The following is a 72,089-nucleotide window of genomic DNA, read 5'->3' as shown; positions in this document are numbered from 1 at the left end:
ATGAGTATCCGGTGATGTCTGATGCATGGTATATTGTGGGCTCCCTGGATGCACACCTGGGGAGCAAGCGGGAGTTTGGAAGTGTGGGTAACATCTCCAGGCAGTGCTTTCCTGCATCTTTTTTGGGACATGAATCTGGCCCCTGCCCAGCTCCCAGTCTAGTGTGTATGTGTGAGGGGATGGTGCTCACCCAATGTCCTGGGAAAGCTCAAACGCAGCAAAGAATCCATCCCCCTACACACTACAAAGGGGCTGGGAATAAAAATTCCCTGTGAACTTCACCCTGCTTTCATAGCCACACTGAAGTCATAAACCTCTTAATTCCCCAGTCTTCAAGAAAGTCTGCCAAGATAAAGAAGATACAGTTTCCTGATGTAAGAAACAAGCACATTGTGCTGTGTAGAGCAAAGTCATTCACACAGAGGTCACAAGCCCTTACTTACTCCACCTGGCTAGAAGTATATGTTTCCCTTGGAAAATCTTTCTTTGTTGTTGTTGGTTTTGTTGAATTATTCAGTTTTGCTTCATCTTCACTCAGAAGTATTTTATCTTTATTATCATTATTCATTTGTGTTATAACATTACCCTCTAGCCCAAAACCACAGTGAACAGTTTGGTGCTGGGTGCTGCAGAAATCTGAAAGGAATCGACAGTGGACTATGTCAGACAGATGAAATTGTCCTTCTTTGGCTGAATCTTAGCTCTTCCTATAAAAGCATGAACTATGCAGTACTCAAGGCCAATGTTTTTCCACCAATAATAGAATTAAACAATTACCCGAAACAAATAGTTGCATAAGGAGGAGGATAAAGGAGGGATAACCTGAGTGCGTGTTCACATAGATCAGCTGTGTACAGTTTAACTCACCACCTGCCTTCTCACTACCTGCACGGTCAAGATAGCACTGGGTTTCACAAAGGAGTGAGAATTTGCCTGATGCATTTTGCTGAAACGGCTGTTTCCTGGTCAATGGTTTGTTAATGGTCCTCCTTCCACCCCATCATGACAGCTGCATTTCAGCAACATTAAAAATACAGTATTGTAATATAAGTACACTCACACTGTGGTACTTTAAATATATAAGGTATATACTATGTAGAGAGACTAACATGTATATACCTACATGCATGTGCACACATGCTCAGAAATAAACACAAACAAACACATTTTTCTATATATGGGCATCCACACAGGGTTCTGTAGGATGAACAGTCTTTTAAAGGTATATTAAAAATGTATACCTGGACATTCATGAGAGAAAAACAGCAGTAGAAATCCAAATTTAGGTTTCAGCACATTATTTATTAATTAATGTAATAAACATCTTGCCTGTAGGGAAAATTCCCTTTTTGTAGAATTAATGGAAAATTAACAAGTCTTGATATATTTCATGCACGAGTTGCTTATTCAGCTTTGTATCAGAAGGAAACAAACATATTGACTAACCACTCTTAAAATTACATTTGCAAGTAACTGCTTAAAATAAACCAGTGGCTAAAAATGTAACAGATTATGGCATTTTCACTCTTACGGCTACGGCTCCTGTTTGTAACCTTCAGACCTGGACTCAAAGAGCTCTCCCTAGAAGATCTGAACCATGGCTCCTCCTTCCAGAGGCAAGGGCCTTTACTACCCTGAAATTCCAGCTCACCCTCTCCCACCCACACTTCTCAATCACCCCCACCGAGCTTTTATAAAAACTATTGTCTTCCAAGCAGAGATAAGTATCCTCTAAGCTCCAAAATATGAATGAGCAGGAAGGGTCATAGGCATAGTAGGGTCTCCCAGGCCTGCAAATACCGAATTTGGTAGCCCAGGTTTGCTTCCAATTGCATGGACTGATCAGCAATGAAAGCGAATTGACTTCAAGAGCGCATGATACCCCAGCTCTCCATTCACACCCTCGTAGCTGTAGGGTTTTTGTAAGCAAACGTGATCCTTTGCTATGAGTTTTGAAAGCAAATCATAGAGTTGAATAATTCAGACCCCATATGTTTATTATTACACTTCAGAAATGGACGCATCTATATTTTTGACTGCTAATTTACACTCCACAGAACCCTTTTGGCTTCACAAGGGCCCTTCAAAACATAAGGCCACAAACATATTCCTTCCAGTTTTTCTCAGCTATAACCAGTCAAGGAGGTACTGCCCTTGACACTATTCTTTCCCCCATACCCTCCGTGCCCCAAACAATCTCCTTTAAAAGCCAGGGTGGGAAAAAATACCAAGATCCGAAAGACTACAGGGGATACCATACCTGCACAGGCCTGTGAGGATTTTGTGTGAGCATTGGCATCTGGTCCTCTTGCTCATCACTTAACAACAGGAGAGGAGCAGAGTCCATCGCTTGCGTATAAATACATACGTGAGCTCTGTGACAGTGTGGGGACACCCTCCTCCATCAGCCTCCTAGATGACCTCTGCCTGCAGAGAAGCCTCAGGTGTGGGTTTTGTAAATGTCACCTTCCCCATCTCTGTTGCTTTCTTCCATCTTGCCGTGTTTGATTTTTACTTTGTTCAATCCATCTTTCATATTCTCTCAATGCCACTTATCTCTCTTCCCCCTCTTCTCTTTCCTAACGAGACACTTCCAAGATGCATTTTTTTAACAGCCTTAGATACTGTCTACGCTGTCATTTTCAACCACTATTACTTTGCATGCTTACTATAGAAAGAATTTGAGCAGAAAAACATTTGTGACGAATCAGGGACTTTAAAAATTGATCAAACTTCTTCCAATTTTTTAATGATTATATTAATATTCCCACTTTGCTAAATGAGCTTTTTAACTTACTTTTTGCTCTCTGTGCTTTCTAATGACTTTCTAATTGCCAAAATTTGTAGAGGAAATTTTGTTTAATGAAGCTGATGTCTGCTTTCTCAACAGATGAGGATGTTTGCTAATAAGAGGACATTTCAATAATCAGTAACACAGCCCCCAGGAGAAATGCAAGAAAACAGAAAACTACAAGTCACACTGGATCTGTAATGAAATGATACCCTCCACCCTAGCGTGCCATGTGAGAGGAGCACCTGAGCTCTACAAAACCAACTAATGAGGACAATAGAGGCCCTACTTGCATGAAACAAAATCTACAGATGAATAGCATCTCAGGACAAGCTAGAAAAACAGTGATGAAATGGGAGCATCTTAAACCTGTCGCTGCAGCCTTTTCCCAGGTAAGGGCGTTCATACAGTGGGGTGTCAGAGAAGACACTGCCCAGGCAGCTCTCACACGCTGGCTGGATGCAATGACAAGAAGATGAGTCCTATTGCCTGCCCTGTCCTCTAAAGTTTTCTCATATACTCTACCCACCCCTCTCATTTCAAAAGCATTGTACTTAACTTTTGATGTTCTGGGCTCTTTTTCTATCAATGTATTTGGTGTTGTCTACCAGAATCTTTGGAGACTCTCAGATTTGTTCACTTTCCATTGTTGGGGAGTCTTTAAACTGAGGATGAAGTACTTTCCTAGAGTATCTCTCACAAAGACCCATTAAAAGATAGCAGCAGGATTTGAATCCCAGCATGCCTAAAGTTGCTTGATAACAACATTTTCTTATATTTCTATTTGTAATATTTTTTTTGGGACACTGCCACCTGGCTCAGAGCCCTTGGCCATTTGCCATCACCCTGAAAGAGGAACTGCCACAAAAGTCAGTGGGAGATCAGTGTAACACGCAGTTACAGATTTGGCATGTTGCATCCCTAACAGTGAATTTGCTTCAAGGGTCATAAGATTTAATCATTGTTCATATCACCCCCCTTCAGCCATGTAATAGTATATTCCATGACTGACACAGCATTAAAAACTTGAAATTCATTACCCACTGAACCACTCATAGGAATTTTGCTTTCACTCACCCTTATGCAAGTCACCTTTGATACCACAGATGTTAGAATCATAGAATCATTATGGCTGGAAAAGACCCTTAAGATCATCAAGTCCAACTGTTATCTAACTCTACCAGGCCCACTTCTAAACCATGTCCCTGAGCACGATATCTAGATGGCTTTTGAATACATCCAAGGACGTCAATTCAACCACTTCCCTGGGCAGCCTGTTCCAGTCTTTGATGACCCTTTCAGTGTAGAAGTTTTTCCTAATGTCTAACCTAAACCTCGTCTGGTGCAACTTGACACCATTTCCTCTTGTCTTATGGGTCGTAACTTGTGAGAAGAGACCAATGCCCACCTTGCTACATTTTCCTTTCATGTTGTTTCATGACAGCTCTGAAGTTATTTGTATTCATCATACCAAGTTGTTTCCAGCCTCTTGCCACTTCTGCGTACTTTAAGGTTCTATTTTCAGTACAATTTGTTAAAAACCTGCCTCTAAAACTGTATGTGAAGCATACAGGCATGTATTTTTGCGTGCAAATGGGTATTCATCCACACGAATTCATACATTCGTTGTTAGATACTTCCAAGTTGGCCTTTGCACACGTACACAAATGCTAATTCTCAAAGGAGAAATAAAGGAAAGTTCAGCATATGGACATGTGAATTCAAATATCAATCTGAATCTTACTGGCATTTTGACCTTTACCACTCACCAGCTCAAATTCAGAGGCAAAAATAAGCAGAGGGGAAGGCTCTGTTTTCATCCAAAATATAAGCAATAAGTGACACTACTGAAATTGGGCAATCATTTAAATATTGAGAGAGTTAAGCTATTTTAGATTTATGTTGGATGAAAGCTCAAAATGTTACTAATCCCAGCTGAAACAGAGCAGACACAATTACCATTCATTCGGAGAGATAAAATTGAAAATTTACGAACGTTTTTTTTATAAACTAAGGACAATTAATAATTCTACTCTAGACTTTTGCAACTGAGTCCAAATACTCACATCATAGTGTCTAACTTTTAATAAGCAGCAAATAACCTCTAGATCAAACATTAAATAAACTCTAATCTTGGCAAGTGAACATCCCCAATCAAAATTGGGGCCGCTAACCAGGACCTCCACCAGGGACTTTTCAGCTGCTGTCTGCGGGCTACTCCTGGGAAAGCCGAATAAGAAAAGCAAAGACATAACCACATGCCCGCCCACACATACACACGTGCGCACATGCACACACAGATGCACGTGACATTTCCCCAGGGAAATATCCCTCCAGCACAAAGCAGCAACAAATGAAAGCAGGTCTGGCTACGTAGAGAGTGGTCTGCAAATCAATTTCCAGCTCACTGCCTGTTATCCCACATCATTTCACCCTTACTTTGACAAAGGTCCTTGCTACACCTTCCCTTCTGATTTGCCTCGCTGTTCAAAGTAGCCATGGAAAAAAATGAGTGTGTGATGCCTTTCACTACCCCTGGAGTAGCAGCATGGAGATGAAGGATGTCCTTTCTAAACAAGAACCCTTGCTGCTGCAATTTCAAACCATCAGGGCAAACCAGAGACTGACAAGCTTGAAACTCTTTCCCATAGTTCCAGTTCTTCTTTCAGGTTTTTACCAGCTGAAATGCTGCTTTTCTAGCTTTGTTACTGGGCTCGCATCCAATGTTTACATTGCATTACCAATATCTGCGCTATATTGTTTCTGTCACAGTGTTTCAGATAGCATACATTTTCATTTTATAGCTCTCCTGCTTCCCTTTAACTTATGACCTTTATTGAAAATGAACGCATTTGTCTGCAGACTGTCAGGCGGAAGGGTTGAATCACAGGGGTTTGGCATCTGTGAAATGCTTTGCAATCCACTGCAGTTGTATCAGGAAAGCAGTGATGGAAAACCATAAACTGTCTGAGATTAGAAGTTTATTCTGGAGGACCCTAAATTTCCTTTGGAAGGCCAAGCACATTTCAAACACTCACCGAAATAAAAACAAAAGCCTGTTGGGAATGGACATCTCGATGTTTCCCTAACACTTTTCTTTGTTGATTTTTCAGTCTTTTAAAAGCCTGTCTGTCCTTTCCTCCATGTCTTTACTGCTCCTGTGAATCACAGTCCTCCTCAGTGGATCCTAGGTGCTTGCACAAAGCGTTTCAGAAGCTGAATGGGGACTGGGTCAGTTCCAGGACTCAGCAGTGTTTGGCAGCAAGGACCCGACCGCAGCGCTGGGACATCACATGTAACAAAACAGAGGCAAAAAGCCATTTTGCTTTTATTTCATCAGACCCCACCCACTCAGGTTCTTATATCTGCATTGCTTCCCAGCAGCCTAAAGGATGCTCTTGGTTTAAGAAATGCACACATCTTGAGTTCAGAGCAGAGCAGGGTGAGCTCTGCTCCAGTGCCCCTGACAAGGGGAAGGGTTTAGTACACTTACCAGGAGGAGGATGGGATGGGTATGAGACCGCTTGTGTAGGTATGTTATTGCCACAGATATTCCCCTAACAAAAGCCTCTTCACACACACACACACACGGAGCTAAGGAAATTCTAACTGAAAGTGCCATTCAGGAACAGTTTTCCAGGGCTTTAGGTGGAAGCTGACACTGGATTAAGTAATTTGCGGAGGACAACCACAGGTTAAGCCAACTTTCTGCTTGCTGCCTCCCACCCTACTAGTAATGCTCTGGAAGTGTGTGGTGGCAAGGCCATGTGCAGTTGCCCCCATCACAGAACACAGACGGATATCTTCGGTCTTCTGGGTGCAGCAGAACAGACACCTTGTGGCGGCTTCCCCTAAATGGGCACAACCTTCAGATTGGCAAAGGTCTGAAACACAAAAAATGAGCAATGAAGTCAGTGACACACACTTTCTCTTATTTACCTGGCTACTGAGCTGGTGCCTTAGGCTCTTCATCTAGCTATATGCCAAGTATTGACATATCATACAAGTTCTAATGACCTTGGCACTGGTCAGAACAACAACAGCATCTTTACTAAGCTTGAAGGTTTGGTGTTGGAGGGCTTTGAGGGCTGCTGCAAGAAAGAATGGGGGAACTCAGACTGAGCTCCCACGCAAACATGTGGCTGTGCAGGTTTCGGGCTGCAACGAATGCCTGAGCCTGGCACTGCTCTCACAGGGAGCCAGAGACACTGCCTGCGTACGGTGTGATCAAGTAAATGATCTGCTCAGGCAGGTGGTTGAACTGAAGGAAGAGGTAGAAAGGTTAAGAACTATCAGAGACTGTGAAAACGAAATAGATTGGTGGAGCCATACCCTGAGGCAAAGGCAGCAGGAAGAGGCTCCATCGGAAGTGGATGATCGCCTTCCCTCCTGTCACCAGGCAGAAGGAGAGAACTTAAGGGATAAGGGATAAGGGGGAGTGGAGTCAGATCCCTCCTCGGAGAGGCAAGCAAAACCCGTCACAGCCCCCCTCACGATCCCAATTGCCCTTGCAGAATAGGTACAGGGCTTTGGAAATCGAGGACCAGGCAACTGAGGATGGAAAGGATGATCCATCCAGTGAGGTGCCCAGTGCTGGGCACTCACCCCCACGCCTCAGGACTTCCTCAACCAAGAAAGGAAGGAAGGTAACTGTGGTAGGTGACTCCCTTCTGAGGAGAACAGAGGGCCCTATCTGTAGACCAGACCCATCCCACAGAGAAGTCAGCTGCCCCCCTGGGGCCAGAATTAAGGACATACGGAGAAAACTCCCTTCCCTGGTTAAGACACCAGATTACTACACACTACTGATATTTCAGGTAGGTGGTGACGAGGTAGGTACCAGAAGTCTAAGGGCAATAAAGAATGACTTTAGGGCCCTGGGATGGCTGGTTAAGGCATCGGGAACACAAACAGTGTTCTCCTCTATCCCACCATTTGCAGGGGTTGACGAGGGGATAAATAGGAGGAGCCAAGAAATTAACTCCTGGCTCCGAGACTGGTGCTTCCAGCAGGACTTTGGCTTTTTTGATCATGGGCTGATCTACAGGAAACCAGGCATGCTGGCAACAGGTGGGGGAAGCCTAACCCGAAGGGGAAGAAAGATCCTGGGACAAGAATTAGCAGGGCTCATTTATAGGGCTTTAAACTAGGTTTGAAGGGGGGTGGGGATGAAACCAGGATTACAAAAGTGGTGCCTGGGAGCAGCGTACCAGTGCTTCTGGGTAAAAGTGTTAGCAAGGTCTTGCGGCCTGTCCCAGTGATGGTGGGGGATGGTGAATTGTGTGGCAGCAAAGACATGAGGGGTAGTGATAATTTGGTAACTACAGTAGTGTCCGAGCATGATCAGGTGTGAATTAGGGCTTGTCCCCCCAAGAAAGTGGCAGGACAATTAGCCCAGCTGAAGTGCATCTATACTAATGCACGCAGCATGGGGAATAAACAGGAGGAGCTGGAGGCCATTGTACAGCAAGGAAACTATGATATAGTTGCCATCACAGAAACGTGGTGGGAGGACACACACAAGTGGAGTGCTGTAATCGATGGCTACCAACTTTTCAGAAGGGATAGGCAAGGAAGGAGAGGTGGTGGGGTGGCCCTCTATGTTAGGGGCAGTTTTGAATGTCTGGAACTTAACAGTGTGAATGACAGTGTTGAGTGTGTATGGATAAGAATTAAGGGGAAGGCCAATAAGGCAGACATCGTGTTGGGAGTTTGTTATAGACCCCCTAATCAGGATGTAGAAACCGATGAAGTATTCTATAAGCAGCTGGCAGAGGTCTCACGATCATCTGCCCTTGTTCTTGTGGGGGACTTCAACTTCCCAGACGTCTGATGGAAATACTACGCAGCAGAGAGGGAACAGTCCTGGAGGTTCCTGGAGTGTGTGGAAGACAACTTCCTAACACAGCTGGTGAAGGAACCAACTAGGGGAAGTGCCCTACTGGACCTACTGTTTGTTAACAAAGAAGGTCCTGTGGAGGATGTAAAGGTTGGAGGTTGCCTTGAGCAGAGTGATCATGAAATGATAGAATTTTCAATTCTTGATGAAGTAAGGCGGGGAGCCAGCAGAACTGCCATCTTGGATTTCCGAAGGGCAGACTTTAGCCTGTTTAGGAGCATGGTCGAGAGTGTCCCTTGGGAGGCAGTTTTGAAGAGCAAAGGTGCACAGGAAGGCTGGCATACTTGAAGCAGGTGCTCTTAGAAGCACAGGAGAAGACCATCCCCGTGTCTCGAAAAACAAGCAGACGGGGAAGAAGACCAGATTGGCTAAATAGAGAACTTTGGCTGGACCTCAGGAAAAAAAGGAAAGCTTACATTCTCTGGAAAAGGGGGTTGACAACTTATGAGGATGTCGTGGTTTAGGCCAAATCCACCACTGGGGACCCGAGGGACCCCAGACAGGACCGACAGATGCTCCTCTCTACCCCTCTACAAAGAGAGAGGCAGAGGAGGAAAAAGAGACTTATGAGTTTAGAAGGAACTAAACTACTTTAATGAAATATTAATAATAAAATAAAAAGAAATAATGAAAAATATATACAAAACTGTATCAAGCTCCCGAGATGACAATCATGTCACTGGCTGGCACTGGGGCAGTCCCAGGCTGGACTCAGTGACGGACGGGAACTGGATTCCGGATCTGTATTCAGGATCGGGACCACAGGCAGACAAACAGAGTCCTCCTCAGACGTCGGCCATTGAAGGAAGAGCCCGTGACCCTTTGATCCCTCAGCTTTTATACTGAGCATGAGGCAGATGGGATGGAATACCCTGTCGGTCAGTTTTGGGTCACCTGTCCTGTCCACTCCTCCCTGCAGGTGGGACCCCACTGTGCTTTTCCGCTTCCGACCCTCCAACGTGGCAAATAACAAAGTTGTTTGGCCTTGAGTGTTATAGCAATAAGTATAAGCAGGAACCTCTCTGCATACCATGCCTGGGCATCAGCTCTAAACAATTGGCCTTATCACTCTGAGAGAGTGAACACTGTCTGCACAATATGCAGTTAATTTCAGTTGTTAGAAGAGGCCCAGCTAAGAAGCGAAGTTACTGAACAAAATTGCTTCTGTTTTACCTCAAACCAGGACAGAGGACTATCAAGATATAACAAAGCTATGTAGGGGGAAAATGAGAAGGGCCAAAGCTCAATCAGAACTCAGCTTGGCCACTGCAGTTAAAGACAATAAGAAGAGACTCTTTCAGTATATCAGTAGAAAAAGGAAGACTAGGGAAAACGTAGGCCCACTGGTGAATGAGACAGGTGCCCTAGTGGTGCAAGACACAGAGAAGGCAGAGTTACCGAATGCCTTTTCTTCGGTCTTCACTGCTAAAGCTGTCCCTCACGAATCCCGTACCCTGGAGGCAAGGGGGAAGGTCGGGACTGAGGAAGATTTTCCCTCAGTTCAGGAGGACCGGGTCAGAGACCACTTGGCCAAGCTGGACATTCACAAGTCCATGGGCCCTGATGGCATGCACCCGTGATTACTGAGAGAGCTGGCAGATGTTATTGCTAGACCATTCTCCATCGTCTTTGAAATGTCATGGAGAACAGGAAAGGTGCCTGAGGACTGGAGGAAGGCTGACATCACTCCGATCTTCAAAAGAGGCAAGAAAGAGGACCCAGGGAACTACAGACCAGTTAGACTCACCTCTGTCCCTGGGAAGGTAATGGAGCAACTCATTCTGGATGTCATCTCCAAACACGTTGAGGAACAGGAAGTTATTGGAAGTGGTCAACATGCATTTACCAAGGGTAAATCATGCTTGACCAATCTGATAGCTTTCTATGATGTTATAACTGGTTGGCTGGATGAGGGGAGAGTCGTAGATGTCATCTACCTTGACTTTAGCAAGGCTTTTGACACTGTCTCCCATATCATCCTCATTAGGAAGCTGAGGAAGTATGGGCTAGATGAGGTGACAGCGAGGTGGATTGAGAGTTGGCTGCGGGACAGAACTGAGGGTTGTGATCAGCAGCACAGAGTCTAGTTTGAGGCCTGTAATCAGTGGTGTCCCCCAGGGGTCAATACTTGTTCCAATCTTGTTTAATATATTCATTAATGACCTGGATGAGGGGACAGAGTGTATCCTCAGCAAGTTTGCTGATGACACCAAACTGGGTGGGGTGGCTGACACCCCAGAGGGCTGTGCTGCCATCCAGCGTGACCTGGACAGGCTGGAGAGCTGGGCAGAGAAGAACCTAATGAGGTTCAACAAAAAGCAAGTGCAAGGTCCTGCGCCTGGGGAGAAAGAATGCAAAGCACCAGTATAGGTTAGGGGTGGACCTGCTGGGAAGTAGCTCTGAGGAGAAGGATCTGGGGGTCCTAGTAGACAGTAAATTATCCATGACACAGCAATGTGCTCTTGTTGCCAAAAAGGCCAATGGAATCATGGGCTGCACAGGGAAGAGTGTGTCGAGGGAGATCATTCTCCACCTCTACTCTGCACTGATGAGGCCACAACTGGAATACTGTGTACAGTTTTGGGCTCCCCAGTTCAAGAGGGACAGGGAACTGCTGGAGCGAGTCCAGCGAAGGACAACTAAGATGATTAAGGGATGGGAGCATCTCCCTTATGAGGAAAGGTTGAGAGAGCTGGGACTCTTTAGCCTGGAGAAGGCTGAGGGGAGACCTTATTAATGCTTGCAAGTATCTAAAGGGTGGGTTGAAGGAGGATGGAGCCAGGTTCTTTTCAACGGTTCCCAGTGACAGGACGAGGGGCAATGGGCACAAGTTAGAACATAGCAAGTTCCGTTCAAATACATGGAAAAACTTCTTTACAGTGAGGGTGACAGAGTGCTGGAACAGGCTGCCCAGGGAGGTTGTGGAGTCCCCTTCTCTGGAGACTTTCAAGACCCGCCTGGATGCAGTCCTGAGTAATGTGCTCTAGGCAATCCTGCTTTAGCAGGGGTGTTGGACTAGATGATCTCTAGAGGTCCCTTTCAACTCTGAAAACTCTGTGATTCTGTGATTCTGTGATAGGTATGTTTGGAACATGTTTCTGGGGTAAAAAAACCTGTAAATAGAGAACCATAGTGAAGAAGCTGACAGTGGCATTTATGTGTGGTCCATGCAACTGAGAGTTAAGTTTGCATCCTAGTAAAACATGGGATCCATGCTTACCAGGGTTTATTTGAGGCTAAGAGCAACATCAGTTCATCAAAGTTAAGCTGGGGTGAGGAGGTGGAGGATTAGGGAGTGGTTCTCACTTGATTCTACACCCTTGCTAAGAGATATTCAAAATTTGGATTCCCATCATTATAGCTACGAAAGGAAGAGGGGAAAAAAAGAGAAAATTAAGAGAGAACACCGCTCAACTATTTGTTGATCACACACCACTGTTCAGGCAACTCCATCTGGTATGAGATACCATGGAAGGTTACCATATGTAATCAGTGCATTTATTTTTGTGGATGTAATATGGCACCCTGTTGAAACAAAATAATTAAACCTAAAATGTATGGAGTGCTCAGGACTCTTCCAGCTGTTCATATGAGTTCTCATTTGCCTTGGCAGGCTATCTCAGGCAATGGTCTGATCTACCACCCCCGCTTCCCCAAAAAAAAAATCCAAAACCAAAACCAAAACACCCCAAAGTATAATAGACAATTATGATATAACTTGCATTAAAGGGACATATATTCTTACCTCTCAGATCCTGAGATGCAGCCTCAAGGATGAAGGCAAGTCTGGTAGAGGTGTAGACAAGTCATCTGGACTAGCCCATTGGCAAAGAAGGATTGGGATCTCAGCAGCAGAGAGGATTTCTGAAATGTGTAAACTGCATGTTTATATGAAAAATTCATCCTCACGACTCGGATGTGCTATTAGGGCCAATGCTTGTCTTCTCTTAGAAAACTGCGCAGGTTGTTTCTGGCACTGCACGAAAGAGTTGAGGTGCCTTTTTTTTTTGTTTGTTTTAAGGGTGTTACTGCAATGCTGTCCCTGCTCAAAATATTTGTTTGCAGTTAAAAAATCTTACTTGTAGGCTGCGGCATATTTTGTGTTCTCTTCTTGGAGTCTCAAACAGCTGGATCACCTTGTAGCAAAATCAGGCTTCATCTCCAAAGCATATTTATTGTTCCTTGTTCTGCAGCTGAAATACCTAACCTTGTCTTCTCTCCCTTTTTTGGTCACTGCATAAAAGATGTGCTTCTGAGTAGGCTTGTATTGATCCAAAAAGCCGTCATAAATTTTCCAGATTCGGATTCAAGTTGCATTAACTGGAAAAGGCAGATCACTGTAAAGGCAATATTCTCAAGAATCAATAAATCTTGCTATCAGAATGGAAGAGGGTTTTCACCACCTCCCCCCCACTTCCCACCCCCCTCTTTGGAGGGAAGCGGGACATCTTGCCATGCAGGAGGAATGGTCGCAAACCGATTCCCCAACAACACCCGCCAGTGTTGCTTCTTACCATGGCAGGAGCATCCACGCACTGGCTACTGGACTCGGCACAGCTGCAAGAGCAAGAGAAGAGTTGGGAAGTTAATTGAAGTAGCATTGACAGAGCATTTCAGGCTTACCAGTCATCTCACTGCCTTAATAGAATTGAAGTGTGCCAGGCCTGCATCTATCACTTACCCAATTTCCTTTAGCGTTCCCCTTTTTATTAGGGTTGAGTGTTAAAATTTAATGATGCATGTCAGTGTTTTCTAATTTAATTCCCACAAACGATTTTTTTTCTTGCAAACATCCATCAGACATCAAGAACAACAGAGTGTTATTTTGATTTTTGTCCTCTTTCTGCATATTTTTCATTATATTTCACAACAAATTCTCATTGCAAGACACACTGCATTAGACTTGTTGCTGGCTGTTTTGCCATGAACAGCTGGTAACAGAAATTTCATCCCGTACATTATATATTCCAGGGCATGGATCTATTCCTAACAAGTGGAGACGAATTTCCACTACGGTTACTACGACCACTACAGATCTGCAGCTTTTCACTGTGCAGAGGATTCATGCAAAGACATTTCCCACGTGGCCACCCAACAGAGGTATCCTGGATAACTGAGAAATGATAAAAGCACTGGTGGCCTTACAGAGAGATTGGTCAGGGTGAAATCACCAATTCAAGTGTCTGAACCCTGCTTTTTTGCTTCAGGGTAGGATTTTAATCAAGACTGTCAAAGCCACTTGTCTTTTATTCTTAGCACAAGGAAAATGACAGATTTCACATTCTACCGGTGCCATTGGCAAGAAGAGTGACATATTTAACTCCTGTTCCTTTGGTTCCAGTGACTTCAGAAGTTGCTCCATGAGCATTTGCCTCTCTAACGATCTGGATAATTGCTTAGAAATCTTACTCCATTTATTCCTTTGCAAGTCCTATAATCAGCACCTACCCATGAAGAATGGTACATTTCTTTCAACAACAGAGAACACTGAGTTAAAAGCAATGTGTGATTTTACTCTTGGTTGCCTTTATCTCCTGGGCTAAGGTCTGGCATAGTACAGTCCCAACAAGTGCTAATTGAACATCAGCAGCAGAGCAGCAGCACAATTAACTCATGCTAACTGATGGCCCAGCGGGACCCACTCTCCCTTCCCCCAATCATCCTGCCAATGCCTTTACTGGAGGAAGGACCCCTGCACCCAACAGCAGCTTTGCCACTTCAAGGACCAATAGGTCAACCTGCCCTGGACCTGCAGCCATGACCTGCCATCAGGGTTTTGCCCCATACTTGGAAGCAGCCAGTCTGACAAGCCGATGAAAGAGAACGAACCAGACAGCTGAGTCAGTACCTCACAGCTCAGGATGGAGCCAAACAAAGCAGATGGCTTGCAGCACCCCACTGGGGCTCAGTGGGAAGCCCTCTGTCTACATTGAAATGTTACCTTTTTTAAAAAAAAACAACTCATCTTTACCAACCTGGGCCCATCCTGGCTGCCTCAGTTTCCCTTGACTTACTGTCAGAATATTCTGATGGGTTTTTCAAGGAATGAATTATCTCATTTCAGGTCTTTTTGCTTTAACCTACTGTTTTCAGCCTTGGTTTTCTTTCTAGTCTTTATATTTTTAAGTTTAAAATCCCATTTATCCCCTTTTAATTATAATTTAATTATTTAATTGATAACAGCTCACTAAAAGAAATGACAAATGCAGCTATCAAATCTGTTTATTTTGGGGGGGTGGGGGGGGAGAACAATAGCAGCTTTAGCATTCAGAAAAAAAAATCACAAAACTGTGCGGACTGGCTGGCACTTCTGGAGACCCTCTTGTTGCACCCCCTGCCCCAGCAGGGTCAGGGACAGCACATTGCCCTGGAGCATGTCCAGTCAGGTTTTTAGTATCTCCCACAATACAGAACAATATTGTTTCACTGTTAAGAAATTAAAAGTATCTACAGAGAGCCACAGTTAGCTATAAAACTTCCTTGATAATTCAATGTGTAAACAATTTTTGGAAGTATTATCAGCTAAGACAAATGATGTCTCATCAATAATTTGGGAGATCCCTCTTTTGATACCAGCATATTTCCACCTAATCCAAGACAAATACTTCTGCCTTGTTGTTTGGAACAGAACAATTTTCCAATGCTAAAAATTAATGGGTTTTGCGGACAGGACATTTTAACCACTAGCGTGATGTAAATGTCATTGCAAGCAGAGTTTCTTATAATACTGGTTATTTCTTTAATACCAGATATATCAGAGTTTCTTATAATACTTCAGGAAAGAGAGCTTTGGGCCATGACATCTTTGGGTGCCTGTACCTGCAGGCTGGTCCTGTATGCTGCTTCCTATGCTCCCCGTGATGGGCTAGCTGCAACCTTTGGTTCCATATTTCCTCTGCACTCATGACCACTTGCATCTCAGCTTTTGGTTCAGGCTGTTCTCTGCAACAAGTAAGATTTTGCTGAGGTGGGAGCTTTCATAGCAGTGAGTGTGCCTCCTGTCTCTTATCAGTTTGTCATTTGATGACCCTCAGGCTCCAGGCTCCTCCTTGTGACACACAACATGGCACAGCAATTACCTCGGAGGGGCCCCAATGCTCACCTGCAGCTCAGGAAAGTTCTCTTTTAATGAACCCTCCTTCCACCCTGCCAGATATACATCAGTCAAGACCGTGTATACAACCTTCTCCTGCCCTTGCCTGAAGCAAGCGCTGCCTGTTTTGCATCCCATCTGACCTGCCTGTACGGTCGCTGCAACCTTATTACCCCATGTGAAGAGACATATTTGCACAGGGCAACCTGCAAAGGTGCATTTAGTAAGCTGAAAGATCCTGTTATCATTTTTATCTCTTCTGATTTCAACTGATGACAAAGCCTTGCTAGCTCTTCAAAACTCAGTTCTGCGACACTGAAACAAGTGAGCTTTCATTGAAAGCGAGCACTTATACTTGCAAAATGAAGCATTAAAGATCTGAAAATGCAATGGGTGAGGCATTACCTCGGGTGGAATGAAGCGGACATTAGACCTAGGGAGATATGAGAGTTTAAATTCACCAGTGCTCCTCCCCTACATGTTAGAAATGTGTAGATGCATTTGTCATCAGCACGGCCAGGCTCAAAGAGCAAGAGAAAAAGTAGCCCTCTCCACTCCTTGCCTGGGCACTGGTGGGTGACAGAGCACTACGCTGTGAGAGAGGGACTCGGCCTGAGACCAGGGAGGAAACAATCCAGGAAACCCAACCCCTTACAGGCCCAGAAAATGCTGAAGCGGCAGCTCACTCCCATGTAGCAGAGAGCACGGAGTTACAGAGCAGTCAGATGAGTCACAGCAGCAAGGTCTGCTGCTGCTCTTCTCTCCTGAGAAGACTGGATATGTATCAGGGAAGGCAATTTCTGAAACGAACATGCTGTTTCACACAAAAGCCTGCCCGTGCATCGTGAAAAAGAATGCAAGGTCTCTCCAAGCTCCTCTCCAGCCTGCGTGTAAATCTCACAAACGCATCTGTGCTCTAAGTAAAATCAGCTGAGGTGATAAACGTTTCAGTAAATCACACGGCTGACTTCTTCTTTAGCACATCCACTTACAATCTGTAAACAAACCCTGGCAGGTAGTGAACCAACCAACTTTGGTATGAAATTATTTATTTATATTCTTCAAACATGTTTACAATGACAATATACAAGTCACAGAAATGATGTGGATGGCATTTTCTGTTGCTGTCGCAAACAAACCAGTTAATGCTAGCACTAATGTTGAAATGACATTGTAGGCTAGATTTTCAAAGCCACCTTGCATTACCTTGATTCTGATCCCACAGAAAAAAAATTAGGTCAACTCTGGGAAATACTGAGAATCCCAGACACGAACACTATTGTTCATACCTTTAAAGTATATTTCCCCCTGAGAAGGCAATAAGCCTTTCCAGTATAAAGAACCTTATGCCAGCCTAACTTTGGACCGTGCCCTATGGACTGCTGTATCAGTGAGTATTGCAGCTCAGACTGTGCACCAGACTGCTTTGTGTTGACCACGCTTCAAAGGTCTGTTCAAGATCTCAGAGAAATTCTGTGGCAGAGTCAGATATTAATATCAGCTTCTCTAATTCCTGGAGCACTGCTGCAACCAACATTTTTACCAGCTAGTCACCCTTTCTTCAGTATTTATGTGTGGACACAATGTTAATTTATGGTCCGTTTTTATGAAGCCTGTCTAGAACAGCTGGATTTGTCACAGATGCAGAAGCAAAATACCGCATCAGACTGAAGATGAGTTACTGATATCATAATCTCATTCACAACTCATTCTCCTCATTTTAAAGGCAGTTAGGATCTACTTTGATAACACTTTTCCTTTTTTTTTTTTAAATTAAAACACTATCTAAGTGCTTTATATGTTAAAAGCAGCAACAATTTTGATGATGCTTCTTTTGCCAAAAAGCCACCCTGCAGCATTCCTTTTTCCTTTTCAAAGATTTTGTCTTATTCTATATTAGAATATTAATACATCAAAACCTGAATTGTCCTTCCAAAGACACAGCATAATTGTAATCAGTTTTAGCACCAGAACATCATTCGGCAACAATAAAACCAATTACTGCAAGAACAGTTCACGGTCAGTGTGCCAACCTATCTTTTAAAGTGCCACTAGAAAAGGTATGCGTGTTATTCTCTAACTATTTCTTGAAATACACTCACTCCTTTTGTAGTTATTTCCCATGATTATTGGGGCAATTTTGCTTTATTCCCCTAGTACCTGCAGAGAGCAAATGTATATTCACAGGTTTGATACCCAAAACACCTCTCTCTGAACAAAAGTGTCTCCCAAGCTTTTGCTCACAAGCTATATCCATCCAGAAAAGGCACAAAACCAAAACACAACAGAGCAATGCCACGTGATTGGTGCTGTGGTCAACGTGCCTCCCGTCTTAAGCACTGAATTCTCACAGCGAAATGTTTGCCATAAACCCGGAGCTCAGGAAGAAAGGGGATTTTTTACTGAGAAACTCAAGGGTAGGAAATCACCAGCATTCTGTAAGCAGAAGGAGAGCTGAAACAAATCGAATAAATCAGGCACCACTGAATTATTTACTCAGGACCAGCCAGGACATATTTGGAGCAGTATTGCTTTAGAGGTGAGGTTAAACTCAATGTTACTGCAGCCTGCGCTCTCAGGTGAGTCATATTCCTTTGGATACCGAGTGGTTTGGCTTTTTTTTCCCCATGACTAAAGTGCTTATACCCACTTCTTGTCAGTCAGCCACAGGGGATTGTCTGGCAGCTCTTGAAGTGCTGAATGACAACGTCAAGGGGGGCACAACTAACATAGTAGGAGCAGCCATGAGGGGAAAAAAATTAAACTTCTGCTGAGCTTGTCTCTGATTCTCCGTTCTCTAGGAATTAGCGCTCAAGAAGGCATTCATAAAAATCAGCTGAAAACTTACAGCGGGAATCAAGCACGTGGTTTCACTCAGTGCTCTGCCATGGAGTGCTCATATCACAAAGCAAAAATTGTTGCTGTTAAACCCCTATCAAAAAAAAAAAAAGTAGGGCCAAGATGTGGGAAGAGAACAAAGGGCTCCAAGGAAAAAAAGAAAAGCAGCTTTTATTTTCTTTTTCCTTGAAACTACCAGCATGTATCTCTCTCCCAAGGTTTGTAACTGCCCTGTGTCACCCCACAGCACAGCCCCGAGGTTTTCAGGAAGACCAAGTATAACACTGTGCTTCTTTTAATGCTCTTTACACTATTCTGCTCGGTGATTTGCCTCACACGACGGGGAGGCTGATATGGCTGCGATGGCACGGGAGGCAGGGATGGCACGCCGGGCAGGCATCTCACCGAGGATCCCGCTGGACCCAGCCAAATGCCAGACCACAAGCCAGAAGCCGGTTCAGATAGCTGGCTAATTTTCTGCTCTCCACACTACTGCTGAGCTGCTTCTGAAGCCTCCCCCTCCTTTCTACCGTGCAACAAAGGCTCTTTCACAGGGAGGGGCACTTTCAATTCAAGGGTAGAAAATCTGTGTATTCAAGTATTTTGTTGAGGGGGCAGGGGGAAATAAATACACAACACCTCAGCCAGTCGCTCTGGTTTTGTCTGACCGCCTAGCGAGCTTTCAAAGGGAAGTGAGTAGTCACTATAGAAACTGCCACATCATACGATTGTTCAGGCTGCCTCTGAGATATGGAATATCTTTTTAATGAGACTTCAGTGTTTTTTTGCTGTCTTGAGGAAACACTCCACAGCAAATAGCTGGGCTTTGTTGTGTGGGTTTGTGTGCTGTTTTGTTTTCTTTTTTTAAAATACTATTATTTCTTCAGGTTTGCTTTTGCACCATTGAATGGAGGACAATGTACGAGGCTTTATTTGGAAATTCATTTCCACAAGTGATAAATGAACAATCATATCAGACTGTTTAAGCTTCATTTTAGCAGCAACATGAGTTCTTATCCCTGTGGAAGAACTCAAAAAGCAGTATAGGCTTAAAAACAAAAAAGAGTAGACAAAAATAGCTGCATTTAAGCAGTCAGTCTACCGCTCATTGAGAAGAAGGAGAGGTGAAGAGATCACATGCACAGAAGTCCAGCAGGTCTCAGTTTGATGACCAGTAATTTGAATCTAAACGTCTACGGAGAAAAAAGCCCTAGCTGTTTGCATTGACTTTATAGATAATTGAGCTGTCACATAAAAGATAAGACCCCACAAAAAAGCACAGTTATGTGTAAAATACCTAGAATCAGTGAAGCTCTCAGTACGTACGTTAAGAAAAACACAGTATATATAACCTCCCAGCGATCATTCACCTTTAAACCACAGTGACCTATTTCTATTTTGTTATCTTCACCACAACAAAGCTGAGAAGGTATAAATCATTTGATGGCACAAACCCATTGAACTTTCCCTTTGTTCAAACGCTCACCTCTCAGTAGCCAGGTCTAGTTTTTCTTTTATTTCTCCCCACTGAAAGGATAGAGGACTTTTGGCTGAAGTATATGCTGCCTGGACTCCCTCTTTTCCCTCAGTGAACGCCTTTTTTCTGTCAAGTGTTTCTTGGGACACTTTCATGAGTAAAAGCATCAGGTATTCAGAGATGCGGGATTATTTCATGAGATGCTCTGGATGTTTTCCACTCCTTCAGCACTGTCTCCATCTCAAAACAACCTCTTCCACCAGCCCCAGTCTGCTGCCCCAGCCCCGTCCCCTCCTGTTCCATCACAAGCACCCTTGCTCATCCTCCCCATCCGTACCGCTACCTGTTTATCTTTCCCAGCCCCTCTCCATCCTGAAACTCTCCAGTGCGCCAGCTCCCCTTCTTGCCTCAAAGCAGGCTTTTGCCTGCTTAGATCTGCCAGAGCTACCAAGCCTTTACTTTCAGCAAAAGTTGCAGGTCGCCCTCTGCACCCTCTGTGCCTGGGGCAGAAAGTTTCATGCCCGTATTGTGGGGCTGGATCCAGGGCAGAGGGGACAAAACTAATTGACTCTCCTGGCCCCAGCTGCCTGGGTGGCAGCAGTCCCAGGAGTTGAGCAAGGAGCTCAGGTCAGTAGGTGTAAAACCAAACCAATCAACCCACCCACCCCACACAGCTGGTAACAGCTGGGCTAATTTGTGTCTCTGTCCTGCTCAGAGACCCATGCCTAGTGAGCTTGCCTTTCTATGCTCATCTATTCCTTAGAGCCTCTCACTCTGCTGCTACCAAATCCAGGAAGGGCTCCTTTGGGGGGGGTTGTTTCTCCATTTTTGGTTTGGGTTTTTAGCTGTTTTTTTTGGGGGTTGTTTTTTTTTGTTTTGTTTTTTGGGTTTTTTTTTAAGCATGCCTTCATAACATACTTGGTAGTTTAACTCCTGGAAAATGACTGTTAATCAGCCACAGGGGACTGGCCATGGTCTGAAGACTGGAATGAATTATGACGTACACAGATCCTGGATCTCTACCAAGCATTACTTCAGCAGAGTTTTCAATCCAGTTTTGAGTCAGACACTGGATAAACCCTTCTCACCAGTATAAACTTGGCCAGAAGATACCTTTGTTTATCAGCCTGATAGACCCATATTCAGATGTCTGCCTGCTATTAGATCTCAAAGTTACAAAGACAGATGATAAATGGAGGTATTTCTGGCGTGCTAAAGGAGTCTGTTCATGGTCCAGTGCTATTTGATGAATTTTCCTCTCGATGATGGCAAACATATGGCTGGAAAAGTTGGAAGATGAGGCAGAACTGGTGGAATGGTGAAGAGATTGGGTCATGACTACTGTCAGATCTGTATCCCAATGGTAAGACAACTTCATATTAATATGTTGCATTATGTCTCTCTCTATATATGCATGCAGGAGTGAAGGCTATAGTACACACAAATACAGTCATAGTTTGGAAAGGCAGGACTCAAAAAGGTTCAGAGTCAAGCAGGGTAACCCACTGACCCTGCCCTGTCCAGTGTCTAAAAAAAATAAGTAATAAGCACAGGACTAGAACTGGAAGAAGTAGGGAAGTGTTTACCTGTACAGCCACTTGAGAGCCTCCATGATGGACACACTGCAGCACTGAAAAGGGCTCAGAGGAAAACTAGGAGAATGATGAGAGGTCCAGGAAAAGCTATTTACCAAAGCAGCACAGTCTAGTCAATTTAGCCAAGGAAAGGTTAAGAGGCGACTTGATCCCTGTCCAGGAGTAGCAGCATGTGGAGGTGATTACTACTAGCAGAGACCTGTTCAGGAGGCAGAGATTTAACAAGATCTAATGGCTAGAAGCAGAAGCCAGCTGAATTCATAGTAAAAAAAGGGCTCCTTTTAAAAATCAGCAAATGTAATTAACCAATAGAGCAATTTTCTAGGCCAATGCTTTCACCTCAATGTTTTAAATCAAAACTCCCTGACTTTCTCTAAAGACCTGTCAGGAGTTAAGCTCTTGAGGTAGGAATAACTCAGTTAAGTCCTAGGGCCCTGTTACAAAACCATGACAGCAGCCACTGCAGGTCTGACTTAAAGGTCCATGTAACCCATCTGTCTCCAAGAGAGACCTGTGCAGGTGCCCAGGGAGGTCTATGAGAGTGGCCAGGCACAGCACAGTGCTTCCATAGGACAGGGTCCCCAGCCCGTGTGGTTGACAGTGCCAAGAACCAGCCTGAAGAGAGCTGCCCATCTTTGCGGCAAGCTGCTAGCCTGTGTTGCACCACAAGAAGAGGCATGGTGACCAACCCACCAGAAATCAGCACAGACAGTGAACAAAATGCTACCAGGAGAAAGACCAAACCAGCAAGCCTAGGAAAGACATTCAAAGGCAGAGAGAAGTTTGGGAAAGAACACCCTCCCCGCTGGGACCTTGAGCAAAGGGCATTGCACAGCTCAGCCACTTTCTTCCTCCCCTGAGGCCATCTGCCCCCCCATGGTCTGCAGCTGCTGCCATGGTCCCTTGGGCCCTCTTTGCCCACTGACAGCACTAGCATCACTCCAGACACCCAGTTGCTGCTGCAAAGATATCAGGCCATCTCCAGATGCTCCCTCATTTCTTACTATCAGCCATTATCATCTGTCAGCTCTGTTTCATCAGGCCCCCACCTGCTCCTTATCACTGTCCTTCTTTATCTTCCCAGTTTTCCTCTGTTTCCCCAAACCTCTTCGTGATGTGCAGTGTGATGAAGGCTCCAGTATGCAAATCCTTAAGCACAACTTGTCCCTGTTGTCTGGCCACCAGGACCAGGTAGACGTTGGTTGGACAAAGCCACATTCCTTCAAGGAGCTTGAGTGTTTAGAACGGGAGTCTTCCCAGCAGGAACTTCTGGCAAGGTGAGAGCTTAGCACAGAGCTTCCAAAAAACCTAATGTAAGAAATGTAATGAAAATACATAAAAAATAAAATACAGTCAATGCCTGGGATAAGCATAGAAACTAGAAATTATCCAGTGCTGTAAAAAAAAAAAAAAAAGCACAGAAAAAAAAAGAAAAAAGTATTTCAAAGCAAGAGCTATGTGAGAAAAAAAAAAGATAAGGTTTAACAAACAATCAAAGGGGGAAGCACGGACTTAGAGTAAAAGCAAAAATGGGTGTTGCAGATAACCAGAAGACTGTGGCAGTTACTAGAGCTATGGACCTGGTCAGCTCTTCAGAGCAAAGACTGCTTGCATGTAAACATAAAACACCATCAGGACTCAGTAACTACATAGAGTAACAAAATGTTACGCACAGCTCCCAAAACAGCAGGTAACTGCACCAAAGGGTTGTCATGTGACATTGTTTCTTGCTAAATGCTATCAGAAGAAAATTCCACCTCCACTAGGAAAGAGGGCATTTCACCTTCCTTTTGGAATTGGCAGCTGTCTGTCCTTGGTTCAGAAGTGCATCATGTAAGACCATAAATCTCAGTGACCAGACGATAGCCTTGTGCTTCTCTGGACATGCTGGCCATCCAGTCGGAGTGAATCCTGCCATCCACCACCAAGATTTTCTGCATTGATCTGCACGTTCAAACCTGGATGGCGTTTGCAGAAGACTTTTTCATGGGCAACCTCACTATGGTAAACCCCTAGGGGGTTTGTTAGTTGGCCTCCTAGGTCATCTCCATGCCTGCTTAAGCGACCTGTGCTACAGTCAGCATGGGAGAGATTCCCACCAGAGCCTGCCCAACGTGAGTGAGGAACAACAGCCTCAACTGTTCGCATCCCTGCGGTTAAAAACCAAACAGTATCCTTCAGCAATTAAAAGACATGTGGCCCTGTTTCTTGTAATCTGTGACAGCAGGATGCTCTCTATAGACAGTTGACAGGAGGCAGTTTATAGTGCAATTTCTGTGCCCCTTCACCAGTCACAGAGGCTTTTAATTGTAGGCTGTGCTCCACAGGGATTGCCTTGCCTGTCCCTTTGGTGAGGCAGGTGCTGTTTACCCTGCTCACTCTCCCTTGGGATTTTTCCTAAAGGAAAATAACTCTGTGGCATCCTCCTTGTTCAAAACCAGTAGGCAACATGTTGATGAGAATATGAGCATGTGAGCCTGTCTTTGTCTCCTCTCTTATCAGTTTGAGATATGCTTTAGATGAATCTAGCAAGTTACAGTTTATAGGTATCCACAGCTGCTTCCAACACGCTTTCCTAACTGCACTTCGTGTCAGATCCTGAGCTGTGCCCATTGCCACAAAAGCAGCTTGACGTGGGTTTATGAGGCTGCACCCATGATAGCTTCATAATGTTCTTTATAGTAAACTCTCTTCACCCCAGTGTAACAGCAGTTAGAGCCTTACCTCCTCTGCGCATGCTGGGGTTGAGAAAAAGTTTTGATTCTACAGGGAACACAGGATTTCCCATTTTGGCAGATTTGTATCTTTTCCCTTTTAAAATCAATCAGTGCAAAATTCTTGACTGGATATTCTGTCAGTTCAACTTTTTGAGAAGCATATAAGCCTTGTAGTCTCCAATTTACACAATTGTTGGCTTAATGCTTGGTAAGTTTTACATTCGTATGTCTGAGAGGCAGTTCATCTAGTGGCAGTTCCTGGTACTGCGCATGTAGAAAAAGATGCGTGCATTGAAAAAGCAGAGCTCCTTACAGGGAGAATTGTTTGTTTCCATTTCCCATTGAAGCAAACTACAGTCCTTTATGCAGAAACCTTTCGTACTAAGAAGTGTGCTGGAAGTTTTTAATAGACTTTTAAAACATAAGCGCTTAGGAATTGAGAAACCTCTGACATGCCTCATTGAGCACCTCACACAGCCCTGTTCATCTGGGTTACAAAGGATCTCCTTGATACCAAGGAAAAAATGTGCAAAGAATAATTTCCAAACATTTCATTCAGATATCAGCTATTATTTATTTTTGTCCTTTGAAACTGCCTTGTTCTTTGAACCAAAAACTTTCTCTCTGGAAAACATACAATTTTTGCTGAGGAAGCATCAAAACAAAGCAGGTAAGGAATTAAAAAAAAGTTATTGCTGTACCAGCTTAGCCCAAATATTCATCTCACCTCGTGTCCCACCACTGACAGCTGCCAAATGTCAGTGCTCAGGACAGGGCAGAGAAAGTGTGTCATGAAGCCGCCCCTGAACACTGCCCCGGCAGCAGCCAGCAGCCCGGGACTTCCTCAGCCAGGGCTGCTGGGTTTGTAATTAGCAGCTCTCGGTGGCTTTTGCTTTGAGAAGCTCGGTGCCTTTTACATCACTGTGGGATTTTAGCACCTACTGTATCCTCCACCCGGGAGTTCCTGGCTCAGCTGCAGGTTGCGTGAAGATCCATGTCCCTGCAGCACAGCACATGATGGAAAAGGCATTGAGCTATTATTCCTCTCCCCACATGTCTGCAGCTCTTGGATGTCCACAGGACTCTCTCACTTCCACCCTGCCAGCTCCTCTCCAAGATAAAACCCTCTCATTCCCTGGGCAGAGGCTTTACCTTGCCTCTGGTCATTGCCTGCCCATGGCTGGGCTTTTTTGATTTCTACCATACTTGCTTTGAGACCCAGAAGCAGAATTGCACAGTGGGCACACGAGGGAGTCACACAGCATCACAAGTATATTCTTCCTGTCCTCTTTCCTAGTAATTCAATCTGTTTTCTGGACCACTCCTGTTTTTCTATGCTTTCACAGGTCTAGTAGAAGATTACGATCTTATTTCCAAGTGGACATAGCAGTAGTGTCTTCAGTCCAGAAACTAAGGGAAACTGTCCCTTCCCCATGAAAAGTTCCAGTTTTGACAATCCATCAGAAGTTCATAAAAAAGGGGAGGCTCTGCTGAAAAATATTCCCAGCCGGTTCGGGAAAGAAACCTCTATCTTCCACAGGCAGCAGGCTCAACTATGAGGCTCACTGTCATCTGATCCTTCACAAGGTCAGTTTCTACCCCAAGTAAAGCTGTGTGAAAGAGCTGTGCTCCTCCCACCATCACGGAACAAAACTGGTTCTCTGTACAACAACGCAGCTTCTCCCTCTCCCATCATGCCCCCGCTAGCACTGTGCCCATCATGGCACTAATTAGCCCACAGCATGATTAGCCAGGTCAGACAGATCAGCATATTGTAAATTGAGTTCTAGAGGCTGTTAAACCCTGCTATTTGAGTTAACCTTTAATTAAAATCTTTACAAGCACTAAACAGCCTCTCTCAGCAAACTGCACCAGACAAGACACAGAAACTAGTTGACCTAGTAAAAGTTAAGGATTAAGAAACAGTGATGAACAGAAGCAAGGACGACAGACGTTGTTTTTATGGTAGCCTGCCCTTAGTTTACAGTCAGGAGACATCAAGAGGAATGCTGCAGTATCTCCACAAGTTGGTCACTTTTGCTGTAAAAGGTGAAAACAGCAACTACAGTTCAGCCAATAGGTCAAGAGAAAACAAATATGTTTGAATGGGTAAGTGAAAAGAGTAACATGGAGCGTTTCTAAAAATACTACTGACTTTAATAGAAAGACATGAGCTAGCAGTTTAGCAACAGACAGGGGAGTCAGCGGCTCCTGTTTTCCAGCCCCAGCATCCTTTGTGGGCTTCAGCAAGCCAAGCTCAGTATTGATCAGAGGTATTTAAAACACTCTGCCATTTCAGTGCTTGCCACATAAATCAACAAGTTTTAGCAAAGTCCCTCATGCACTCTCAGGAGTTTCTGTCACATCTTCATTTTGTGTAGAAATAGTAGACCACTTTGATGGGCATTTTGGGAATTTTGGTTATTTCCATTTTGGTGATGAGGATCCTTATTAGTTCCTTGGCAGTTTTGTTGTGGTGGTTGTTGGAGAAATAAAACCGAAATGAACAAAGACTAAGCTGTCATTATTTGGGGACTGTGCCATGCTCAAGACATAACACTGTTCATTACATTGCCAGATGCATACTTATGAAAATTTGTGCATGTTTCTAAACCATGGCAGAGATAACCAATACAGTTCAGGTTGTGACCAGTTGATTTATTTGACCTTTGCTGTAAAGGAGACGTCACAAAGCAGGGGACAAGCACTGCCCTTCTGCATCCCCCAGACTTTCCTGTAGTTTTTGCACGGGTGGGTGCACTATGGGCTTGACACCTCTTGGCCTGCTGGAGCTAACCCTCAGCAGCTCACCAACTGGGCTGACATGAGGGGTCTCAGTTCGACCCCGCTTTCATGCCATCTTTGGCTGGAAGCTCGTAGCTGTATTTTATTCAAAAGACTCAGGCCAGGTACCCAGACAGGCAATACTGAGCGAAGGGCTGAACACGCAGCTCATCAGTGGTTATCCATCACCCGGCTGCACATTCCTACCTCTTGCTTTAAGTGCAAGGTGGCTTACATCTACCACGGGGCAAGCCATTACATGTGTCTGCAACCACTAAAATCTCTCTGAGGTTTGTATTCATTTCTCAAAGCTTCTATTTATAGCTGAAAAATAATCTCTGTATTTTTAGAGACACACTTGCTGGACCCTTTTAGTGACAGCAGTCAGAGCTAAAATAGCCATCCACTTAAAAAAGCAAGGAGTTTTTTTCCATATCCCTCAACCGAGACAGTATGTTTTGCACATATTTAAATTCCATCTCAAGAGCACACACTATGCAGAAACTGCAGGTGTCTCACTTCAATCACATCCCTGCAAAAAGAGTGTGCCAACTCCTGCTCTGAAGGTAGCTGTGGACAAGAAGCGTAATGAAACGTTGGCAAGAAAATTGTCTGATGGGTAAAGAATAACTTAGAGTAAAAACAAGGTTAAAGCTGAAGTGTCTTATGGTCACATCTGTGATACTTCTTGCTTTGCAATGGGGTATTGCAGTAAATTTTGTAGCAAAAGCCCGATGCTGTGAATCCACCTTTGTTAGCTTGCAAAAGGTGATGGGACAATTTTTGTGAGAAAGGTGTGAGTTCTAAGCAAAAGTCTAGAATTTTCTAATACTTCATGTCAGAGCTAATAACAAGGGTGAAAAAGGCAAGAGAAATGCCTGATTATATTAGCAGAAATAAAGTATGGGGAAAGGGGGTTTTTTTTCCTCTTTCTTCTGGAGTTTCCTGCAGAATTGGCTAAAAGTTGTGATGATAGTTAAGTGCTTAAATGCAGGTGGAGTTGCAAAATCCACGTTATACATGAAAAAAATACATAGATTTCAATCATAATGCATTATCATTGCCTTCCATTGTGAAGTACTTGTAGGTTTTAAGGTTAAGTCCTAGAGAACAAGTACTGGATTTGAATTCACTCCTACCGTAAAGGATGGAAGTTTGTGGTTACTTGGATCTAATTTGAAACATTTATGTTTACTAACAATTATCAAGAAAAAAAGATATGATAAAGAGGAGATAGACTGGAAACACTGGCAAACAAGAAGGGCAGCAACCATCCACATCAGTTTAGGAAGTAACTGCAAAGAACCACCAGAAATAGCAGCTCAGTAAGATGGGAGATTCTTAAGTTATTATAAATTACTTTAGAAGGTTATACAGTGACAATCTTAAAGGTAAGTGAGTCCCAAATACTTGTCTGAGGGGGTGCTTTTTGCTTCCTACGTCTTTGCCATAGGTTTTTTCTCCTCTCTCTCACCACTGCTATGCTAATAAAAGACTAGATCCTGTCACTTTATTCCTGTCACTGACCCTGACCCCTATTCTTGTATGCCATATATTTAATGTAATTGAATTAATCCCTTTTTACAGCAGGAGCTGAAATATTGCCCATTGGGGATTGCTTTTGCTTTTCCTCTCTCGTTGTAGCCTTAGCCAACATGTCTTCACAGATGATTTTCCATGACAAAAAAGCCATAAAAATTATGAAAGTAAATGAACAAACGCCTGGATGGAGAGTTTCACATGCAGATAACCACCTGGCTTGTCTTAATAAAGTGGTTCATGCCAGTGGCAGCTGCAGAAGCTGATTGATTGAAGTAAGAGTAATTCTGAGCAATCAAGGTGCAGGCATTAGGTAGACTGATTTCAGATGTAATTCTGATGTTGCTATGAAAGTATCATTACTAGATGACTGATTGATAGGTAAATAGATATAAATAGACATATAGATACTCTTTCTGTCCTTGTATTTGAGGCATTTTCATCTGTGGGTCTGTGTGATCTTGATTCATCACTTACCCTGTAGATTAATTTCTGCATCTCAGAAAACTTGAGCAAACATGTTTTTGTGTAGTCAGAGACAGAAAGCCTGCTACATGCTTCACTATTTCACAGCATCCCTGTCCCTTGTTCTCTTGGGGAAATCTTCTTCCCTAGTACCACAACAGACTCAATCCTGCTCAAGAAATTCAGGCCCGTTGCCCTTGTCTCACAGCCACATGAACTCCCAGATTGAAAAAGCAGAAGTAAAACCTTTAATTCTGCTACTAGGACACCTAGCTGCTGCAGATATGTTGTTGCTCTGAAGCAAAAATTGCACCTACGCTGTATCTGTAATTTGTCTTCAGCTGCATTCAAAGTGTTAAAATCCACCTCCACAACTATGACCTGGCAGATCAGAGAGAGGGTGAGCCTTGCACAAACTGCAAACCTCACCCCCAAGAAACCTCTCTGTCAGGGACATCTATTTGAACGCACACAGTCCGGGGGAGGGGCAGACGGATCGGTTTGCTGTACACATCCTGCACTGAGGACTGTAGAGCAACGAGCAGAAAACATGTGTGAATTCAACTTTTAAATAAGGAAATGAAATATTTTGTGCATTTAAAGTCTGAAGCACAGTGGCATGGCTCATAGGTTCGAACATCAGAGGATCACAAAAGCACTGGCTGGGATGGCACCCTGGACATCTTTCCTCTAACCTCCCAGTTGAGGCAGGACTTTCTCCCCCTCTCTGACAGTTTGCTGGGGCTTTGCTTAGCCAGGCCTTGAAAGCCTCTAAGGATGGAGAACCCTCTATGGGCCACCTGTGCCAGTGTTGCACCACCTCCTAGTGAGTAGGGTGCTTGGTCTGAGCTCTCAAGTTGCAATGCTGCAGCCTCATCTCACCAGCTGCCACTACCCCTCGTTCTCAGCCCCACACTTTGGCAGCCACCCCTTGCACAACTGCACGCAACTCTTAGACTGTACGTCAGACTCTTCCTTGCGGACCAAGCAAGCCCAGCTCCCTCAGCCTCTCTGTGTGCCTTAGGACCTGAAGTCTCAGAGGGTCTCTGCTGAAGCCTCACCATGTTCCTCTCATCCCTCTTGAACAGGGGGCCAAACCCACCCAACAGAACCCCAGGTGCAGTCTCACCCAGGGCTATGGAGAGGGAGGTCATAACTCCCCATGGTACACTGGCTGTGCTACCCAGTACATTGTGTGCCTTGAGTTATTTTCATGCAAGCAGTATTTGCTGATGAACATGTTTTCTGCTGTTGATAACTACTTTAGAATCATAGAATGGTTGGAGTTGGAAGGGACCTTAAAGATCACCTAGTTCCAACCCCCCTGCCACGGGCAGGGACACCTACCACTAGACCGGGTTGCTGAAAGCCCCATCCAGCCTGGCCTTGAACACCTACAGGGATGCCCTTTCTTCCCAAAGTTCACCAGACACAGGACAAAGACAACAAACTGCCTTTGCAGAAGTGATTAAGAGTGTGGAAATGTACACAGTCCTTTAAGACTTGTGAGAGTCACAGATAAAACAGTTCGCAGCTATCTTTCTGCTGTATTTTTAAACCATTGTGGAACATGCACTGATATGACCACAACACTTCTGAAAATCAAAATCCTCACCCAGGCAGCGCTCAGGAGAGTCCAAATTACAAGGGCATGGGAATTACAATGCACAGCTGAAGCAAAAATACCACCTACAACTGTTTTTTAAGATTTGGTTTAGAAAAAGCATTTGTATATTTCTCTAGTGAATGATCCCTAACTGGTGAATAACTTGAATTGCAGACACTGCGATAACTGGAGAATAGAGGGAGCTTGGAAAGCACTGTTTGAAACACTTAGTCCCAGGGTGGCTGAAGGTACAGGAGGCTGCCATTCTCCAAGGCAGAGCTAGGCCTTCTCATGCATGCATTGGCATTGGACTTGCTTTCAACTTTGAAAAATCTCAGCGTTTCTCCAAATAATATGGTACACATGATAGGAGAAGAACATGGTACTTCATTATCTTCAGCAAGAGCTCATGAAGATTCCTATGATAATTGTGCAATTCCTGTGTGTTGCTGATTGACCAGCAGCCCTGATTGGTGTACAGGTGCTATTCAAATGAGATGTAATCACAGTATCTGTATTTATGGAAGACCTGAACACCAGCAGCAAGATATAAAACATTTGATAGTATTTTTCAGGCATGCACTTGTGCTAGGTGTTATGGACTTTGCGCACACCCCCGCTGGAGAAAAGCTTCCCTGTCAAAAAGCAATTCATCAAAAAGCAATTCACGAAGATAGAAAAAATCACTTCCTTCATTCCTCATTCCAGCAGAACATGAATGTGATGTCAGCATGTCAGCTGCCTGCACCCACATGTCAGCTCTGGGCATGTCACAATTGCTCTGTATCCAGTCTGGTATTACCTGTCGAAATGAAAGGCTGTTGGGTAATTCTTTGAGTGTGTGTGTGTATGTGTGTGGTGTGTGTGTGCGCACACATACGCAAACATTCACTGCATACATGCACACACCAAGCTTATCAGTCCACCAGAAATGTTTTCAGGGCAGAAAGAAAGGTGTTTTCACTTGGAACCCTCATCTTCATGTGTTTGCCACTTTCTGAATGAAATGTAATATTCAGGATGAACGTTTCACATTCAGAGTCTCATCTCGGTGGTTTCTTTTCCCCCAGAGATGTCAGTAAGATTTCACACAGTTCAGAAAATGAGTTTGCACCATTTAAGCAGGCTCTTCAGCTTATTTCTCCTGTTGACTTCAGTTAAATTTAGGTTGTAACTTCCTTCTAAAAGACCAATGTACCTTTGTCATTGAGGATGAATTAGGGCTTACCAATGCTTCTATAAATCAGGGGTTAGGTACCTGCAGCAAATTGCCTAAAACCAGTACTAATTAAAGAAATCCATTTGTTCCTAAGGAAAGGACACCAAAAAACATGAAAGGATATAAAATTGGGACAGCAATGAGGAAGGGATATCCGCAAGTCACAGCCAGCGCTCAGGGGCTTCCTATCGCCTATTAGGAGAAGTAGGGAAACATCTGTTGGCAGCGTAGGCTTGCCTCACTCCGGGCACACCAAGAGCTGCTCACGAAAGGTGGTGAGCCCAGCAGGCTGAATCCCTGTTCTCCACTGCAAGGAAGAAAGGAATCGTTTGCTTGAAGGAAATGCACATTTAGTACAGAATAAAATATCTCAGGGCTTTTGAAAATAGTTTTAGGCTGGGGGGTTTATGACTCAAGGGAAATATGAAAGTGCCTTTCAAATTTTGCGGTTCTGGTATGGTAAAAAAAGTTGTAGCATTTGCCACTTTCTCTAAAGGAGAGTTCCATCGAGGCACTCAATATTTTTGTAAAATCTTCATCCTGAATCCACAATATTTTCGAGCTAGAAGATGCAATGTGCTGGTGCAAAGGAAGTTGTTACTCAGTCTGTCATCAGTGTCGTTTATGTATCAGGTGTGTGCTCTATACCATGCTGGTTACCTCTCAGAAACCATGGCTCTACTGACCTACATGGATAATCACAGCCTTTTAGCTCCTGTGACAGGCATCATGTTGTCAGGCCAGGGAGCAGCTTGCTGATGGACTCATAAAAGAGCAACAGCATGTAGTGTCACATAGCCATAGCATCCACCCCCCCCTGCATTGCCAGGCATTAATTAATAGACTGTTAAACACATTTTAAATTTAACCTAGAATTGAGATTTAAATTTTATTCTTATAGTACTCTTTTGTTGCTAGGTTTTCAACTAGAAGCTTCAATTTTTGTTTTGTCAAGAGAGAACCAGCACTCCCTTCTGTGGTTCCTGGAGAAAAGTGTACCACGGTGCAAGGAGAACACTCAGGGTACACTGCCTCCATGAGTACAGTGAAGCCACATGATCCCCAAAATACTTGCAGTGAATGGAAGGGCTGGGGCCTGAGACCTGGTAAGGAGCAAAGGACCGGAGCCGGAATACCTGCAGGTGCTGACTTTCAGGCAGGTTTTGCCCCAGGCAAGCATCCACCTTGCTGGAAGCAAATAGCCAACAGACACACCATGGCTTCAGGCAAGAACCAAAATGTCAGAACTGGGCTCTGATTTCTCTGCAATGAATAAAATAATTTCTCTGGTCTACTCTGAACTTACGCATAAGTAAAATACAGATGATTAAAGTGGGTGTAATCTCCTTAATGCAAATGATATATGCTCTTCTCCATGCAAAGCCAAACATCACTGGCACGCTGCAGTCATGTAGGGTTTGCCTCAAAGTGTGGGGAGGGGAGAGAGGGACTGCATGTGCAAGAACTACCAGCGGAAAAAAATCAGACATTTTGTCAGAGTTCAAGAAGTCATAGCCCAGTTTAATAGGATGAAGTATGCTTAACAAGCTATCAGAATACTACTTAAAAATAAAAAGCCAGATAAGCAGCCATGTTTCACAATGGCAAAGATTGCATAAACCTTGTTTTCTTTTAATAATAAAGGATATTTCTGAATAACACCTTTTTAGCTGCCTGCTATGCCTATGCACACTCAGACCAGTGATCATGAAACTATTTTCCCAGCAGGTGACTTTTCAGTAAGTCATCCCTGTGTGACATCTCACTTGTTAATGAGGAAGTGGATCTATATGACCGTAAATTTGATGGGAGACAAATTGCTGGTAGTGTTATTCCGGTCGTTGCTCTCTCTACGCAGCCCCGGTATGAGACAAAGCATGACACATCACTTACAGATTCAGTGCAATAAAGTGTAAATAATTGAAAGCTTTTTGATATTATCCTGTCTTCTTTTAGCATTTGTCTTCAATAATTAATTCATTAGTACCTTAAAAGTGTCTTGCTCCATATCTGCAGTCGTTTCCACCTTTTTGCTTATTAACTGTGGGATAGCCTGGGCTGACTTGTACATGCCTTTTCCCTGTCGTGTTACAGTACATAGGGTCTGGGAGTTTTCCTCTCTTATACTGAGCATTTTCCACATCACATGTGAATCGCCACGTCTACTGCCTGCAGTAACCATTGTCAGCAATAATAGGTAACAGGATTATAGTGGTCAGTATTTTAATTAGGATTCGGGTTAAAGACTTGCGGTTTCTTCCTTCGTCTTACTGAGTGTGCTCTTGCTGTCCCTGGAGAATTCGACCCGCCCCTCTGGGCGCTGCAGAGCACCACAGCCCTGATGCCCAGGTGACATCTGACATAGGTAACATACTTCATGAGACTAGACTGGCCCCTGATTCCTTAACCTCACTTTATATTCTATGGCCCATTCAAAAAACCTTTTAAAAAGGTTTATTAGTCTGCTTGCAAAATGTTCTGACTTTTTAAACTTATAGATTTTGTGGGAGAGCTTTTCCAGGCTAGAAAATTCATTCATGCTAAAAATGTGTCACCTACGAACCGTAGACATAGATATTTCCTTCATTCACTATCATGATTTGATTTACTGGGCCTGTTTCTGCTCCTATTTCAGTCAGAAAAATCTGCTGCTTAACTGAATAAGCATGGGTTCAATCCCTGAAAGTTTCTTTTAAAACTTTTTTATTTTTTTAGGCTATTTTTACAATGCTTTTCATCCCCCATTGATTGATTCAGTTGAGTGTTTCTTTGAACTGAAATGTTACACAGTTTTAGTACTTTAGAAATACCCTTTCTCTGGATGGGTTTCTTCTGCTGAAGCTTTCCTAGTTCTTAAAAGACTGTTTCCAAAAAACGTGAAGGAACAATACTGAAGAGGGTAAATTGTGGAGACAGCGGGTTGGAGGCTCAGACTAAAAATTGTTTCAAAATAAATTCTGTTAGGAAATTGATTGCTCCTCAGACTTTTTAATTAGCACTTTGCTAACCTTTGGGAAAAACAGACCCAGAGCAAGGCAACATTCAGCTTCCAAAGGCAGAAATAGAAGGCATTAATTATTTTTCTAAAATGTCTCATTTACATTTTTACTTTGTTTTGTATTGTGCATTGGATATTTCTGTAATAGTTTGCCATTGTGGTCATTCTGTCATATCATATTGATCTACCTAGCTCTGTGTGTGCTTATATCGATATGCACGTGTGCGATCCAGCTTATGCAGGTGCTTTTACATGTCTAAACACATTTCTTAAATATGCCGTATCAGATATGAAATACATGGTTAATTAAGTAGGTACATATCACACAGACTGAATATAAAAATTGTATCAATTCTTATGAATACATGTAATACATATGTTTCTGACACATATTTTAGCTGATTTGACATATTTGTCCAAGCCAATGTACATGAGCAGACAGCAATGTCTTTCTTTCACGATCTTTTTGGGGACAAAAGGATCAATATTTTAGACTTTATTCCATAAACTGTAATGTTTAATATATAATTCACCAAAATAGACCCATTTTTATGGGTAGTGCAGGAAGACTACTCACCATTACTAAATTTCTCCCAGGCTGGTGCTTTATTTACTAAATCTGGACTGAAATGCAGCATTAGTTTTCCATAAGATCTCCCTGATTGTGAATTGTAAGACCTTACAAAATGCACACTTCCATAGCGTTAGCTGCTGTGCCTGTGCCAATGAGCATATGTCGTTCAGCACACACAGGTATTTCCATATGGCTGAGCACGTTCATGAAATGTGCCAGCTTGAACACTACGTATATGATCTGCTGAATGAGGGCATCCTTTGCCTGGTGTCATAGACTTGACTTTCTTCCCTTATCCTGGCAGCTTTTCTAGATCAGAGGTGGCCCCTGCTAGATGTCTCAAAGATCTACTGTTTCTAGAATACAATTATAAATTAATATTACTAATGTCACTAAGTAAAATACTTCCTGACATACATCGGTGCAAAAAATCAGGTATGCAAAAGTAACAATAGCGAAGCAATAAGGGTGAAGAAGATCAGTACACATCAACTATTGAGATAGCACCTGAGACATAGACATTCTTGTAAAAGTTAGCTTCATCTTGGATCCAAAGGAACTTGCTCACGTGTCATATAATCCCCTACAGAGCCAAGGTGAACTGCAACAAGGGCTTTGAAGTGGTCCATTTTTTTGCAATTTTCACCAGAAATATTTGTATTGGTCTTACAGACATGGTGATCCTGAATCAAAATCAGAAGCAACATCCACACCACATGGAGTCTGATCATTTATTGTTTTACTTTATGCAACACATGGTGGAGGGGAGAGCAGTTATTGATTCTGTTCCTTTTGTACACAATTACATTGACTGGTAGCATAACACAAGCAAGAAAGATTGCTATCAGCATCACCTATTGAACATCCAGAATGAAGTATTTAATCTTAAAGAGAAGCCATCAAGAAGAGTGAGGGGGAAAGCAATTATGCTAGCAACCCACTCCACTCCCCAGAAGACCAAGGTCCTTAGGGGCTACGTGGTAGTGTTGGCTTTGAGTTTATGCCATTTTGGAAAAGATTACCAAGCTGTGTCATCATTGCTCCAAGCTTTGCTGCACTGCTGCTGCACAGACCCATTTGTGGCAGCAGGTCTGAAGGTTTGATGAGGAGGTAGAGGGGTGTTAGCCTCGCAGGTAGAGTTTGCAGTCAGGGTGCTTTAGAGATGCTTCAGAGGTAGTCTTCGACACTGAACAGAAGTGTTTCCATGAAAAGTTTGTTACCACGTTATAACCAGTGTGCTGAGGCAGGGCCCCAGAAGAAGCCTCCCCATAAGATGAGCACCATGTCTGCAGCAGGTACCCAAATTCACCAGGCTTTATTTCACATTAGATCTTTATGTGAAGTTTGTATAAGAATGAAGTCTGCAGAGTTTATAAAAGAAATTATTAAACGTACAAATGAAATCTCTATCATCAAATGATAGTGCTAGAAGAGGCTGGGAAGAAATAAGAGGTGTAAGCAAAGCAATAGATGTGGTCACTAAGCAAACCTAAAGGGGAAGGCCTTTCTTGGTAAATGCAGTCCTAATGAAGTGTTCTGTTTTCATACCTATTTCTGTGATATGCCAGCATAAGTTTTGACCCTTTTTGACAAAAAGCAGCATACTGAGTTTCTTCTGTCCTTCATTTGTCCCCAGGAAACAGAACACAGAATGCAAAGAAGGTTATCAGTAGTAGTCAACATGGATTCACCAAGGGGAAGTCATGTCTGACTAATCTGATAGCCTTCTATGATTGTGTGATTGAATGGGTGGATGAGGGGAAGGCAGTGGATGTTGTCCCCCTTGACTTTCAGCAAGGCTTTTGACACCATCTCCCACATCATCCTCACAGGCAAGCTTAAAAAGAGTGGGTTAGATGACTTAGTTAGATTGAACAGTGGCTGGTAGATAGAGCTCAGAGGGTTGTGGTCAGTGGTGCAGTCTAGTTGGAGGTCAGTAACAAGTGGTGCTCCCCAGGGGTCAGTACTGGGTCCTGTCCTGTTCAATGTATTCATCAATGACCTGGATGAAGGAATAGAGTGTGCCATCAGCAAGTTTCCTGATGACACAAAACTGGGAGGGGTGGCTGACCCACTGGAAGGCTGTGCTGCCATTCAGTGTGACCTGGACAGGCTGGAGAGTTGGGCAGAGAGGAATCTAATGAAATTCAACAAGGGCAAGTGTAGGGTACAGCATCTGGGGAGGAATAACCCCATGTATCAGTACAGGTTGGGGGCTGACCTCCTGGAGAGCAGCTCTGTGGAAAGGGACCTGGGAGTCTGGTGGACAACAGGATGACCATGAGCCAGCAATGTGCACTGGTGGCCAAGAAGGCAAATGGCATCCTGGGGTGCATCAAGAGTGTGGCCACAGCCAGCAGGTCGAGGGAGGTTATCCTCCCCCTCTACTCTGCTGTGGTGAGGCCACATCTGGAGTACTGTGTCCAGTTCTGGGCTCCCCAGTTCAAGAAGGACAGGGAACTGCTGGAGAGGGTTCAGCAAAGGGCTACAAAGATGATTCAGGGATTGGAGCATCTTTCTTACAAGGAAAGGCTGAGGGACTTGGGTTGTTTTAGTCTAGAGAAAAGTAGACTGAGGGGAGATCTTCTCAATACTTATAAATACTTAATGGGAGGGTGCCAGGTAGATGGGACCAGTCTTTTTTCAGTGGTGTCCAGTGATAGGACAAGAAGTAACGGGCACAAACTTGAACATAGGAAGTTCCATCTAAACATGAGGAGGAACTTCTTTACTTTGAGGGTGACAAAGCACTGGAACAGGCTGCCCAGAGAAGTTGTGGAGTCTCCCACTCTGGAGACATTCAAAACCCTCCTGGACGCGGTCCTGTGCAACCTGCTGTAGGTGACCCTGCTCTGGCAGGGGGGTTGGACTAGATGATCTCCGAAGATCCCTTCCAACCCTGACCATTCTGTGATTCTGTGATTCTGCTTCACACTTAGAAGGTGGCAAATGTGTCAGCAAGGGGTGGACGGCTTGAGAAGTGCCTTGCACATCTCACAGGATTAGGAGGCCCAGCAACCCTATAGGGCAGTCCTCTGCTGACCTGTAAGGCCCTGGTTGGGGGCTGGTAACAGCGACCACCAAGACTGTAAGGAGATCTTGAGATTCAGCAATAACTCCAAACTCATCACAGTTACCTACAGAAATAAAATCTGACTTCATATTGCTAATAGCTTCTGGGCTTTGAAAGCAAAATTAGAGTTTTGCTTGTAAACACCACAGTTCAGAATGCAAATGCAAAAAAAGAAAAAAGCAACCCACAAACAACCAACCCCATACTGTTCATAGTACTTACAAAATGATGAGTTTGATGAACAGTTTCCACATGTACGATCACAAAATACAGTTGGGACTTCAGGTGTGGCAAAACAGGCCAGTTGATCTCTTTGGGTGCTCGCCAGAGGATCTGGATGTGGACTTCTGAAAGCTGCCTCATCTTCCAACTGACTTCTGATGTGACCTTGGGCAAGTAACTTAATTCCTCCCTGCCTCAGATAGCTGGCTGTAAAACAACGCGGTCTTTCTAGATCCTTTACTGACCTTGCTTATTAACACTGTAAATTTATCAGATGTTGTTACTTACTATGTGTTTGTAGAGCAGGTAGCAAACACAGAGCCTGACCTTGGCTGGAGATCACAAGTGACCCACCATGCTGTAAGGAACAAGGAGCCACAGGGTGTATCTTATCAACAGAAAAAAAAAAATAGCATTTATGTCTCTCTGATCTCACGCTTCTACATTCTTGAATTCAAAACAGGGTACAAAACAGTTCAACAGCACATTAGGTATGCACGGACAAGATGTTTTCTCTGTGAATTTCTGCATTTAGCTCTAACATGGAGAACAGAAGGCAGTGGTTTTGACTTCTCCAGCATTTGGGGATATTTATGACACTCAATTCTTCTATTTCAACAGCAGCTTCACTTCGGCATGAACCCTCTATTACATGAGTTGCCTCAGTTCAAAGAGCTGTAATGCACTAGTACTCCAGGTTCTTGTACTAAATTTAGAGAGTATATTCAATATTGTAGTGCCATTGTCTTGTCAAAGGCAGACAAAAAAAAAAAAACATATAAAGCAGAGTATTACCAGGCCTATGCCAGTTAGTTCAACTGAGGGTGGAGGCAGTGAGTGGCTTCTGACAGAGGACACCAGTGACAGAGCGGTTTACAGCTCCAGAAAAGCTGGAGTCTCAGCACTGCATAGTGAGTGCTCCCATGTAGACACGCACAAATGGCTTAGTTTGTGTGTTTCTACCAGAGTGGTCATAGCACTGTGCTTTTAGTGCAGGTAGAAAAATCCTTTCTCAGCTGCAGAATCCTGTGGACTGTGTGTCCTGCACTAAGTGCTTCTCCTCCTTTGCTGCTACAAATGCCTAATCTCACCAGGCCAGAGCAGGCTTTGGTCCCTAAACCTGTGTTGCTCTCACACCTCTGATAGCACCACACACACACACCTAGAAATGTACCCACTCTTGTTTCTTCTATGAATTTTAGCAATTATTTTCCCTAAAGACCTTTTTTTATTATTTCTAAATGCAATATGTGAAGAGTTCCGCTTTCACAGCATCCCTAGGTAGATCTCTAACTCACAGCAGGCAGTGCTAGATTCACCAGGGAGGGCAAAGCTTTAACTTTCCTCTACAGCAAAATAGCAGCATGCTGCTGTGACTCAGGATTGCACAGCAGAAGCACGGAAAGACACAGGGGTGCTCAGGGACAAGTTTTACATTAGGTGAAATATGGATTAATTTAGCTCTGGTACTATGGAAGCAGCAAGGAAATGCTGGAGAGGCTGGAAAGCAAAGAACTACAGGAGGTGGACAAGATGTCTCCAGTATAAAAAATAACTCTGAAAAAATACTGGAAGCAGTATAACTGGGTTCACTGGAGTCAGCAGTTGAAATTTCCATGCTGCAGGTTTTGGGGCAGGCAATCTGAGACATGCAGGTCAATCGGAGATGCCGAGAGTTTTCACTGCAGTTAGTGGCTGCCAATGGTGTTTACCATTCACTTTCCACAAGGACAATGCATCCTTCTCTCTCCCTTCATCAGTAGAGTAGAGCTTTGCAGTTATGATGAAAATTCCTCTCCTTTCTGGCATAATGAAAAAAAACCACTCAAATTCAGCATACACCCCCATCCTTCTCCAGTAGGCCAGCTGTACAGAGAAGATGCCCTTGCTGTACGGCTGTCCTTCACCATGTACTCACCAGCGAAGTGGGCTGCACTTCCACCGACCCCCACCCCAACCAGTGGGTGAAAGAAGCAGTGAAATACAGTTGGGCAGGCAGGCAGCAGGGCAATCATTTGATGTTTCATCCTCATGTGAGCGGCTCCGTGCCAACACGGAGTACCACACAGCAGTGCTTGAGTCAGAAGTGAAACTGGCAGTGAATGAAACCAGGGAGAGGTGGGGGAAGATGGGATTAAAATCCTGCTCCACCACGGCTCTTCTCCAGTCTTGCTTCAGAGAAATCACGCCCCTCTCTGCCGAGGCACCCTGCACTTTAACGCGTCCATCGCTTGATGGGAACCAGTCAGTTTGCAGCCAGTTCTTTCCCCGTGACCATGCACCTCCACCCAGATGCTCAGCCTCACCTAGCTCTTTCTTTACTGACATCTGCATATTGCAATACCAGGCTTCTCAGCTGTCTATGGATGTGCCGGGTTCGTAAGCAGTTTGCTACCAGCTATACCTTATGGAGTATGGTGCTGTGGAGAAGAGATTTTAAAGTCACTGAGGCCTGGCCTGGATGGCAAACTTCACATTTATCCGTGACCACTTACAGCGCAGGTATTTCTTTGAAATTCAGGGGAATGGGAATACATGGGAAATGCAGAAAATAACAAAGCAGGTCACTGTGGGACCAATTCCTGGAGACATAAGACATCAACAGCGATCAGGAGGAAAGCCTGGGAGAAGCAGCACTGGCAGCAGGGCTGCAGACAGCCTTTCCAGGGGCCAGGGCTGCCCCTGTCCCTGCCATTTGTCCCCACAGGCTGCTGGCTCCTTCAGCAGTGCCTGGAGGAGGCAGCCTCGGACCCAGGCAGGTGTCCGGGGAGCCCTGCTTGTTTGCAGCCGGAGGCAAAGGCTTGTGAAATCAGACCGTACAGCTGAAAGGCAGTTATTCTGCTGTCTTTAGTTTTTCTTAAGACAGGGAAAGCATTGGTCTACAAGATAAAGAGTGCTGTACCATGCCGGCAGCGTTTCTTGTAGATGACCTCAGCATTTGCTTATTCTGACATCACTGTCAGGAGCAATATAATTTAGTCTGGTGTCCTGTGAAATGCTCCCTGGGCAAATTTACAAGAGAAATAAGGGCATGTGCCCTTCTGGACAGCAAGCCATTAGGTACTTATTTTTCCAAACGATCTGTGAATAGTAATGAGTGGGGTTTGAAACATTCCCTTTCATCCATCAAAAGATTCACTGCTGATCATTTCCAGTGCATTAAGAAATGAGGAGCCAAACCCTGAGGCCTTCATATCATTTTCAGTAGTCTTTTTTTTGTTGTTGTTGCTGTTGCAAATTCTGGAGCAGAGGTCTTCAAATAGTCTCAGAGCAATTTTCATCTTGTACAGAATTAAAAGTTGTTTGTTCAACAGTTGCTGCGCAAAATAAATGTTGGTTGAAAAAGCAAGTAGAAATGGCTTCATAAAAGTCAACATTTGCTTTTTTCTGAAATGAAAGGGAGTGACTTGAGCTCCAGAACTCCCTTTAAACCCCAGGAGTAGCCTTGCTCCCTTTTTGACAAACCCCATCTCCTCAGAAGAATTTCCACCCTTGTCTGAGTGAGCATATATCATAAAAAAAATTAGGATATCAGAAACTGGACCAAACTAATTCATATGGTACGGCAAACATATGGCATGAACACATTGTGCTAGTTAGCAGCAGTTTCACATTTATACTATTAATAGGAACTGTCATACTCTTTGTGATATCAAGCACCGAACACAGCACAACACTGTACCTGTGTTTCAGAACATGAAATCACTAATTCAAGTTGCAGTTCAATCACATTCAGCTGAAAAATCAGCCTGTCCAGGTCGCAAGGACTGCATCCTCCAAGTACCTCTGTGAGAGCCAAGGGAGCCATGCCAGTTGGTGGTGGTGGTACACTGCAGCCATATTTCCTTCATAGTGAGCAAATTGCAAGTGCCTTTTAGCTACGTGCAGAAGAGAGTGAGGAGATGAGTTTAAGGTATGTCGGAGCATCTCTGTTGCAATTATTTTATATCCAGCAGCAACTAGAAAGGGCAAATAATTGAAGCAAAGACTTCTCCAGCCACCACCATTTATGCCACATGCCAAGACACACTTGCTTAGAAGTCTCAGTCCTTATTACGGGAAGAGACTCCTCCTGTGTATTGATCCAGCTCCAAAATGTCTTTTCTCCACAGTTGCCTCCAGATTCCAATAAAAATGTACTGTCAACTAAAGCATACCAGACAATGCCTTTGGTGACTCTCTCAAAGACATGGAAAACACGTAACTTGCCATTAAACCAGATGACTGGATATGATACTAAGGGTAAGAAATGTATGGAGATCCAAAATTTCAGTAGTCTTTCAAGCTATTTCAAGCTTCCAAAGACTTACAGCACTGCTTGAAGTTACTTACAGCCCTGCTCTAAGTTTGCAAACTTCATGTGGTTAGGAAAAGTATGCTACAGTGACCTACAATATGATTTCTTTAAACAGGAGCCAGGTTCCATACATTGATTTATTATATACTGCTATTGCTATTGCAACATGAAAAAAGATAATCTCCATTCAGGTTATAGTGGCTGCAGAGTTGTACAATTTCCATTACCTGCATAGCTGAGTGGAGGAAATTTTTCAGGAGCGCTCTATCCACGTATGTAACCTGCTGAGATATCTGTGACTCAAAAGGAAATCACGTTTCTACTTCTCAGCAACATGTATCCAGAAGTTATTTGCTATTGAGTAAAAAAAAGCATGTAAAAATTCAAAGGTGAGACTTCTTGAAAATTGTCAGCTAAAGCAGCCCATGTAATTTGCTGGTGCCTCATTTGTTACTGTGCTTATAATATCCCCGTGGTACTGCAGCACTGTTACAAAGCAAGAGCTGGAGGCTTCCTTTGTTTGTTTTTTGTTGAAGTCAGTGCGAGTGATGCTTGAAACGAAGGGGGGCCTTAGGCAAATAGGAGTAGAGCAGAATTTCACCATGAGGCCTGGGGACACATAACACACATTTTGCTTTGCACGGGCCACAGGGAGCCTGGTGTGAACCGAGGGAATAAAGGCAAACCTTCCTCTCTGCCTGCTCATTCACGCCGCAGCAAGGCACAGACAAGGACTCAGTTATCTGAGGCTGACCTCAGCCACAAGATAAGTTATGAAAGACATTTTTGGGCAGGGAAACAGACATGGTTTTAGTCTGGTTAAACAAACAGCCTGTTGTTTCGCCGGTGTCGAACTAGGCACAGTCAAAATCCACTTCCCACGTGAAGTTGATCTACCAAAGAAAGGAGCAGCTGTGGTTTGCATCATTCCCACGTAGCACAAAAATCTTGCCACCTGTGGTAAACCAGAAAGAAAAAAGTAGAATTTCAATCAGTTTCTCTTATGTCTTTTAAAAGGCAGTTACTGGCTTCCTTCCTATCAAATATAGTTTCATATGTATCAGAATGCAAGGAGGCTTCATATTATTTAGATTCTGCTCTGAGGTGCTGTGGAAACAGGTAAGGGCAACACACTTTCCCTTCCCTGGCTACACACTACCATTGTTACTGAACAGATCACCACAGAAACAAGGGGAACGCTTGCAGGGCAAGCTGCATTGCTTCTCCATCCTGTTCGCTGGAGGAGGATGCTCTGGACATATCACACCACATGGTTCCAGAGCCACCTCTGCTCTTAGGTGGATGGGAGGCTAAGACAGCCAGACAGAGAATCCCTCCAGTCTCTTAAACCTCTAGCAATGCTGTAGAGTTTCCGAAGACAAAAATTAAAACCTGACAAGTTTCGTCAAACTGCAACTCCAGAAACAATTTTGATCTAGGTCAACTAAAACATTTTCCGTTTCCATCACTGAACATCTTTTCCATTCATATTTCAGACATCTTATATGTTTTACCTTTTTTTTACCACAATTAATATTGCTTTACAAAGGAGAATATATTTCAGAAAAACAAAAACAAAAACAAAACCAAAACAACTGTCCTGGTTTGAGGTAAAACAGAACCAATTTTGTTCAGTAACTTCACTTCGGTCTCTCTAACTACTGAAATTAACTGCATATTGTGCAGCCAATGTTCACTCTCTCAGAGTGATAAGACCAATGTTTATAGTTGATGCTAAGGAATGGTATGCAGAGAGGCTCCTGCTTATACTTATTGCTATAACAGCCAAGGCCAACCAACTTTGTTATTTGCCCCGTTGGAGGGTCGGAAGCGGAAAAGCACAGTGGGGTCCCAACTGCAGGGAGGAGCAGACAGGACAGGTGACCCAAAAACTGACCAACAGGGTATTCCATCCCATCTGCCTCATGCTCAGTATGAAAGCTGAGAGATCAAAGGGTCAGATCTCTTCCTTCAGCGGCCGACATCTGAGAAGGACTGTGTTTGTCTGCCTGTGATCCCAATCCTGAATCCAGATCCGGAATCCAGTTTTCGTCCATCACTGAGTCCAGCCTGGGACTGCCCAGTGCCAGCCGGTGATGTGATTGTCATCTCGGGAGCTTGATACGGTTTTGTATATATTTCATTATTTCTTTTTATTTTATTATTAATATTTGATTAAAGCAGTTTAGTTCCTTCTAAACTCATAAGTCTCTTTTTCCCCAGTCCCCAGTAGCCGATTTGGTGTAAACCACGACAACAACATATATTCTTTTTCACTTGAAGATTCAAGTGATTGTAAACACTGTTTCTAAAGAAGAAAGCAGCCTAAAGGTCTCTCTCCCATGCTCTGTCCCCTACACACCAGTGAAAGTCGCTAAGGTTCTGCAGTCCTGCAGGAATATTTGGCTCCTGACCGCCATCAAATCCTGCTTCTCTGAAGGCCAGAGGTTCACTTCCTACATTTGTATTGCCCTGCTGCTTGGCCGAGTCTGGGATGGGGCCTGAGACCAAACATGGGACTGAAGGACTGGCTTCACTCTCAGAAGCACCAGTGTTTGTTTGTTTGCTTGTTGTTGTCTGAGGTTTTTTGTAAAAAAAAAAAAAAAAAAGAAAGAAAACAAACAAACAAAAAGAAAACAAAAACAGAGGGGAAAAAGTTACAGCTCTACAGTACAGGTCAAAGTTTCAAGCAATGGGTGCATCAGAGGGATCTCCATCATAAAGCAGTAAAGCAGCCTGACTCACCATCAGGTGTCTTCACTGCGATAAGAATGAGGGAGGATTAAAAGAGAAAAGAGACTGAAAAGAAGGCAACCCTCTGTAACTTAGATGGGCACATTTGATAGCATCCAGCATGTGCACTATAATTCTTTTGAGTGGAAATTTACTGGGCTACATAGTGTAGAAGGAATTCTTTTCGGTATCTTTATAGATGAAGCAAAACTGTTAGTAGAGCAAAGAGAGTTCTGGTCTTGACACAATCTTTGCACCTCTCTCAGGAAGCAATACCTGAGAACCTGTAGTTACCCCCGCTCACAGTACAAACCATCCCTGCAGCGGTAACCCTGAAGGTGAGATAACTCTGCAGGCCTGTGCAGAGACTGGGTCCATACCCACACCGACGTTCGTGCTGCCTGCTCCTTTCCAACCATGCTCCCAGCAGCATCTATGCAAGCAGTTCACAGCCCTGAGGCAGCCCTTGCCTGAGAGAAAGGAAGAAAAGGAAATCTCCTTTCATATTCCTCCTTGTTTAAAGGCTGGGCCAAATCTGCAAGAAATTATATATAACATATTTTATACATATACAAACATATATATAAAATTAGGTCAAAGCAGCTGCATGCTATAACAATACTGCCAAAACTGCAACTGCAAATCCTCTCATTAAAGGTAGGGCAATGTTTTGCTTTTAAGATCTGTTTCTGTACTGCGAGCCATATCACAAACCTTCTTTCTGTCTGAGACTTTCCTGGGGAGTTGTTAAGTTCAGCCTCCGGCAACTCAGGATACGTTTTCCTTCAGCACAGTCATTAGTCGGAGAGAACAGCAGGTGCCCACCTCTTGTTTAACAGCAAATCTCCATCAACTGTTGCCCTAGCTTCCTTTCCATTTAATTTCAGGAGGCATTTCCCCTCCCTGCAGCCTGCATGGTGTCGGTATTTGGCGTGAAGGGAGGGTGACTGTCATGCTCTATGTCTTCGACTCAGAACATCAGGGCTCTGGGCAAATTGAGCTCCACTTTAGGGGTGCAAGATCAGTCTATGTCAAGCTATTCGTTTCCCAGTATGTGATTGATCACGGTAGTCACAGGGTCTGGCTGCCTTCCCCTGCCTGAACAGCAAACTTTAGAATAGGTTATTAACTAATCATGAGTCTGGAACTGGAAATAGGGAACATTTGGGTATGAATTTTCAAATGGATGTCACTTGTGCTTGGCCTTGTAAAACTTCTCAGTTCTGCAAACATGCTCATGAATACAGCACCACAGCGTACTGCGCTTATTGTAATCATAGACAAAGCAGTCAAGCCAAATTGCCATCCTTATCTGCCAAAAGACTTTGGGGACATCTTTTTCTATTATTTGAATATTTGTAGTCCTGGCTCAGATCTGATTTTTTAAGCTGATGATGGACAGCTTTCATTTTCCTTATCTCACCTGTCATCTATGGATTCAAACTTGAATTACATTTTATTGCTTAAATATCTGAAGGGAAAGAATGGGCAACTAGTAGCAAATACAGCTGAAAGATCTGTGGCTATAGCCCAGGCATGGTATCAGTGCCCTCCACATAGGCAGAAATCAGACATCCCAACTTGGTTCGTTCCCACATCACCCCAGGTGGAGGTGTTACAATATGGGACTTGCTTCTGACCTGGCGGGGAAAGTTTAAAACTTGCTGAAGTTCAGAGGTGATGAAGACAAAAGCACATTCACCCTCTCCATGTGCTGCCCAGCCCTGGCATCACGGTGTGTTAGTGCAGATGTGGCCACAACCAAGAGCTCCCACATACTTTATCCAAGTAGTACCAGATGCTGGCAGCCCCCAGGAGCAACCCTGGCAGCCGACACTCTTCCCTGCCCTTTGACATTTGCCTGCCAGTGAGACACAGACGTGCAGGGGCATCTCCTGTGGGGCACCTAGTGACCTTCAGGGTGGTGTGAGGTCTGAACATAAATGAACAACCTCTTTGCAACATGGTACACTTATTGAATAGCTTGCTGAAAGTTTCTGTGCAAATTTTATGTCTGTACAATTTTAGGGTTATTGCTCTGCTTGTAGCCCAGCAAAGACACTTTAAAAGATACTGCTGTATCTCTTAGCAAAAGCCCCACTGCTGCTGTCTGTGGTTTCATTCATTCCTCATCTACTATGACTGCCTCATTCATCTGCTTTGTATCAGGCCTTTCATGAAACCATTGCATTTCAGTATCTTTTGAAACAGCTAGAGTTTGCTCTGCAATTATGCCTACATGCATTTCTTAATCCAACCAAAATAACTGTAGCCTTCATGGGGTCAGATTTCTACATGCTGCTTTCTATTAATATGTGATCCGGGTGCTGCTGCTGCAGTCACGCTTCTATAAGAAGCAGCAGAGTTTGCAGGGTCCACTGACCATCTGTGCGCATGAGTCAAGTACCAGCCTGATTAGTACACACTGGTCTGCTGCACTCTGCGATGCAAGGGATCATGAGCAAATCTTTCATGACTAAGGAATTTACACATGAAGAATTCAATCTAGAATAAAGGAAACCACTTTGAAACATCAGCTCTCATACTATGGTACTTAGTGTGGCAGAGAGAGATTTCCTTTAAACCCATAAGGGTTGGGGGGTATAAACATTCTCAGCCCTAAGAACAGTCAGAGCCCAAACACTACTAGCAAAACTACCTGTTAAATGCTTATAGACTGTTCCTACACAGACCAAAAAGAAAAAAAAATAATCAAGATCTGGTCAGACCTGAAAACTGGGAAAATAAAAGGTTTAAGGCGTGCTTTGGAGATGCATAGCAAACTCTCCAATCTTTTCTGCTTCCTTGTTCACCTCTCTTTGGAGGGAGCAGAGCTTATTGCGACAGTATGTTTGAGAGAGGTTTTAGTCCATCACCACCGCTCTTGCAGTTGACAGACCTCCCCTCTTGCTGCAGCTATGGCTGCTTGTGCCCGACATCCTACTGCTCTTAATACAAAATGGGGCACTTCACACAATCAATGCGAGTGGGGAAAACAACTCTCAGAAACACACTTGTACCCTCCATCACCACAAAAACCTTTTGCACATGTGTGGGTCCGGCTGGGACTGGCTCTATGGTGACTCCAAATCACCAGCCCACTAGTAAAAGCCTAAACCTCTTGGAAATATCTTTAGACGTTGTCACAAAGAATTTCTATGAATCAGTAGACAACATTTAACCTCTTGCCATAACAGAAAATATCACATTTGCAAATGAGTATCCTTAATTTTGAAACATGGGTAGCAAGGCTTTCTCTCCAGATTTCTAATGAGTTTGATACTAGAGAAATATACGCTCACTTACTGTATTTTAAATGCAGCTTTCCATTGCCAATTGCAAGGTGATCGCAAGTAAGCACTGGCAGCACTAGTCTGTGGGCAATCTGAAGCAACCCTGTAACTACAGGTTCCACGTTACGGACATGCTGATCTCATTTGATGATGTCACCACAAGCAACAGAACCCCATAGGAGCAAAGACAAGTTGGAAAGCCACAGCCACAGCTATGAGTTCTTTGCAAAGCAGAATAAAAGCAGGTGTTGCTAATAAGAATAAATACATGTTTTAAATGTGGCAAACACAAAACAATGCGATAACACAAGGAAACCCCTCTTGGACTGCAGTGATAAACCCCTGGTGTCACCAGGACTGTGGAGTCAGCAGAAGTCCACGGCAGCTGGACTGATGCCAACACATTGGGCAAGCCTCACTTTCGAGTTCAGGTGTTCTTCCTCAGCTGAATTAATTGGGGTGAGAAGAATAAGTATCTGCAAAGCTTGCAAGATTCACACACCATTGCTTGACAAATCTGCTATCATGTTTCCTTTCATTTGCTCAGACTAAAAGAGGGAAGAAGAGAGGTGACCTGGTGATTCTTGGCCTACTTCCTAGATGAGCACTGGGAGCACAGATGCCACCCTTTTCAAATTTCAGACCTGCTCCACCTACAGCATACTGAGCTTGGAGGACATCCAGGTTGTTGGGGTAGTGATGCACAAAGCAGTTTCCCCACTCCAAATCCTCAGAGGCAGGAAAGAAGGACCAGATCACCTGACAAACAGAATTACCTGACTGGGGAGACTAGTGACTGTAAGAAAAATTGTTCGATTAGGAGAGGACATGTGTTTTCAGGAGTGAACAAGAGGTCACCAGGCAGAAAGAAAAAAAATTCTAGGGAAAGCATCCCAGTCACTTTAGACATCTTTGACTTATGCCCAAAGGATGCTTTAAAGAAACTGTGTTTCTTGCGCTGGCTAAAACACTAAATGAGCAGCTTAAAAAGTGTTGCAAAGCCCTTCCACTATATGCTTGTTAGCATAAGCTGCTGAAAAAAAAAAAAAAGAAAAATGAAACTGGTGTGCCCACAGTACTGAAGTAGAAAGGCAGACAAAATGAAGGCCTGAAAATGAAAGCGTTGATTAGGTTTTCCTCACTGAGTCTTGACCATGGAGCACTCACCAACCATCTCAGTTCCTCTACGTGAGATGTGAGACAACTCAACTGGCATGCCCATAGGAAAACCCATCCTGCACTTTCTGCTTGCCCAGATATCTTCAGGAGAGCCCCATTTTTGCCTTTGCAGAAACTCCTTCTGAGCAGCACCAAGAAGACCAGATAGCTGCTGTGCCTCCTAGAAGATGCCTGGGACCACCTGCAGAAGGGACGGAGAGGATTTATTGGCAGCTCAACGTCGCTCAGGTTGCCAGAGGCTGGTTTGGCTGGGAATAGCACAACTACAGGCTTGGCGGGGAATGCCTGGAGAGCAGCCCTGAGGAGAAGGACCTGGGTGTGCTGATTGACGAGAAGCTCAACATGAGCCAGCAGTGTGCAATCACAGCCCAGAAGGCCAACAATAACCTGGGCTGCATCAGAAGAAGTGTGGCCAGCAGGTCAAAGGAGGTGATTCTGCCCCTCTACTCCACTCTCGTCAGACCCCACCTGGAGTACTGCATCCAGCTCTGGAGTTCCCAGCATAAGAAGGACATGGACCTGCTGGAGTGTGTCCAGAGGAGAGCCACGACGATGATCCGAAGGCTGGAGCACCTCTCCTATGAGGAGAGGCTGAAAGAGTTGGGGCTATTCAGCCTGGAGAAGAGAAGGCTCCAGGGAGATCTTATTGTGGCCTTCCAGTACCTAAAGGGTGCCTACAGGAGAGCTGGAGAAGGACTTTTTACTAGGGCATGTAGTGACAGGACGAGGGGGAATGGCTTTAAACTGGAAGAGGGCAGGTTCAGATTGAATATTAGGATGACATTTTTCACTTTAAGGGTGATAAGGCACAGGAACAGGTTGCCCAGAGAGGTTGTCGAGGCCCCATCCCTGGAGGTGTTGAAGGCCAGGCTGGACGTGGCCTTGGGCAACCTGGTCTAGTGGGAGGTGTCCCTGTCTATGGCAGGGGGGTTGGAACTTGATGACCTTCAAGGTCCTTTCCAACTTAAAGCATTCTATGATTCTATGATTTCACAGCAGAGGTTATTAAAGACTGTGTTGCCAGGGACAGGAGGAAATGCCCTTCTACAGATTAAAAGCCAGTTAAAGGATAAGAAGCAAAGAGCAGGGCCAAATGTCACACCTCAGATCGAGAAGAGTCAGTGGTGTACTCGGCCCCTGTACTGAGCACTGGTGAGGCCACATCTTGAGTACTGTGTTCAGTTTTGGGCCCCTCACCACAAGAAGGACATTGAGGTGCTGGAGCATGTGCCAAGGGCAAGAAAGCTGGTGAGGAGTCTGGAGCACGTCTTATGAGGAGCAGCTGAGGGAACTGGGGTTGTTTAGCCTGGAGAAAAGGAGGCTCAGGGGAGACCTTATCACTCTCTACAACTATCTGAAAGGAGGTTGTAGAGAGGTGGGAGTCGACCTTTTCTGTCAAGTAACAGATGATAGAACAAGAAGAATGGCTTCAAGTTGCACCAAGAGAAGTTTAGATTGGATATCAGATAGAATTTATTTACTGAGACGGCCATCAGGCATTGGAACACATTACCCAGGGCAGTGGTGGAGTCCCCATCCCTGGAAGTATTTAAGGGTTTGTTGAATATCCTACTTATCCTATTTGGGTAGGTGGTCAATGAATCAGTAGTCATGATCTCCCCCTGCTGAAATTACCTTTTACCTACTTCTCCTCTAATCTTGCCAGTTCCAGGTGGTTTTCTCGATGCTGACCAGGCCTACAGCTCATCACTCTCTTGACAAGAATATCCTACTTGTCAACAAAACTACATTGTCTAGTAGTTAGTTCCTTAATAAAATCTTACATAAATCATGCCTATTTACTATTTCTCTATTTTAATATTAGGTAAATAATTAAATTGGGTTGGGGCTGCATAGAGGACTTTTAGCAGCAGAAGGTTTCCTTGGTTGCTGCAATTGCATTTTACATATTATTTTTTTTTCTTCTAGTTAATATCAATTTTACTACCACATGACTTTAGACAAATTGATGTGTGGGCAGATGAGCATCCATGTGGATAAATGTAAGGTAGTAGACTGAACCGTGTCTACATGACACTGAATGTGGGACTGGCAGTTACTAATTAGGCAAAAGGTCTTGGAGTTGCCATAAACAGCCCTCTGAAATCTTTGGCTCAGTGTTCAGGGGGAGCTAAAATGGCCAACAAACCCACAGCACATTGTAGGGAAGTGTGCTGAGACCAAGAGAGTGTTTCATACAGTTTTGCTGTATGAAGCTCTTGTGCACCCACTTCTTGACATGTCTGCACAGCTCTCTTTTCAGCGTCTCAAGAAGGAGGTTCAGCAGTTGGAGGAATTACAGAGGACAAATACAGCAATTAAGGGGATGATGCAGCTGTCTATGAGGGGACACTGGGAAGGCTGTGACCCTTCAGGAAGAAGGCTGAGTGGAATATGATCTGTGTTTCCAAAACAGTGAAGGGGTAAGCTGAATGGGGAACCACTGGTCACTAAACCCTGCAGTCAGACAATTAAGGGGCATGCAATTAAATCAGTAGGAGGTAAGCTTCAACCTTATAAAATGCAGTCCTTCTTCACCCAGCAGGTAGCAACTTCTGTAATTTGCTGCCACGGGGTTCTGGGGCTGATGGCATCAACGTGATCAGAAATAGTTTAGATGAATGCATAGACCACAGTTCACAAATGGGTCTGGACAGGACTGCTCAGAGATGTATTCACCAACGTATCTAATGCAAGAGCTATGGTTGTAGAGTCGTAGGAGGAAAAGAGGCCCCAGGGAGGGCTGGGGCTTACATTTGCGCCCCAGAAACCTCTTCCACTGCTGTGGCAGGAGACAGACTTCAGGGCAGGGGGCTTCCAGCATGATTCCACCAGGAACTCTTGCACCCTTAATGCACCCCTATGTCCCTGTGCAACAAGACTCATCACATCTGGGTGTCAAGTGGGCTGCTGGAAGTTTTCTTTATCTGGTTCCCAAGGCAATAGCTTCCAAGTGCCTCACGTGCATCTTCATAATCCTCTTGGGGCATAGAAACATATTAGGCACCACTTTGCAAACAGACCATTGAAGCAAAGGAGAGTGAGTCTCTCACCTGACAACATGCAAGCTCTTTGCAGTCCCACTTGGAACTGAGCTCCTGCATCTTAATTTAAGTGCTTTTTCAGACCATTAAAACTAGAAGGCTATTCTCTGGCTAGGTTGGATGTGAGTAAATACAGCAATCCCTAGCACGGGGTGTAAGGTGCATGAGGCACGATGGGGGATACATTATAAGCACCAACACCACACAATCATATTACATGCACTGAAAGCCATGTACTCTGACACACAGGCCAACCAGTCACGTGTACCAGCAGCCAACAACATGCTGTGCTAGCCAGAACCCCCACCAACTTGAGATGCTGTGTCACAGCACATTAACAGAGAAGTTTTCTGTCTCAGTGCCTGGACAGATTAAGAGCTGCTGTAGGTAGTAATCTGCAAAATGGTGCTCTCAAGATATTTACATATATGTATACAGCATGGGGCAAAAAAATGCATGCTTGGCAATGATGCAGCATTGACTTCCTCAGAAGAAGTAGCAGTTCTGCTGTGCACACCGCAGGATCACTGTCTGGGCACAACCAGACATGGCTCAGGACTGTCAGACCCAGCAGTTGTCAGGGCAGCAGGTCATATGCCAGTGCCAAAGGCCTGTCACTCTGCATCTTACATGGCAGCACAGAAGGAATGTATGTGATCTACATGATAGCTGTAACACCCAGCAAATAATCACATGGGTACACAGAGCTCCCAGGATAAGAGTGTGAATACAGATGCAGCAGTTCAGCAGGAGAATGGCTGTGTCTTTTTTATTTCTGGCTGTCATACCATTTGTGGTCTTCCGAAATCTGCCTTCCATCACTCATCTTACCCCACAACAGTTAGAACACTTTGTGTTGCAGAAGAGTGATGCTGCCTGGTAGGGTGGCAGGATCCCACTTTCTCAGTTATGTGAACCTGTGTGGCATTGATGTTGGGTGGATCTTGTCTCCTGGGGATGGTGAAGTCCACATCTGTCCCCTCTGAGTGAATAGAGAATGCTTACCTTGGTCACCTTGGTCACCTAGGAAGAGGCACTGTTTTAGGTGTCTTAATCAAAAAGATCTGTCTTTTGGACTCACCATGTACCTGCCCTATGCAACATCAGACCTCTGCAACATGTGGGGTTGTCCAAACAACTTGAGGCACACAAACTCATGAGCTATTTGTCAGAGTTTAAGCCAGTGCTGACTCATTTGCTCCCCAGAGTATCTGCATCAAGACAGAAACAAGAGATGTAGGCAGAAGTTCAGCCCCTCCCAGAAAATGTTTCCTATGGTAACCCCTGTCAAAGGCAGTTTTCAGAACCTTTTACAGTTCCAGCAGGCTGGCTTTTACACATGGGTACCGTTGGTATCTTTATGCCTTCACCTCCTAACAACTTTCCTTGCTATTTCTTCACTTATTTGTTCAAATATTAATGATCAATTTGTTCAAATATTAGTCAGTTTAGCAACTGCATTGATGAATCTCTGTAGTCTTTTATTTGCCCTACTTAGATTTCTTTCACACAGAGGATTGGCACAACTCTCAAAAGATACAAAACTAATGAAGGACTGATTTCCGCTGTGACAAAAGAAGTTGTCCGCTTAAGTTATAAAACAAGAAAGCCCTGGCACATGGATGACATTAGATGAGACTCTTTACAGTAAGTACTTCAGTCTGGAGATTTAATAGGAGAGAAACAGACCATCACATGAATGCAAAACTGTGATAAACACAAACTGAGTTTATTTTTTGTAACAGTGGGGTTTCAATTGCAATATTCTTGCCAGGGCTGGCTATTCTACTAGTGGTGCAACAACAACTACACAGCTTCTGTGGACCCAAGAGATGAGTGAAGTATTTTACCACCTTTATCTCAATTTCTTCTGCAAGTACTACTATGTCCTTCTTCCTCCCTTTCCCTATTTTGCAATTATTTCCACAGATAACCTTATCTTTGCTTGCATGTAGGCTTTAAGTACATATTAGTAACTCAACAATAAAACATCACAGTGATGCTGTAGATAAAGTTGACTTTATTTTTATATCATATTTATATTAGAAACTTACAAACCAAATAGCAAGGTTGTTGTAGGGTGAAATATTGATATTGTGTCACAGAACCTAAAATAACCAGATTAAAAAAGAGCTGATTGATAAATTGGCAAATGCAGAATTATTGTCCACTGGGGCATAAACAGTAGTTACTACAATAATAAGAATATCTTTCCAGAGATTTTTGAAGATCTAACGTCATTCAACCATAGAATCATAGAACAGTTTTAAGTTGGAAGGGAACCTGAAGATCATTTAGTTCCAATCCCCCTGCCATGGGCAGGGACACCTCCCACTAGATCAGGTTGCTCAAAGCCCCATCCAACCTGGCCCTAAACACCTCCAGGGATGGAGCTTCCACAAGTTCTCAGGGCAACCTCTTCCAGCACCTCACCACTCTTAAAGTGAAAAATTTCTTCCTAATATCTAATCTAAATCTACCCTCTTCCAGTTTGAAGCCACTCCCCCTCATCCTATCACTACATGCCCTCGTAAAAAGTCTCTCCATCTTTCCTGTAGGCCCCCTTTAGGTACTGGAAGGCAGCCATAAGGTCTCCCTGGAGCCTTCTCTTCTCCAGGCTGAACAACCCCAACGCTCTCAGCCTCTCCTCATAGGAGAGGTGTTTCAGCCCTCTGATCATCTTTGTGGCCCTCCTCTAGACCTGGTCCAACAGGTTCATGTCTTTCCTATGTTGGGGGCTCCAGAGCTCCAATCATTACAAGCCTTGCAAAAAAATGGTTGGTAGTTGGCTCAGGTAGCAAACATGTTGTAGCAAATATCAAAATAAAAGACCCCAAAGGCAAAACCAAAGCTCTGATAAGATTTACTACTGCTTCCAAAGACGATGTTATCCCAAAGTGCAACAGACACAAGGGAAAGGATGTGAGCACTTCCAGCATGCTCCCATCACCCATTGTGCTCCCAGTTCACTGGCACATCCCAGCCTGGAAGGGGTGGCTCAGGACTGGGCAAATTTATCGTTCCTCATCTGCTTTGTGAAAATCAGGAAAGTTTCCTCAGCCAGTTATTCCCAGCAGCTGCATGCCAGCAGAGCTGCCAGACCATGGGTGAAGGCACCCAGATGCTCGGCGGAGATGTCAGGTGGGGAGCAGCCCTGGCCCCGCTGTGAACTGGGTCGTCGGCTGCTTAGCAGGAGAGGGGACGGCGGGGGGAGGCGAAGACAAAGGAGCTGCAGCTGATCCTGATGGGAGGCTTCTTCCATCAAAACGTCTAGGGCACAACATGAGGTCCTAGTAATAAGACAGTTATTATCTATCTCCATGTGATTATCTTGTTATTCACAAGGAAAAGCAGGCAATGCAGTTTTCTGCTTTAAAAGAAACAGTATAGTCTTTTATTCATCAGCCATTCATCACATTTTGCCCTTTTTTCTACTGCTAACTGTAAGGAACCACATGAAGTCAAGAATTACACCAAGAAAGAGGAGAGCAGCCCCCCACTGGACTGTCTGTGTTTTTTGTTTGCCATCTGAAAGCAAACACTGACATACATAATGGCAGGAAAGCTCACCACTGACATCCATGTACAGTGGACACGTAATTTGAATACTGCTGTGAAATAAAGCAGCATTATCAGAAACAGAAACAAATTTCAGTTATATAGTTCTCACCTGAATCTCAAAACTTCCAAAATATCCTTATGTTGGAGCTTTCTGAACCTGGTTTCTCTTTACTCCAGTCTGAAACAATGAGTTTTGCAGTTGCAGATCTCTGTCTCTGGACTTTGGATAACTTCATGGACGTGTCTGGATCCAGATTGCCTTCTGATTCACCTCCAACTGTATGTAAGTGAAACATCTCATATTTGGTCTGGATTTCATCAGAAACACTCACTAGTTTTTGCACAACTCAGATTTGTTTAATTCACAGCCTCCTGCCGATGCAGTAGTAAATGTAATCAGCAATTCCTTTTTTAAATTTACTTACCCAGACAATAAATGTCACTGTGCAAGACAGCCCAGGCTCGACACAAAATTTGAAAGAATTAGCAAGTAAAATCTCATCAAGGAGCACTAACCCCCTGTTGGTGTTTGGGACTATGGCCATAAAAACACCAGCGGTAGGTGTCCTCCACACAGAAAGGGCAGAAGCACCAGTGCCCTGAAAGACTCCCCAAAGCCTGCTTGACTGCCTGCCGGAGCACATCCCCTCCCCAAAACCCAGCACCTCCCCACAGCCTCCACCTGGACAGCAGAGAGGACACTCTAACATAATGTGGTGGATTGGCCTTGGCTGGATGCCGGGTGCCCACAAAAGCCATTTTATCACTCCCTTCCTTGGTTGGACAGGGGGGAGAAAATACAACAAAAAGCTCATGGGTTGAGGTAAGGACAGGGACATCACTCACCAATTACCATCACAGGCAAAACAGACTTGACTCAGGGAAATTAATTTAATTTATTACCAATCAAAAGTCGAATACAGTAATGAGAAATAAAACCAAATCCTAAAACATCTTCCTCCCACCCCTCCCTTCTTCCCGGGCTCAACTTTACTCCTGATTTCTCTTCCTTCTCCTCACTGAGTGGTGCAGGGGGATGAGGAACGGGAGTTGTGGTCAGCCAATCACACGTCTGTGCTTCTCCTTCCTCCTCGCACTCTTACCCTGTTCCATCATGGGGTTCCTCCTGTGGGAGACAGATGTCCCTCCAGTTTGGGTCCTTCCCATGGGCTGCAGTTCTTTACAAACTGCTCCAGTGTGGGTCCCTTCCATGTGTCCTTTCCACGGAGTGCATTCCTTCAGGAACAGAATGCTCCAGCATGGGCTTTCCACAGGGTCACAGCCTCCTTTGGACACACCCAGCTGCTCCAGCGTGGGGTCCTCCACAGGCTGCAGGTTGATATCTACTCCATCATTAAACTCCATGGGCTGCAGAGGCACAGCCTGCCTCACCACGGTCTTTACCATGGGCTGCAGGGGAATCCCTGCTCTGGCACCTGGAGGACGTCCTCCCCCTCCTTCTTCACTGACCTTGGTGACTGCAGAGTTGTTTCTTTCACATATTCTCACTCCTTTCTCCAGCTGCAGTTACTGTTGTTCAGCAACATTTTCCCCTTCTCGGATATCAGAGGCGCTGCCACCATTGCTGATGGACTCAGCCTTGGCCAGTGACGGGTCCATCTTGGAGCCAGCTGGCATTGGCTCTATCAGACATAGGGGGACCTTCCAGCAGGTTCTCACAGAAGCCACCCCTGTAGTCCTCCACTACCAAAATTTTGCCATGCAAACCCAACACACATAAAGACTGATCATTTCTCAACGATGCATCCAGGGGCACCATGCGGGTGGCTGAAACGCGCTGTAGAAGGTGACTGAGGCAGGACTGCATGGCAATTTCTATTTCTCTCTGCAATTGGGGCTATTAAAATTTTATTTGAGAAACATAAAGGAGTGGTATTTGAAAGTTCACTTGTTAATGCCAGGGAGGCAAGATAAGTTAATGTACCATATAATTTTCTGCAAACACGAGCAGAAAGGGAGAGAGCAAAAAGCAACTGTTTGAATTTTTGAAAGCAGACAAAGCAAAATCAACTGAGCAAGGAAGAACTGCAGGCAGCATTTGAGATAGGGCAGAATTCTTAGCATCTGACAGCACTTAGTTGTATTTAATGACCAGGCTACTAATACAAGTTATAGTATCTTGGGAATAAAATGTCGAAGAAAACAGTAAGCTATTGCTGAACAGAAATTTTGTAATAAATATGCTCCCGTATCTGTAATTTGTACTTCTGCAGTTATTCTAGTGCTATAAGAAGGTGGTCACTCCCTCAGCTTTGAAATTTCAGGTCTTTGACACATCAGGTTATATCCAATCCCACACACTTCCTCAGTTGTTAAGAGCTTAAAAGAGTACTTCAAGATCAGCCTGAAGACAGCCATCAACAACTGCAAATAGTGAAGAAATATTTCAAAATACAGAGATTTTGTTAAAAATAGCATAATGAGAAAAACACTACAAGGTTTTAGTCACATGATCACTTGGTTTGGAGTAATTAATCAATATAGTGTTATCAAATTGTCAAAGTAATGAATTATCAAAATATTGTCTACCTTGTGCCTATGTATAAAAATATCTGTGTTACAAGTGCGGATAATGTTTCTGGGTAAACTAAGAATGTAGCAGAACAACATGAATTTTTAAGTCTCATGCATGTAAATATAGGTATCAATTTGCAGAACGGACTACTGAAATAGATCACTAAATTGCTAGGTTTTGTTATTTGATACTCATGATTTAAAATAACATATCTAACAAAATCTGACATCACCATTATTTGATTTATTATGGATGTAATCCAGGGAATGAATAGAACAGCACGCTATGGATCCATGCCTGGGCTCTTTCATTACAGCCCCCTTAGAAACTACCCAAAGGAAAATAATAAATTTGCATGAATAAAACGGCACTTTGATATCCTGTAGTAAATGCATGCCTCAGGAACTTTGGATGGTCAGTTTGCATGCTTATGTAACATTTATTCTGTCTGCCACTGCTCAAAAAATCAACCTTTCTTTTAATTAAATACCTCACTTTCCTAGTTTCTGCCAATCCAGAAATACTAGAGCTTTATTTCCTTGGTACATTCTAGCATCTTTACATTCTAACAAAATGAGATGAGAACAAATTCTTGGAGAAAGTCTTCATAAATAAAAACAGAAATCCTGTTTCAAACTTTTATAGTAAGTCAAATGGTGTAGACAAAGAAGTACTTTTGAATATTTTATACCCCCCAATGAAAATTATTTTTTTTAATGAGAAAAAATGCTAGGTCACATTTTTAGGTTTACAGCCTCAGTTCAATATGATACCTTGGCATAAGACTAACTTTAAATATGTGAGTAGTCATCTAAATTGAATTATTCACATTTCTAAATTAGATATGCACATAAATAATGAGTCCACATTAAGATTACCAAAGAAATTAAATCAATCACTGGCAATCAGTCCAGTCCCCGTACAAGTTAGATGCAGAGTCGGCATCTCTTTTCTAAATTTCTTAGAATTCCAAAACTGATTCTTAATTTATGAATAAAATCTAATACAAATACATTAAACAGAGGTAAAAATGGTAAAGGAAGGCACATCTTCAAGTGCTGTCCATTTCCATTTTCTTTTATTGCCTGAAAATAATACCTTCCCTTAAAAAAATCATTCAAAACAAAAACATTTTATAGCAGATCTATTAAGCAGAAATTAAAATCCTATGGCGAAAATTTCTAACTATCCCTAGTCATGCTTTGCTGTGAAAGATGATCTATACTCGACGGAGGGTGTATTTCATGAACGCAGTCTTCCCGTTAGGTTTTCATTAACCTAGGTATCACAGTCTTTCCAAACTCCTCTGTTTCTGAGATTAGTTATATGAGGAGCGGCATTAGAAATCTCACATTACAGACCTTTTATTCTATGCATTTCAAAAAGACTTCAGGCAGAGAGATGTATTTTTCTCATACTTGTTTCATGTTTTGTTCTATGCATAAGCAACACAGGCACATGTCAAAACTGACTGTGACCTCAAAATTCTGCATTTAACTGAAAGAACAAGTATTCAAAGGTCAGCCAGCTACAATCTGCATTGAAATGGATTCAAAACAGTGACACTGGCTGGGAAAAGTAATAGAAGATTGGTGTCCCTACTATTAGCGTATCAAGGAGGTGAAGAAATTGATAAATGATCATCATCTGTCAGATGCTTACATTTGAAGGATATTTGGGTCCCAGTAAGCAAATGCAGAGTCTTCCTTCTAGACTTTTTCTGTTGCTAAATATTGATAAAACATTAGCTCTTGGATTAAACCCCAGGACTGAAGGCAATACATCAATATACAGAAAACAGCCAAAGAATTTTTAGTCCTAAGGCTAATTTTAGTGTACCTCTGGTAGAAAAGGTTTTTTATCTCCATGCATTTGCTTGTAGATTTTCTATCCTATGCCTCGCTGTAAAATGGGAGGGAAAAAGCTAAGATCCCTTTCTGACTTTTATTTCTAACCATCTTCATCATCCCAGGTCTGTCAAGTTCTTTAACTGATTGTGGGTGAGTGTTTATCTGCTTAGTTCCTAAACTGGCTATCTGATTTTATGAAGCAGGCAATACTCTGCCTCGCCATCATCACTCTTTGCAGGTCATCTCCCTGCCAGGCTGATTCCTGTGGCATGATCCTATGACCCAGTGAATGGGGGCAGATCCTGCCCATAGCCCATGTTGCTGGTGGTCAGCGTCAGCCACAAGTGTGCCCCATTTGGCTCGATACCCCATAACCTGCTTTCTCCATCAAGTTGCAGGGCAGATGGGCACAGGTTATTGAGAGGGAGAGGGCAAGAGTGGTAAATCAGGCAAAACACTGTGAAAAGCTGGGAGAAAAAAATTAGCTTGAAGGTCAATATTTACTATTTTTGCTGCTCTTGCCAATTAACATAATGCACAGAATTAGGTTAAAATAAATGAACAGAATACAAATAGAAAAACTAAAACAATCAGAGAAAACCACAGACAAGAATACACACTCCACAAGCACCGATCATTCTCATTTATTCATGAAAATATTCATCCTCCTGAAGACACACGTTGCTGTCAGTTAATGCACCCCAGGACTCCACTCCTTCAGATAAAATTACAGTGCTTTCAAGGAATAACTAAGCATCCCACGGCACAGTCCAACTGTAATTTGGTGAAGGCTGTGCACAAAGAGAGCAAGGTGATAAAACAAGACAGCACAGCCCCCAGCAGAACCACAGCAAGAAAAAAAGCGAGATACATCAGATGAGGGCAAATATGCCAAGAAGCAGCAGGACTGCGAAGGAAGGGTGATTATGGACTCAGCAACAGGGCGAAAATAAGATAGTGCTGCCTAACGGCAAGAGGGAGGGCCCAGTTTGGGCAGGTGGGAAAGAGAAGGGTCAGGAAAGCAAAAAAGGGAAGGAGAGCAAAGTAGGAGAGGGATTTCACAGCGCTGTAGCGTCTTGCTATAGTCCCAGCTGCATGGCAAAAATTTCCCTCTTTTGTCTGTTTTCAGCCTTTGAGACAAGTGGGAATCCTAAAAGCCCAGGCTTTTGTAAAGATTAAGTCGCTAAGTGCCCAGCGCTAAGCCTACTCATATGGTGGTAGGGTGGTCTCCAGGGCCTTTTCTCTACCTGCCCACGTGTGAGATGGTGTACAGAAGTGAAGAGTACAGCACTGAAGAGTACACCAGTGCTTTTCGGTGCCAGCTTGTTCATTACTGCAGTCACTGTGATGCACCTTTCCTCTACTCCACAATCAATGTTTATTAGCAAATACCCACGTAAAAACTGGAGAAGGGTAAGTGATGTGCAATGGATTTCATATCAGCCCCACCATGCCTAGAGTTTGCAGATCACTTGCTAATTTATGAAAAGACTAAGAAGTAGAGCCTGAGGTAAGAGGAAATTAGGGCAAACAGTTTTAGAAGCAAATGTTGAATTACAAAATCTGTTTGGTCTCCCAAACTGAAAAAAAAAAATGGAATATGATCTAAACACTGCTTTGCTCTAACACATCTTTGCAAACAGAAGATTGTTATGCTGTTAATGCAAGAAAATAGCAATGTGTCAAATTAAGGGCTTTAAGCAAATTTCCTGATACATTTCTGAAAGAGTGAGGAAACCTTCCCCAGTGTGAGTCCATAAAATGTATTGTCTTGTGCCTATTACTTTGTTCTATTAAACCAAACATCAAAAAATAATATCATTCCATATGTTCCATTTTAAATGTAACGAGCCAAATTTTCAAGTGAAATCAAAAGTTCATTTGCAAAAAAAAACCCCAGAACTATTGTGTGGCTAATTTTTGTGCAGTTACCTTGACAGCACCTACAGAGCAGGTAATTTCTCTTCCAGATGGGCAATTATGTATCACACAGATAGAGAAACGCAACTGATTTTACACAGACTGAAGCTCTTAGTGATGTGGTGCCTTTCTGATAACTAGAAACAAAAAGCACAATAAAAACCTGTCTCCCTACTCCTTCTTTACTGTTAAATCCATACATGACTTTACCACTTTGAATTTCTTCTAAAATCAGCTTTGGCTCTGAGAGTTCTGCAAAACATTTAATTGGAATAAGAATTTAATACAGTAAACATTTAGTTTCTCAGAAACTCTACTGAAATTACCAACAGGTTCACCATTCTTATTTATACACTTCCATGCAGATCCTTCTGGTTTTTTTCTTCCCTGAAGGAAGTTTTGCTTGACACCCATTGATCAGAGCGGTATTGGGCCTTACAAAACCCCTGTAAATAATGCTGCATATTGTTGGGCAACATCTTCTGGTTGAATAATTCCATTAGCCCTGCAGCTGCTGCTGCAGAAGCAGTGCAGGTACTCTCACACCAGGCAAGGCTTTCTTCACAAAGCTGTGAGGGCACGTGGGGACGGCGTGGGTCCCGCTGCCTGGCTGGGGCAGGCAGTGATGGTCCGAGCACTAGGTACCCTCTTTGGCCTCTTGACTTCTCCTGAGGCTGCCAGTGCCGCCATCCTCACCCTCTCTTGGCACAAGGGTGTTAGATGTCTTGCAGGGAGTACTGGGAAACACCTCCTTCTGAGAAATAGCACCTTTCAAGTCACATTAGCAGCAGTTTTATTTCTGCCTCGCTTGTTCTCCATTCGCTGCAGGGTCCCTGGACAAGGCTGAAGTCCCAGCCCCCTACATTGTAGGTCCTTCCTGCACCATCTCCAGCCCACCAGGACAAGGGAAACACAGCCTCTCCAGGCTGCAACAGCTTCCCGAGTGCTAATGGCACAGCCTAGATAGAGTATCCTCTCATGAAACATATTTTCTGTTTTTTGGACAAGCAGAATTGACCCGTTTTTTCAGGACAAAGCACCACTCCGTGCATGGTCCATATGGCAAGTATTTTCTAACACCATGTCAGTGGGCCAGTAAGTCAGTTATCCTCTTTCTTCCCAAGCAGCTCATTTACAATTAATCATTTACAATGCAAGGGCCAGGATGGGGCAAAGGCTCTCACAGTTTCTGTACCTGGCCACGGAGCCCCCACATGCCTGTCCTTCAAGGGGAGGAAGGCAATGGCAGTGCCCCCATTCCCAGGTGAAGGCAGGCACTGGAGCACCGGGGGCAAACACTGGCTCAGCCTCCGGCCAGTCCCACGGGAGCTGGTGTAGAGCACGCTGCAGAAGCAGGGACAGCTCGGCCCACAAGCAGGTTCACGTTTTGCCCTTCTGGGCAATAAGTGCTCGGCTCCAGTCATAGGAGAGCCTTCTGAAGAATTTCCAGAGATTTAACGCATAAATAACACACAGCCGTAGACTATCAGAGCAGGTGGCAGACACATAATAAAGATCTGGCAAAACCCACTTCTACATTGGGATCACTGGGGCTTCACTGAAAGTGTTCCTTCTTCCTCCACTATTTCAAAATTGCCTTACATTATGGTCCTTGCTTCACAGAGTTGCGACTGTCCCCTGGCATTAAAAGCAAAAAAATAATATATATTTTTAAAATGTATTTTTACTTTGGCAGCTAGGGGGTATCAATAAGCAGAATGAAATCAGCTGCCCAGCCCCTACAGTACCAGCCATATGGAGGGCTGACAGTTTTCAGGGGCAGTGAAGTGCAGGGAAAACAAAGCTTAAGAATTAGAAATCGTTGTGGATACGGTTGGTAAAAGGTCCTGAAAGTCTAAGTGGCTCTATTACAAAACAGATGAATTCTGCATTTATGCTGATTGAAGAATCACTCCCCGTGGATTTCGGCCACTGAGCCCTGGCTGTGGGAAAATGCGCTGTCCTGACTCTTGCTGCTGCCCCCTCAAGTCACCTGGAGCACACAGCTACATGGCACCCAAGAGAGAAAGCAGAGCCCGGAGAGCAGGGAGCTGATTTCTTCTCCCAGGTTAAGAAAAAGATAAGGAATTCTTCACTTGGGTGTAAGGTAGAGGTCAGAGCCAGTGTCTGGCAGAATTGCTCTGAAAACCAAACAGAAGGTTTAAACAGTCACTTTTATGTGTTTGTATAGCCTTTGATTATTATTTTTTTCTGCACTGTCAGATTTTTACAGCACCAGGATTTTGCCAACAGTGTGTGATACAGGAGGTTCTGCCAGAGGATTTGCTTGAACACAAAAGGAAGAAGGAGGGCAGTGTTCTTTAATTTTATGTCTGAGAATGAGCAGTTTATAAGGTCTGCATATTTAATGTACCTTGCATTGCTCCTGCATAATTCCAGCCTTGCTTTGGAAGCAAATACATGACTGATCATCTCAGCTGTGTTCAAAAGGTTTCCATTTCTTGACACCAGCTGACATTTTGTGAATTATTTACAGTGAGACGCTGCAGCATGCATTACATCCCTCCTAAAAGCTTAATTCTTCAAGGCGACTGTCTGGCTTTCCTGACGTTGGAACAACTCATCCAAAGACGGGATGTGGAAGCCTATTTCACCCTGGACCCTGAAACCAATTGCTGCCATTTTATCAATCTGCAGAGAGTCAGACAATTAATAAAGCACACTGAGCCTTTGAAAATGAGTGGAATCAAAAGACTACATTTTTTCTGAAGTATCTGACCAGGAAACTGCCAAGCTCACCATGGGAACCTCTGAAAGATGAAGAGGTACAGGCTCTGCTGTGAACATCTTCCTCACCAGCTGCAAAGCTTCAAAACTGCCGTACCAGAGAACACACAGCCCAGCTCAGCAGATCCCCACAGTCATGATGTTAAGTGACTTCCAGGAAAAGGTGGTGAGCTCCTCTGGGAGATGTGGACGGCACCGCCATGTGAGACACCTGAACACATGTCAAGTAACAACACAAACCCAAAGGCTGCATGCTGAGACACAGCACAGTGTAAGGACATCTATCCAAGGAGGTAGAGAGGGGTTGCAGGCGAGGACCCCGTTCCTTGCAGCTCTGTCCAGCAGGCTCTGGGCCAAGCCTGAGGACAGCTGAGCTCCCCGTTTCTGTTCACAGCAATTTCCCGATAGGCTCAACGTGAACGTTACCTTGGTAAAAGTGGCTGCACAGCTCCTTGTGTATCTCATCAGTACGGATCATAAACACAGACCTGATTATCTTTGTGCTGCTTTTCTTCAAGGGTAAGGAAAGTTTTTCGCAGGAGATTTGCTGTTAACATTTTCTCTTGGAATAGAGAAAGTGTATGAGGTTAATGCCCAAGCACACCTAACTTCAAGCACACGCCAATGTACTTAAGCACAGACTTCCCTATTCAATGTGAGACTCAAGCTCACAGAAGATTGCTGAGCATACTTGACTTTACCCAGGTCACCCAGAAAATCCATGGGACAGCTGGAGCTGTGAGCTCTTGGGTCTTTACGGACATACAAGACTCTCCCTTTCTAAATACATGTGAAATCCTAGACTAGAAGCCCATTTCATGCACATGCTTTAGAAATACAATATTTCATGAGTCATTTTGCATTACATGTTGATCATTCAAAAATTTCTATGCCCTGAAGAAGATCTGCTGTGCAATGTAGCAGCAACAGAGGACAATAAAGCCACATTGATTTTTTTGGGTGGCTCAGGAAGGGCTGAGGTGCAACACAGAAAACAATCACTTGTTTGCCCTGGTTTTGCTGTGCTACTAGATCAGTAGAGCAGACCAAGGTATAGGCAGATGGCAAGCCTTATCCCTTTGAGGTGAAGAGGAAGGCCAAAGCAGGGACCTTTTCAGTAGCTATTGACTAACATATATAGTAACAAGGGAAATCGAGCTACACATTTGCAACAGCAAGCACATTTGAGAGCGTTGTTTCTTTGAATAAGACTGGAGCTTTGATGAATCCTTAGCCTCTTAGGCTAGTACGTGGGAAACTACTGTGCTCAAACCATACCAACTCACCTTGTACCATCTGTAAGTCAACAGCATAGAAAGTCTCATCAAGAAGGTTCATCACAGCCAATATAATCAGAAGAACAGTGTCAGCTACCTGTCTCCTAAAGACCACACAATGTTCTCTTCCTTGCCTAAGATGCGTGCACAATCACTGTTACCACGGCATCCAATGACACTCACAATACTATGCCATCACTTAGTCTTCTTCTATAACCGGAGGAGCTGAAGCATAGAAAACCATCGGTTACAAGGGAATATAATGCACCACGCTTCATCTTTAGACAGCAAATTTAACTCCAAAGAGTTACATCCTTTGTAAACAGTCCTTTTTCTCATTGGAAGACAGGTCTTAGGAAAATGGAAATGCAGATGCTTTTTTAAAATGGTGCCATCAGCTCCTTACTCACTGTGATGCAGAAAATCAGTCATGAAACCGCAGTTGGAACGTGCAGCTGTCTGAAGGTGCAGGATACCACTTCACACCAGGACTCCCTTTCTTTTCAAAATGCCTCTGTTTTCCAGCTGATAGGACTTGCTTAAGTCCCAGTTTATGGTGACTAAGAGGTTTAATGGCTGAAAAAATGGCCTAAGGGTCAGAAATCTCCAGCTCGGTTCAGCCCCAGGTCACTGCATTGATCTGAGACTGCGGACAAGAGCCTGACCTCTCCGAGCTGTTTTATGCCCTGTAGTGAAACGCAAGTATTGTAACTGATGCATTGTTTATAAATGTAATTGATTTTAAAGAGCCCAGAGCCTCTTGGATGAAGCCACTAATAGCAAACAAAGCTGTTATTGCCATTCTAAAAATTGCTGAAACAAAAGCAGTGCTATAAAGAGCAAAGCCCTACCTAGCAGTCTGACTAGCGTTTCTTTTTGTACACTCCTGTTCAGAAAACATACAGAAAAAATTATGAAATTTATACCCTGCTCTGATGAGTCAGGCAACACGCTGAGGCTATACTGGCAGTGTAAAGGTAACATTGCCCCATATCCGCACAGAAAAGCATATGTGTGTGTACACATGTGGTATCTATGTACTGGAACACACATAAAAGCACATGGGTGCATCAAGGTAAATGCATGTACAGCATTCAGCACAGGTTGAATACCAAGCTTTACAGGTGTATCTGTGAAAAAAAAAAAAAAAATTTATTTGTCTTCATCAGTTTCACAAGCTTTGCTGCATGTATCCTTCTGGAGGAACAGCTGAAAAATGTCTGATGTACAACTATGCCACAATATGCAGACATATAATGGAAAAGGGAAATAACATTAAAGAACGCCAAGCAATTTGGCCAGTAAAATATGCTTTGGTCTCCCTGGTAGTCTTTCAGAGAGTAACAGAACTGGTTTAATTGGTCAGCCATCCGCACAAATCTTTAAAAATATTTTCTGTTGTTTAACTACAGTATCTAGCATGTCAACTGTAGACCAGTTCCTTTCTGACAGAGCACAAGCTGTGACAGTCCCATATTTTATGCATAGTAAACCTCCTGTCTTCCTGTAAATCTACCCATCTGGTACAAATTAGTGCCTCTGTGAAGGGAAGTTTTTGCTCTTTTTTTTTTTTTATTTGTTACAGAAGAAAATATAAATATGCTCTTTCTCTTTGGAAACTGGACATGGACAGAACATGGCAATGCAGAGAAGGGAAAAGAAAAGCACAGCATTAAAACCAAGCATGAGTGAGGGACCAAAAAAAAACCAATTTTCCTACCATCTCACACAGCATACAACCAGAGGCCATTTCACATCTTTATGTTCTCTCAACAGCACAAATATATTTCACGTAGAAAACCCTGGGCAGAAATGACGAGAGAAACTCCACAGTTACACGCCAGCTTACCACATGGCTTTTTGAGCTGCAAAAGTGACTTTTCCCAACATCACGCATCAAGAGCTGTCAGATACAGGTTTGATGTCCCAAACCCCAGCTGTTGCCACTCAGAACAGGATTCAGGCTCTGCACATGTTACGGCACAGGTTGCAGGGCCCTGGCAGCTCACTCCCATACATCTGAGCTATATAAAGGACCCCTATATCTTGAGCAACTCAGGAGAAAAATAAGCTTTTGCTGACAAATGCAGTCATACCTTTTTTTTTCTTGCAGAATAGTTATTGGTAAAGTGCTAAATGATGTTTTGACAACACTGTTAAAGGACTGCTTTAAACCAACTGTTTATTCCACAGGCTTGCTAGGCCTGGAAATGTAAAAATATGCCTGCAGTTTTATTGTACTAGTAGCTTATGGCCTCAGTCCAGCAGTCCCTGAGGAGCACCATGTTGATGCTGCTGGGCTAAGCCTTAGCACTTGAGACATACCCAGACACTTTACTGATAAACACAAACAAGCAGCCCACAATAATATTGATTTCTAATGCCAATGACAACATCGTTATTACCAGTACAAGTGTCGGCATCAGAAAGTTGCCGAGCATCTCAGAAATAATTCATGCTGATGATAATTTTGCTAGCATTGCCACAGTCTGCCAGAGGAAATATTTCAAGCGTCCAGAGCTGGCGCAGGGGACAGGGACATCACCCCCCCATGCTGGCTCTGCCAAGAGCTGCCAAAACCGCCACAGCGTTTCACTTGTGAATTAATGCCTTTTCTCCTTTCAGGCAACACAATCATCAGCTCTCATGGTCTGCCACCCAGACAGGGAGAATGAATACTGGGACTTGCAGAAGAGCCCTTGGGAAGGCTGGCCTTGGACCCGTGTGCTGCCCTGGGAGCGGGGCTTGCTGAGCACCCAGCGAAGACGCAGTAAAGCCAGGGGTTGGGCTCAAGTGTCTCACAGGCAGCCCTCCGCAAAACACACAGCAGGGAAACACACGGGTTCCTCCCGACTGTAAAAGGTCATCTATGCAATTCTTTTTCTGCAGATTATGAAATCAGGTAGGGTCACTGAGAAGCACGATGAAAGTAAAAAGGTACATTGAGGAATGGCATTACATGTATGAAAACATATATTTCTGTCCATGTGTGTCTCCTGGCTTTGATTTCATCCCCCATTTCTGTTGGTAATAACACAGACATAACAAGCGCCAGAGAGTGAGGAAAGCTACATTTATTCACACTGCCGTTTGCTGAGTTTGGTTTGTTTGTTTTGCAGGTTTTTGTCCCAGTATCTGACAAACAGCACGACGCTTGCCAAGGATTCTGGTGAAAGCAGCAGCAATGCTTCTGCAGTGTCACCCAGTGTGGCCAGTAATGGTTTTCATTCCGTAGAGCATTTAACTGCTGCAGTGCCCTTTAAATCAATGTGCTAGGTACATGCATTAATATTTAATATTGAAAAGCAATATAAAAATGTGGCAGTGCTGCACATAAATAAATACATTTTATTCAATACTGTTACACCAAAGCTGAATTTGGCCAGCTGTACTGACTTTTGCAATTAAAAACAGAAGTACAAATAAACCAGCTGCCGAAAGAAAGAAAGAAAACAAATATGTTGCTTTGGGGAAAATATACCCAAAGACTGAAAGAATAACTGTATGAAGGGATAGGTTAAAACCTGAAATACAGAACATATTTTTGCGGAGGCTAAGCATTTGGAAAGTGCTCGTGCAATGCTATGGCAGTATTTCCCTTACAGAAAGATGTATGTTGAAGAAGGAATGCAAAAGCCAGCTTGCGGTAAGGTGGGTGACTCTCAGCAATAATCAGGTTCACTGCAGTGAGGTACACCCAGCAGTTTCTTTTGTTTTAATAAGCCCACTGACCTTGGAGTTTTCACAAGTGATTGTAAATTAGCTCCGCACCACCTTTGTTGTGTGAGGACAGGCTGCGTGTGCATCTATTACCCACATAATGAATGTCAGAAAAGCAGGATTCAAATTCACGCTGCAGCCAATTAAAACTGGACTGGAAGACATGCCAGGGGACTGTGGAGCAGCCGCAGCTCTCTGCTAGTTACTGGCAAAACCTTTCACCTGTGGCCTGTGCTTTCAACTGTGGACCCATGTGCAATGCCCCCCTCAAGTTTCCAAAGCAAACACGCACCATATGCTGAGTGTTTTCCCTGCCAGGCTTCACCAAGGGCTTGGTTTGCCAAGTGCTGTGCTCGGAGAGAGCACAGACCACAGCGCAGCTGAAGCACGAGATCATTTCTGGGCAAGACGTTCCCAGCCAACAAACATTTCCCACTTGCTCAGATGCTTAGGCCCGGGAGAGGAATCCTGTAAAAATCAGTTTGCGCTGAGACAAAAAAAGCTCACACAACTCAAACCTTCTAAAACACCTTAGAGTCAACGTGTTCGGAAATAAACCTGAGAGTGTCTCTAGCTTCTTGTACCCATTGTAACACCCCGTCACCCCTCTGCATCACCGCTCACCTTCACTTTCATGCTTAATACTTGTGAGCAGGTTCCAGTTTTGAAACAGTGAATCACGGGGAGACAGAAAACCTTTTCCTAGTCAAATATTATATCCCACAGCTATATTACAGTTTGCTTCCCATAAAGGTAATAACCCCTTAATGTGAGTCACATGTGCAAGTTTCCAATATTGCCTTTCCTTGTCCCATCCCCTGGCACCATGCAATACCTGCAACCCCAAACAGGTCAAATATTCCAGCTGCTTCAAAATGTTTGGAAGTTAACTCACAGGAGGCACTGGGGTCTTTGCACTTCTTGCAGGAGCTTTCCCCTTGGAGACGCTGAAAGTTTCAGGGGTTGACAAGAGCAGGATTGCAGAACTGAGCAGCAGCAGCAAACATGAGCTAATCAGTGAAGACAACACAGTACGCAGCA

Source organism: Vanellus vanellus (genome assembly GCF_965231255.1).
Source record: "Vanellus vanellus genome assembly, chromosome: Z".
Classification (NCBI taxonomy): Eukaryota; Metazoa; Chordata; class Aves; order Charadriiformes; family Charadriidae; genus Vanellus; species Vanellus vanellus.
The sequence above is the reverse complement of the archived record's forward strand: the minus strand, read 5'-3'. Positions refer to the sequence as shown.